Source organism: Saccopteryx bilineata, chromosome 2, assembly GCF_036850765.1.
Source record: "Saccopteryx bilineata isolate mSacBil1 chromosome 2, mSacBil1_pri_phased_curated, whole genome shotgun sequence".
Lineage (NCBI taxonomy): Eukaryota > Metazoa > Chordata > Mammalia > Chiroptera > Emballonuridae > Saccopteryx > Saccopteryx bilineata.
This window is the reverse complement of record NC_089491.1, coordinates 374,048,808-374,120,896: the sequence shown is the minus strand read 5'-3', so window position 1 is coordinate 374,120,896 and position 72,089 is coordinate 374,048,808. Positions and strand designations below refer to the sequence as shown.

The following is a 72,089-nucleotide window of genomic DNA, read 5'->3' as shown; positions in this document are numbered from 1 at the left end:
ACAGATGTACATGTTTTCATGCAACTCACTAAACATCCCTGTAAGGCAGATACTATTAGATTATTTTTACAAAGGAGAGAACGGGAGCTTAGAGTGGTTATATATCATGCACAAGGTAATACAGCTAATAAATTAGTAGCTGAGCCAGAAATGAAACCAGCCTGGTCTGTCTTCTCTAGATCCCACATTCATTTTGTTTTGTTTTGTTTTTTAATTTTTTTAATTTTTTATTTATTTTATTTTATTTTTTTAATTTATTTATTAAATTTAATGCAGTGACATTGATAAATCAGGGTACATATGTTGAGAGAAAACATCTCTAGATTATTTTGACATTTGATTGTGCTGTATACCCCTCCCCCAAAGTTAAATTGTCTTCTGTCACCTTCTATCTGGTTTTCTTTGTGCCCCTCCCCTCCCCCAACCCCTCTCCTTCTTCACCCCATCCCCCCTCCCCCCACCCCCCACCCCCACCCCTGTTGCCATCACATTCTTGTTCATGTCTCTGAGTCTCATTTTTATGTCCCTTCTATGTATGGATTCATGTAGTTCTTAGTTTTTTTTCTGATTTACTTATTTCACTCCATATAATGTTATCAAGGTCCATCCATGTTATTGTAAAGGATCCGATGTCATCATTTCTTATGGCTGAGTAGTACTCCATAGTATATATGTACCAAAGCTTTTTAATCCACTCGTCCTCTGACGGACACTTGGGTTGTTTCCAGATCTTCGCTATTGTGAACAATGCTGCCACAAACATGGGGGTGCATTTCTCCTTTTCGAGCCGTTCTATGGTGTCCTTGGGGTATATTCCTAAAAGTGGGATAGCTGGGTCAAAAGGCAGTTCGATTTTCAGTTTTTTGAGGAATCTCCATACTGTTTTCCACAGAGGCTGCACTAGTCTGCATTCCCACCAGCAATGCAGGAGGGTTCCCTTTTCTCCACATCCTCGCCAGCACTTATTCTGTGTTGTTTTGTTGATGAGCGCCATTCTGACTGGTGTGAAGTGATTAGATCCCACATTCTTAACCTCTATCATTCACTGCCAAATGTTTAATTAAACTTTGCTTTTTGGTATCTAAGACTGTCTCAGAAATTACAGAGATGAGGATGGAACCTTTTTTATTTATTTTTTATAGCAGGTCTATTTTAGGATAAACTTACATTTCCTAGTTATAAATGAATTAAATGGAATTTTTAAGGTGAGTAGATTTGAAGAATGTTCCTTTTTGTTTAGCTGATTTTATTTTATTTTTTTAAGATTTTATTTATTTATTCATTTTAGAGAGAAGAAAGAGAAAGAGAGAAGGGGAGCGGGAGGACCGGGAAGCATCAACTCCCATATGGACCTTGACCTGGCAAGCCCAGGGTTTTGACCTAGCGACCTCAGTGTTCCAAGCTGACGCTTTATGCACTGCGCAGGTTGAGCCCTGTTTAGATGATTTTAAAATGTTATTTTCAAAGATGTTCTGCAAACACTTTATGATATGGAGATGTTTTGAAAGTAATGGATTTGAGTAGGTTAGGGGTGGTCAATCACATGATAAATTATTTTATGGCAAATATGACTTGGCCTGATACTCTAGGTTCAATTAAGTACACACAATCAATTTAAGAACTGAGTGATAAAAAATCTAGCATTTTAGTGGATTATTTATCACTTACTCAGATTTTCCATTTATTAGTTTATGGTATTTTTCAATCTAATTCACCAGTTGAATCTTTACATCCAGGAGATGTTTCTATTCAGTGTTTTGGCTCTCTGTTTGAGGTCTGATTCATTGAACTTGAATCTCCAGATTGCTAATTATCTCCTGCATTTGTGAAAGTGGAGCATAGTAGTTACTTTCAGTTTCTGTCAAACTAGATTTAAAGGATCACTTCTGAAGGAATGGAAAGTAAAAGTGAAAAGATAATTTGTTAAAAATTGCAATGTAGGAAAATGGCAAAATGACGTAATCTAAACAACTATCAGATGGAACTTAACTTGTAATGTTAAAGAAATGATCCTAAATTAATGTCTTATTGGCATTGCATCTTCGTATCCTAATTTATAGTTCCTCCATTGTTTAACCTTAAATAGGGTTGCTTTTCATTTTTACAGTGCAGAAATTATTCCACGGAGAAATAAAATTGAGTAATCTGTCACCAACCGTGTGACTCTCATTTATTGATAATTATTTGGACTTTCAAAACAATATGTTGCAGCATCTTACCAGAGGTTGTTAAGGTCTGAAGCTTTAATTCCAGTGCTAGAGAGTTTGCTGTAGCTCAGCTATCTTACTCTTGCTGGTACTTGTCAGTGGAAGCCAATACTTGCCCATTCAGTTCTTTACTCTGCAGTATTAGAATGGAGTAAAAGTATAAACACTGTCTGCCAGCTTACACGAGCTCTGCTTCATATTGGATGATTTTTTGTGTGTGTATGTGGTGGTGGTAATAGGTTTATCTTTTCATTACATCAGTCCTCAGCCTTTCTGTGGCTTTGTTTTATCAAGACCTCATATCAGCAAGGCAGTGAGTTCCACTTCTGGGTCACCATGATTTCTACATCAACTTCTACATTGTCACCTTTCATTTCCTAATCTATGATAAAATAAAGTGTCACAGATTACTTAGTTTTTGCATCTGAAATATAATAATTTTAAAAGTTTTAAAAAGCTAAAATTGGAAATGTAGATTTCAGAAATCATTTTAGAGGTTTTAAACCATTTCTTCCAGGAGGTTACAAAATAGTGTAACACTAGATTTAGCAAATAAAAATACAGAGTCTCTAAGTAAATTTGAATTTCAGATGCACAATGCTTCTTTAGTATGTCTCATGCAATCTTTAGGGTGTATTTGTACTAAATATCCATTGTTTATCTGAAATTCCAGTTTAACTGGGGTGCCATGTATTTTATCTGGTGAACTTATTACAAAATTATTTAGGAGCAATATAATATATTTTTATTTTTATATTTTACAAAGTGTTTTACTATCAATGATTCATTTGATCTTTACTGTCATCCTAAGAAGTAAGTTTGTTGGGAGGTAAAGAAAGGGGAGTTACTATTTTTAATATTATTTTTTATTTTAATTGGATTTATTGGGGTGACATTGGTTAATGAAATTATATAGATTTCAGGTGTACTGTTCTATTTATTATTATTATTATTATTATTATTATTTATTATGTGAGAGGTGGGGAGGCAGAGACAGATTCCTGCATGCACCCTGACCAAGATCCACCTAGTAAGCCCCCTGCTGGGGCAGTGCCCCGCCCATCTGGGGCTGCTGCTGCTCCGTTGCTTGGCAACCAAGCTATTTTAGCACCTGAGGTGAGGCCATGGAGCCATCCTCAGCACTTGGGGCCAACTTTGCTCTAACCATTCTAGCTATTGCTGTTGGGGGGGGGAGGAGGGAAAGGGGTGGAGAAGTAGATGATTGCTTCTCCTGTGTGCCCTGACTAGGAATCGAACCTAGGACTGATGCTCTATTGCTTAGCCAACCAGCCAGGGCCTTCAGGTGTACTGTTCTATACTACATCATTTGTACACAGCACCGTGTTCACCACCCCAAGTCAGGTCTTTCTTTGCTATGCAAAAACTTTTTAGTTTCATATAGTCCCATTTGTTTATTTTTTCTTTTGTTTCTTTTGCCCATGGTGATATATCAGAAAAGATATTGCTATGAGAAATGTTTGAGATTTTATTGCCTATGTTTTCTTCTAGGATTTTTGTGGTTTTGAGTCTAACATTTAAGTTGTTAAGCCATTTTGAGTTTATTCTTATGTATTGTGGTCTAGATTCATTTTTTTGCACATATCTGTCCAATATTTCCAACACCATTTATTGAATAGATTATCTTTACTCATTGTATGTTTTTGCATCCTCTGTCAAATACCAATTGACTATAAAGGCATAGGTTTATTTCTGGGCTCTCTGTTATGTCCCATTGATCTATATATCTGTTTATATGCCAGTAGTATAGTTTGATATCTGGTAGCATGATTCCTCCAACTTGGTCTTCTTTCTCAAGATTGCTATGGCTACTTGGGGTCTTTTGTGGTTCCATATACATTTTTGAAATATTTGTTCTAGTTCTATGAAATACACCATTGGTATCTTATTATTATTATTATTTATTTTTAATTTATTGTGTTGACATGGTTTCAAGTGTCCCACTCAATATAACACCATCTACACACCGCCTTGTGTCCCACCATGCCCCATGCAAAGTCCCTTTGGTATCTTGATAGGAATTGTATTGAATCAAAAATTGCTTTGGTCAGTATGGACATTTTAATGATATTAATTTGTCCTTTCCATGAACACGGTATGTGGTTTCATTTATTTGTAAGTTATTCAATTTCTTTCTTCAGTGTCTTATATTTTTCTGAGTACTGGTCTTTTACATCCTTGGTTAAATTTATCCCTAGGTATTTTATTCTTTTTGAAGCAATTGTGAATGGGATTGTTTTCTTAGTTTCCCTAAAAAGGAGAGTGTTTATTTTTTAATTAGCAAAATATTGAGATTCAGAGAACAGTAATTCATCAAAGCATATGAACCGAATCCAAGGGTTCTGACTCTTAGTCTAGTGCTATTTCTTAAAGTTTTGAGTCATTTGCAAAATACAAAAAAGCACCAAGAATTAAGATTCAGAAAGGCACAAATAATAATTTAAGAAATACAGTACCATATTATCACCTCCCAGCATAGCTGACCCTTACTTTTCATATTTGCTTCTGGCCGAGTGTTCTTTCTAGCACACTGCATTACAATGCTGCTTTTAGGAAGCAAGTTAGTGAGACCTCTCTCATGACCCAGACCCCTGTCGGTCTTTACTGAGATCAGAGGGGTAGGTAGAGGGACAGAGATGTGAAAAACCTGGTAGACATATTAACTTTACAGTCTGCATTATTTTACCAGTGTTTTATGAAATGATTATCTCATAATGACCTCTACCCCCACCATAACTTCACTTATGTGAAGTTACGGACACTTTTGATTAACAGTTCATGCAGTTCCTAACTCTTCTTGATTCTTTCTGAGATAAGTCAGCTCCTCCATCAGGCTTTCCATTTGCAATGCTAGGTCAGTGTTGTTTACAGTTAACCCATCCAAGACTTCTCAGGCTGATGCTATCAACCTTGTTACTCTGGTAAAGGGCAACTTCACTATGGTATCTGAACAAAGCACAATTATTAGAACAAATACAACTTAGACAGTAATGGAGCTCTCCTCATTTAGTGATAATATAGCATCCCACATAGTGGAGGTTAAAGAACACTGTAGGTGTAAAAACCTGGGTTCGAATTGCACCTCTTCTACTTTTAACTGTCACCTTGGGAAATTTTCTGTTTTAAACCTTAGTTTATTTATTGTTAAAATGAGAATATTGTGAGGCATACATGAGTTAATGTGTGCAAAACTGCTTAGCACAATGTCCAGGCTGTCATCAATATTCAGTAAAATTAGGTACATAGTATTTCTTTTATATATATATATATATATATATATATATATATATATATTTTTTTTTTTTTTTTTTTTTGAAGCTGGAAATGGGGAGAGACAGTCAGACAGACTCCCACATGCGCCCGACCGGGATCCACCCGGCACGCCCACCAGGGGGCGATGCTCTGCCCCTCCGGGGCATCACTCTGTCGCAACCAGAGCCACTCCAGCGCCTGGGGCAGAGGCCAAGAAGCCATCCCCATCCCCTGGGCCATCTTTGCTCCAATGGAGCCTCCCTCTAGGAGGGGAAGAGAGAGAGACAGAGAGGAAGGAGAGGGGGAGGGGTGGAGAAGCAGATGGGCGCTTCTCCTGTGTGCCCTGGCCAGGAATCGAACCCGGGACTTCTGCACACCAGGCCGATGCTCTACCACTGAGCCAACCGGCCAGGGCCTAGGTACATAGTATTAATAAAGTTATAAAAGAATGAAAATCTATCCTCTGCTCTTTGGCCGTAAAAGGAATAAAATTCTTTAATTTTCAAGTATAGTACTGGGAGCTTTCTGCAGTTCTGTAAAAATGAGTCTCTGGCCTATGATTTGAGACCATATGCCATGTGTCACAGAGCAGGGAGTTTTGAGATAGCTAGCTTATGACTGTTATTATGATTTAAGTGTTTTAAAAGAGATAGTTATATGTTGGGGTTTTTAATGATGTGAAAGAATTATATTGCAAGTTTTGTAGTAATTGCTTGTTAAATTTAATTAATGTAAATGGTGAAAATACAGGGTGTGGCAAAAGTAGGTTTACAGTTGTTCACATAGGAAATAATATTTACAATAATTAGTAAATAGTAATACAAGGATAAACTGTTCTGGGTACTCACAACTGTAAACCTACTTTTGCCCCACCTTGTATTTTCTTGACAGTTAATCCTTTACATGTTTTTGTCACTTAACTTGAGCTTAAAGTCATCCACAGTGAGCCTGGAACTGTTGATCTAAAGCAAAGTATTGACATTTTTCAAAGTAACATTTGTGTTGACCTTTGAGAGAGGAAAAAACCATATCATTCAACAAAACATATTAGGTTTTATGAGGTCCAGATTATATACTTCATAGATTTCAATTATTATAACTGTGTACCAGTCATAACTAGTTAAACAGTAAATTCAAGTCTTTCTGCAATTGTTATGGGTCTTTTTAGCTAAGTGTATTCTCTTTTAGAACCTCTGAAATATAGTCAAATGCTCTTCTTCGAATGAGTGTTAAGCCATTTTAAGTTAATTTTTATGCACATCAGATTTTTTTCTTTTTACATTAAATGCATTAATTTATATGATATAATGTATGTTGGCCAGGAAAAAAAAAGTTTTCTATATAAGACAACTTACTTGAGTATTAAAGTCCTCTATAGTTGTGTAGTATTTGCTATATAGTCTTGAAATTGACCATCAATGTTTCCTTTTCGAAAATTCTCATACCATTTCTTTTACTTTAAATTCAAGGTCATTGTTGGCATTTTCCAGGCAAGGCACCTTGTCAAGGTAGGAGGCTATGCTTTTGTTTAAATTCTGCATGTTTCCCCTCTGCTTACTTGAAAGAAGGCCACCATCATCAAAGCCACCAGGTTTACAAGGCTCCCACTGGTCCAGCACTCATGCTACTCCACCCTCTGCCCTCACCCAACCCAATTCCAATACAATAAACTCCTCCTACATTCTCTGAGTCCTGTACAATGTCATAGCTTCCCTCTGAGGCCTTAACAGACCCACAGCCGCTTCCAGCACTGCTATGCTACTAAACCTCAGAGGAACAAGCCGTTGTGTTCAAGTGTTGCAGAGGTCTGAGGCTGAAGTATATAACTTCTATGTCTATGAACTGTGAAGACCATTGGAGAGCTTATGTGTGTGACTGGTATAACTTGACATCATCTTTAATGAGCAGTTTTTTTTAAAAGTATATATTTTTTGGTTAACTTAATCTCTCTATCCCTTGGGTTAGTGATTGATGAGCCATATATGCACAATGATGTCTCCTCAGGGTGTTGGTTATATATGATAGAAAACTATATGTGAGCAGGGAAAAACAGACAAAACCATTATTTCATGACTTTGTCTTTTGAACCATGATTAATGATCCACGGAGTATCCTCCACAGATACTCCTCTAACAGAAATTTTTGTTTCCTTTTGACCTTATATTTATATCATTGTCATGCTTTTGACCCCAGTTTAGTTTCCTCTCTTCTTCCATGTAGCTTTTCAAACCAACTACCGTCCCTTTCCAGGGAGTCTGTGTAGAGTAGTGCATACACTTTGAAGTTAAACAGGTGTGTTTGAGTCCTGCCTTAGTTTTCCAGCTTGGATAGAAAATTACTTATCTTCTCTGAGTCTCAGTTTCCTCACCTGTAGAATTTCTAAAACATGTTGGGAAAATGAATGAGAAACAAGTAATAGTGCCTGGCACATAGTGGGTACTCAATACATGTTCTTTCTCTCCCTTTCCCTTTTCTCCCATCTATTCCTTCACTTTAGCCAGTAGTGATCTCTAAAACTTATAACCCTAGATTTGACAATTGTCATGCATGTCTCTTGGTTAGAGTTCCTCCTAGGCTCAATATTTGAGCATGCACTGATTCATGATATCCCAGCACAATCCAGACTGGACAGAGTTGTCTTTGGACAAAATTGTAGAGTTGTGAAAGTTTCTCTACTCTCTTCTTTCTTTACTCTTACTTTTCTAGGTTGAAATATCTTTCTGCCCTTCATCTGAAGCCAAGTGCTTTCTAGTATTTTATTGTATTTTATTTTTTAAGTGAAAGGAGGGGATATAGAGATAGACTCCCGCATGTACCCTGACCGGGATGCACTGGGCAGCCCCTGTCTAGGGCTTATGCTCTGCTCATCTGGGGCCATAGTTGCAACTGAGCTATTTTTAGTGTCTGAGGCAGAGGCTCCATGGAGCTATCCTCAATGTCTGGGGCTGACGCTCAAACCAGTTAAGCCATGACTGTGGGAGGACAAGAGAGAAAGGGAGAGAGAGGAAGAGAGAGAAGGCGAGGGGAAGGGTGGAGAAGCAGATGGTTGCTTCTCCTGTGTGCCCTGACTGGGAATCAAACCCATGACATCCACATGCTGGGTCGATGTTCTACCACTAAGCCAACTGGCCAGGGCCACTTTTTTGTATTTTAACTTCCCCCTTTTCTTTTTTAAGAATTTTCTGTTGATTTGAGAAAGAGAGAGGAAAAGGGAGAAGAGGGGACACGAGAAAGAGAGAAAGAAGCATCAACTCATTTCACTTAGTTGTTCCATTTAATTGTGCACTCATTGATTGCTTCTCATATGTGCCCTAACACGGGGTTGAACCCATGACCTCTAGTGCGGTGGGTCAATGCTTTATCCATGGAGCCACCTAGCCAGGGCCTACTTCCTTTTTTCTGTTTAAGGAAAAGATATTATGTTGTTCGTTTATACTAATAGAAATATAGTCTTATTCACTGTTTGTTGTTCCAGGCACCCCAGCATTTGCAATTTGAGCTTTTTCTTCAATTGAGGAATGTGAGATTGTTCCTTGTGATAGGCGTTTCAGTTCTCGATAAGGAGAAGAGAGGTTATTTTGGGTAGAAGTCTGTTGAAATCAGTTGTTGAACTTAAAATGGCGTTCTTAAACAAAAATGTGATTTGATCTTTTAGAATGCAAGTGGGGGAATAGCTGGAAGAGAAGGCACAAATTTTCTTATTCTTTATTGTAGACACAGATACCTTCCTGCTCCTGTGTGCATTTCTCAGAGTTCTGTCCCTGGAGCTTGCTCTGAATTGCAGGGAGTCACTGTTTCAGATGATGCTCTCTCTGCCACTTCTCCCTTTTTTATTTGCCAGTCTATCCTAAGAATCCCAAATGCCTGCAGGTGGAAGCTCTGTGCCACCCCACTCCCTGCGCCATGAAAAGATAGAAAAGTAGCTTTCATCAGGGTTTCAAGAGTAGACACTGATTTTAGTTAGTTAAGATGATTGTCTTTTTAACTATATGTACTTTCAAAGATCTTAAATTTTAATTATATATATAAAATTCTGTAGCAGAGAGGAAGAAGAGAAACTCTCATGGGTCAGGAAAGCAGTCAATGAAAACACTAATATAGCTACTTGAAAATTAATAAAATGAGGAAAGAGAGACGAGAAATCAATTGTCTACATGTAGTAGTAATCTAGTTCAGCAAGCCTGTATTGGGTGCTGACCCTACAAAGCCATTTGCCTCCAGACCCACTTTCTACCTTTCTCCATCTTGTTTTCTGTATCAGGAGGATAACCTTGCCCTCTGGCTTTCATTACTTTTGCCCAGTGGGGACCCAGTCAGGAAAATGGAGGGAGGAGAATGAGTTTGGGGTGTTTATTCCTCTGGCCTCTTCTACTCTCACAGTGGCCTTCTGTAAGACTTTCCCTTTCTGAGTGACCTTCCTTTGCCTCTTTGGGCATGGGGATAATAATAGCTACCTCTGGTGGTTTCCCTTTGTAATAATATCCCATCTTTGTAAATAAGTCCTTTTGTTAAACTCTCCCTGATTTTTCCTAATTTGAATGTGCCAGTTGTTTCCTGCTCAGGTGTTATTGTTTGGTACACTTGTATAAAGTCTTTACCTTTCAGGAGGTTAATAGGAAAATGAATAATTGCAATGCCATGTAATAAAGGTTAATAAATGCTTATTGAAGTGTAAGATCTTTGAGGGTAAAGACCGTACCTTATTCATGTTTCTTTCTTGACACTTAATGCCAGATTTAGAGCAGAACCCTATCAGTGTGGAACTGTGGAGGTGTGTATAAAGGGCGGGGGAAATGATGGATGGAGTGGAGCAACTCTTCCAGGAAGGTCCATGTAACCTGCATAGCAGAGCCAGGGCTTGGAAGAGAGACAGGAACTGGGGTGCTCTGGAGGGCTAGTTTGCAGAAACCATGCTAAAGTCATACATCCCGTACAAGTGGGGTGTCCTTATGAACAGCCCTTGGCTTCAGTTTCTTCAAGGTGTATTGATAAAGGTTTCATAGGGACAGAAAACACATCTCTGGATACGTGTAATTGTAATAATCACTGTATGGAAACTTTATGGGCTTCTTCCTTCCAGTTTTCCTCTCAGAAATCGTGCGTACTGCTGCAGGTAAGCTAGAAAGAAACAGAACGTCTCTGATCTAATCCTTTTGGAAGTCTATGTGTTGGGACTGCAGAGGCCTGCTCACCCCTCTCTTCCTCACCTCCTCACTAGATGAGAGACAGGATAATGGAGGCAGTGGGAGGGAACAATGGTTAGGTTACAAGAATTAAGTAACAATGGAAGATGAATGAGTTTCTCCCCTGAAGAGCCAAACCTGTGTGCAGAGGTGGGGCTGCTTTTGCTGAGTGTGAGAGAGGGGTGTTTCCTCCATCTGGGGAGGAGTAGAAGAACCAGTACCTACAGAGTTTCCATTATAGAATTTGGGTCTTTGTTTTGCTTCCCTCTTCCTCTTTGCAGCTAGCTATTTCTCCTTCCCCAGCTATTCTGTGCTCTAAAGTTGCTCCCTAATCCTCTAAAGCCATATTCCAGTGTAGCCAGTTCAGTCTGTCCTCCCCTGAGGGGCTCCATTTCCCTTGTTTCTCCTTCCTTTCTGAAACTTTTCAGCCTGTGTGGGAACAGGTGTTAGGATTACCATCTGGTCTGTTTAATTCAGTCTCAGGCATGACTTAATTGATAAAGGTCTGTAAGGGTGGAGAGGTATTCACTGAAACTATTTACATTAAAAAAATACACTTTTTACTAAGTGGAATTTCAGGCACTTGATGATAAAAAGTTTGGAGAAAGGATCTTTTTTTTATCCTTTCGGTTAATACAACTTGAAGATTAGATTTGCTGAATTAGGAAAGAGGGTAAGGAGGGCTTTTTTGTCTCTAGGTCTTTCCCTCCCACCTTCTGGAGCACCTTGGTTTTGATACAATACTTGCTCTCTGAATATATATTATACAGCACAAATTTTATTGGGTCCTGAAGGTGCAAAAATGAGTGAGATATGGTCCTTGTGTTCAAGGAAGCCATATCTTTTTTTTTGGGGGGGGGCTGGGAACAGAGGGTAGGGGATAAGACATAAAAATTACAAAACAAGGTAAGGAATTTTACAATAAAAATTTATATAAAACATATGAAACCCCCCAAAAGTGAAACCAGTCTCTAGAGCACTTAGAGAGATGCCATTTGAATAGTGTCTTAAAAAATGAGTTGGGAAAAACTCATGCTAGTCAGTGGGACTAGCATGTATAAAGGAGGTGTAAACATGCATGACATACTTTCAGAATGATGAAAAGTTTGATTTGGCTGGGGCATAACGTCTGTATGAGTGAGTGCCAAGAGATAGACTGGAAAACTAGGTTGAGGCCAGGTGGGGAAGGAACTTAATACCATCCTAAGGAATTTGGACTTGGTTCCCGAGTCTGGGGGTGGACCATTTAAGGTTGCTAAGCAGGGGATGAACACGATCTTAATTTTTAGAAAAATAACACTGTTGGCAGTGTACTAGATGGACGAGAGGGAAACTGGGGGTAGGGAGAGGAGAGGAGGGTTTGCAGGAGTCCAGGGTGAGGGGAAGAGACAGTGAGAACTTCAAGAAACTAGCAGAAAGGTGAGGAGAACGGGAAGATAGAAGACAAATGGTGACATTTGACTATTGAGTAGTTACAGGTTGATCAAGAAGAGGGAGAAAGTCTTAAATGACAAGAGGTTTCTAGTTTTGGTCTTTGGGGAATGCCATTAACTAATATGGGAATCCAAAGGAGGAGCAAGTTTTTGTGGGAAATATAATGATTTGAGGATAAGGCAGATTGGGGATGAAGCACTTGACAAAATTTAGGTATAGATAGATATATTTCATAGGCAGTAGCAGTGTGGGTCTGAGATTCAGAAATTGTGCCCAGATTTGGAAGTTGCTGGCAAAGAGCAGCCATGAAACTGGATGAAATTTCCCAAGGGAAAAAAAGGAGGGGGGTAAAGATGAGGACCAAGGGGAAAATCTTGAGGAACTGTAACATTTAAGGAGAATCTAAAGAGGGTAAAAGTTAATTCTCAAAGAAAAAAGAGAGAACCAGGAGACAGAAGTGTCAAGAAAGCTAAGAGAGTGGAGAATTTCAAGAAAATCAAAGATACCAGTCAATAGTTCAGAGATGTCAGGTAGAATGAGGTCTTTTAATTTGACTGTTTGGGGTTCTGAAAAGATCATTTAGTCCTGGGGAGTGAATTCTCTCAAAGCTACTAACTAAAATGCTTACATATTCTTAGCCTCTATAGTTTGTGGATCATATAACATGACCATTTGCACAAGAAATTTCCTTTAAAAGGGAAATTGATATAAGAATTTTGGAGAGAGCTTAAGGCTAGGGATTATCCATATTGAGGTGATAGTCAAAGCTTTGAGAACAGCAGTTTTTTTTAAGGGAGAGAAGGGTGGAAGGTTGAGACTGAATGGGGAGTAAACCCTCAAAGTTAGGCTTAGTACAGAGGAAAAGGAAGTACCCAGTAAAGGGAGTGAATTAAGAATGATCTGGAAAGCAGGAAAAGTCTCAGGAAATCCCTGCATGGATTTAATCATGGATGATTCACTGGGGGAGTTCCCAGAACCTCACAGAAGTCCTTCCAGGTCTTGAGTTTCAAATTTTTCAGTGAGATCAGAGGAAGAAGGCTAGAGAAATGTCCATGATATTGCCACAAAATCCTTGGAGATCTGAAAACAAGAATTTTCTGGACAGTTTAGGGCAGTGATCTTCATCCTTTTTACACTTGGGGACAGATGAAATAGAATTATTTTGGGGACTGCTAAGGCAGAAATACCCTGAGCATAGTGAATTCTATTAAGATCATTGGGTCTGTAATCTTCATACATCAGGGTGGTTAACTTTTGCAGACCAGCACAAAATTTCTGGACTACAAATTTTGCAGACTGGTCTGCAGAGAGGTCATTGAAAAACACTGATTTAGGGCACAGAAGCCAAGCCATCTGTCATGGGGGAAGGAAAGGATGGAGATGAAATGAAGCCATCTGTGTCTTGTATTGCTGCAGCATCCTGAGTGGGTGTAAAAGACAAAGAATGGTGAGGAGGGATGCGAGGGTGGAGTGAAGACAAGATTGTTGGGTGTAGAATGCAGAAGCAAGCTCTATAGAGCTCCTGGGAAACAAACACAAGGGGAACACTCAGGAAGCCAAGGAGTGACGAAGCGCTTAGGTACCTAGGAGGAAAGAGTAATCAGAAATAATAGTGTTCCAAGAATCAGTGAAGCCTCCGTGATATAGGAAACCACCTGCTAAATGATCAGATTAAACTTCATTATAGGGAGCTTTCCATAAAGAACAGACATTCATTAATTAAAAAATGATGGAAAAAGTTCTACATTTTAGAAGAGGCATGTGGATATGCACTGAGTCTGGAAGGTGTATATCATTCTCCTTTGTACTTTTAAAATAATAGACTTCATTCTTATGTTTAGGAAACCTAGGGGCCACCCTCTAATACTTGAAAAAGGTAGTTACAGCTATAAATATGGATATGACAGTGAGGTATACCCATGGACTTGGGAGAAAGGAAATATAGTTGCCTTCCTAATTGAACTAGTAAAACCAGGATGTAATCTATCTCCCAGGGCCAACACTGGGTAAGGGGAGTGGTCAGCAGGGACTATCAAGAGAGGGATTCAGGAAGATGCTTTTGGCTTCATCTTAGGGAGAGATGCTGAATTTGGGCATATGGACAATATAGCCCAGTAGTCTAGCATGGGGCAAAGATAATTCTCCTGGCCTCAGTAGGAGGAACTTTCCCTTAACACTATCTGTTAACCTCGGCCTGAATTCTGAAGCTTTTAGATTCCTAATTCATTCACCAAGTACACCTATAGATAAGTGAGTGTTAGGAAAGAGGTCTTGGAATATCTGGAAAGAAATGTTCCTTATTGCTAATAGACTTATTTTAAGTCTGCCCTCAAATGTCAAGTCCCTTCTGGGTATACTGGTAAAGTCCAGTTTTTCTTGGACATGAAAGGCTGAGAGGAACCTATTGACAAGGCAGGTTTTCCAAAATAATTCTAATTTATATAGTGTGTCTGTAAAGTCATGGTGCACTTTTGACCGGTCACAGGAAAGCAACAAAAGACGATAGAAATGTGAAATCTGCACCAAATAAAAGGAAAACTCTCCCAGTTTCATACCTATTCAGTGTAGTTCGATGTGGGCTCACGCACAGATTTTTTAGGGCTCCTTAGGTAGCTATCCCGTATAGCCTCTGCAGACTCGTCACTGACTGATGGCCTCCCAGAACGGGGTTTCTTCACCAAACTGCCGGTTTCCTTCAACTGCTTATCCCACCGAGTAATGTTATTCCTATGTGGTGGCGCCTCGTTATAAACGCGCCGATATTCACGTTGCACTTTGGCCACAGATTCGAATTTAGCGAGCCACAGAACACACTGAACTTTCCTCTGTACCATCCACATCTTGACTGACATGGCCGTGGGCTGCTCCGCTGTATATACGGTGTTACGTCATCATCTGCGCATGCGCACATGCTGCCACATCATCCGCGCATGCGCACATGCTGCCAAATCATCCTACAGAAACTGGGAGGGTTTTCCTTTTATTTGGTGTAGATTTCACATTTCTATAATCTTTTGTTGCTTTCCTGTGACTGGTCAAAAGTGCACCATGACTTTATGAACACACTGTATTAAAAATATTGTTTATTTATATTGATAATCAGTCTTGTGAGCTGCCTTCGGTCTGCCTCATTATGTATTCCCATACCTTCTGTTAGTGGTGTTAGGAATAATAGCAGTAAGCATTACTTTCAGCATTCAGTTGGTAAAAAACATGGAGCTTGTATCCATGCAAGAACTGATGATGAAAAATAGAAAAATAGTTTTAAGAAATGTGTAGATGAGAGAGTACAAGAGAGGCACATTGCTGCCTCTCTTCTCTCCTGTATTCATGACTGACATTACTAATTGATAATGACACTCTTCCTGCCAAACCTAGATTGACTGTAGAACTCCTATTAATAACATTAATCCTGGAAGCCATAACCAGTTGCCTAGATTGGATCTATGTGGCCTAAAACTCTCTGCCTTTTCTCGTTTAGATGAGTTGTTGGGATTTTGATCACCAAAATTACAGAATTCAGCTCAAAAGGACATAAAGGATGATTTATCTTTTGAGTTTGATGTCATGAGGAAAATGAATATGCTTTTTGACCACAGTCTCTAGATATAACAATACCAGGCTAGAAAAATTGACAGAAATGATCAGAATGAAATTATCTACATCACCAACACATTCACTTTCACAGTGTCAACCAGGACAAAATATGCAAGGGACCTTAAAAGTCCTTTCCAAGCTTTAAATCCTAGATCTGCCTCTTATTGGGTATGTGATCTACTTAATCTGTATGAGCCTTGGTATCCTCACATGAAAAATAATATTCAATTTATTAATTTGAGACTACCAATTCACATAACACACAAAGTAGTTGCAAATGGTAGGTACTCATAAATGGTAGTTTCCTTCTTTCTTCTCCTGTTAAAAATATTCAAAACCAAGCAGGACTCCATTATGAAATATCTCTAGTGTCTACTTGACTACTTCTAGTGAAGGGAAGCCCATTGTCTTTCAGGGTGTGCATTTTTGAGCTACTCTAATTACTAAAAAGTTTGTCTTTGTATTGAACTGGAATCTGCCACACAGAATACAGGTTGCATTCAGCCACATAGAACTTAGTGTTTTTGGGATATTTGAAGAGGGTTACTCTCCTCTCCTAAATCTTTTGTTTTCTTGGCTAAGGGGTTATCAGTTCATTTAGTTTTTCCTTAGATGGCATGGTTTTCTATTTCTATTAACATCTAGGTCGCCATTACTTGAATCACTTCTAAATCTGTAGGATTGACCTAGCATAAAATTACTTCCAGAGATGTAATAGCAGAAAATTTCTTGTTTTCCTATTAAATTGATATAAACTATTTATTTAAATTTAATAATCAGTTACATAAAATTCCCCTCCTCCCTTACTTTCAGGGTTTGGTTTCAGAACAGCTCAAGTGTCTCGAACACATTTTAATGGAAATTTGTTTTACTTACTTTTGGGGTTCACCCTTTTTTCTTGGGTGTGGGACCAAGGCCTGTCACTCAGGCATTTCTGATTGTGGTGTTGATTAACTAATTGGCTCCTAAGCTATAATTATCTTCCTCCTTCTATTAAAATCACATTTCTATATTACAACATGAGCCATTGCAAAATCTAGTAATTCACATTGAATTTTTATTTCCCTATAAGCAAACTTTCCCTGACAATCCATATTGTTCATCTGAGTTATTCAAATGTTAGGTGTTGCTGTTATACCATTGCTGAGTAGGACTTTCCTCCTAGTGAGACTGGCCAGTGGGCCCTTTGCACTGTTATTGGTTTTGTTTTCCTATAGCCTCGCTTGCTGTAAGATGGTGATTAAAATACATTATGTTATTATTTCCAGATTACAGAATTTTCTGTGACTCATAAACTAGAGCCTACCTGTGTGACTGCAGAATTGGTGCCAAAGTGAAAAATTCAATCAGCATATGCTTTTATTTTAAAATGTGCCACATGATGGGCCTGCTTTATAGTTTTCATTGGATTTTAGCTAGTCTTTTCCTCTGAATTTTTCAGTCATCTTGACAAGGTGTAAACTGAGTGTGATGTTTCTAAACAGCACTTTGGTCAACATGTATTTGGCACACCTACATTCTGCCAGGCACTGCAATAAGTGCTGGGAATTTATTTCTGGACAACCAATTGTACATGGCCCTGCCTTAGAAGAGGAAGCAGACACACAAACTCATCTGGAAATAAAGGTCAAATCACCATGGTCAAAGAACATAGAGATCTCAGAAGAAGGTCACTTAGGCTTTTGGGAGAGCATTCTGGGGACATGCTCTGTGATCCTGTTCCTGTCCTCTAACACTGTACATTGAGATTTTATATACTCATCAAGGCTCTGCTCAAATGCTTCCGCCATAAGCATTTGAGTGGCCCTAGTCCTCAAGCCCCGTCCTCTATTTTCTCTTCCTCTTCTAAACTTCTGTAGCACCTCATCTGCACTTTTCCTCATAGGCAGGCCTCTTACTACCTCAGCGTAAGCTTATTGGCATATATCTACTATGTTTGTTTATAGTTGCTGCTGTAATACCCAGTAAATATAAGTTTGAGGGAAAAGTCTATTTTAGATAGAGCGCCTTGGTTAACTAAAGGAGAAGAAGTTCCGTTTTGGTCCTTAGTGCCAGGAGCATTAAGGTTTCAGACTCCATATTTTCATGGAAAGTTCATTTTTTATTACTTGCTTGACATTAAGGTTTCAGACTCCATATTTTCATGGAAAGTTCATTTTTTATTACTTGCTTGAAGTGGACTCAATTTTGTGTCCATAGTTAGTTGATTGCCTGTGTACAAAGCACAGTCTAATGATGAACAGAAGGATTTTGGGGTTGCTACCCTAAGTGAACATTAATGGACATTTTTTTCCCCCTTAAAGACTTCATAGAAACCAAGTTACTTTATTTTGTGAAAACAATTCTTAGTACTCTTTAGATGTATAAGAAAAAGTGCTCAGATTAATTGCCTTAAAAATAAAACAGGTGTCATAAACTAAAAGACTGCTTATTGAAACCGAAGATCGCTTTCTACTGAGTCATCAGATGCAGTATATTGAGCAACACAATTTGTATCAATGTGCCTTGTAAAATTTCCAAATTAAGATTTGTGTATCTTTGGTAAAAAAAATTTATCTCCATAGAGTGTCAAGTGTCTTGAAGCTTTTCTGAACACGTTAATTGAATTTAATGAATTTCCCAGTAAAATCCAAACAACTTTTTACTGGTGGTTTAGTCCCTGACAGTGTAATTCCTTTGAGTTTGGGTGGTGGACACACAATGCAATGTACAGATGATTTATCATAGAGCTGTATACTTGAAATCTATGTAATCTTAACCAGTGTCACCCCAATAAATTTAATTTAAAAAGATTTAAGAAGAATAAAGTAAGTGGATTTCATTTCCATGTGACTTGTGCATTAAAAAAAATAACCAAAATAAATAGAATCAAATTAAATATATTCAGAGCATCTTCTTAGTGCCTCCTACAATGGACACTACTTAGTTGTTGTGCATTGATAAGCTAAGGTTTGTTCATTAAGTCTAACCAAAGGTACATGGTAGAAAATTTTGGAGTTCATAAGTAAATAGGTACAAATCTGATAAATATTTCAAGAAAATAATAGAAAAAATATATTACCACCATTCACTATTTGTGCAATAAATGCTTATTTGAGTGCCTTTTATGTGGTAGCTGTGTGCTTAGTTATTCTAGTTTTGATTAAGTGAATAGTCTAGCACTTGTACACAATTGCATGCACATATATTCAAGTATTGATTGCCTCCTATTCAATGGGCTGGATGTGCTGTTTAATATAGTATGCTAGACACCGGAGCTGTAGTGGAAGGCAAAATAGGAGAGACCTAGAGCTCTTATAGTAGGAGAAGCAGGCATTAATTCAATAGTCATGCAATTAGATACACAATTGCCAATTTGCTAAGAGCTGTGAAGGAAGACAAAAGTGTATTGGGAAAGTGTATAATAGAAGAACATGACTTGGAGAATGGTGGTGGGGGAGGGTGGCAGAGGCAAGTCAAGGTTTTTCCGGGGATTTAACATTTGAAATCAGTCTGCCTGATGAGTAGAAGTTAGCTAGGCTAGAATAGAGAGGAAACACGTTCTAAGCAAAGGGAAAAAGAAAAGCTTATGGGGAGGGGCAGGTTGTAGAGAAGTTGAACTAGGCCAGAGGAGTTGGTGAAGTGTGGAGGGAGGGGAGCCAGACCAGACCTTACTAGATTTTGTTCTTTTTTCCAAGGACCATAAGAAACCTATGAAGGGTTTTAAGCAACTGGGGTGACAAGATAAGGTTTGTGTTTCCCTGACTGTGGTGGAGTGAATGGAATGGGGGGGAGGGGTGGTACAAATGGATGCTGTGTGGTCCTCCAGGTGAGACATGATGAATGGTGGCCTGGACCAGGGTGTTGGTGGCGGAAATGGAGAAAAGTAATTAGATCACAGATATTTAGGAGGCAAATGACAGATATGGCCAGGGTGTGCTTGGACTATTTATTGAATGAATGAATAAATAAATTGGTGGATTCAGGAGACATGGATCTCAATCTAGTTAAAAAGTTACAATTAAAGGTTTTTTGGACCAATATTGGTGATGGAATAACTTTTCTTGGATTGTTTAGGTTCAATTCAATTTGACTAAATTTGTTAAAATAATGCTTTCTTATTTGGGGATTTTTCTAACTAAACCAAACTTAAATGACCCATAAATATCTTAAACACACAAGTTATTAGAATAAGATGTTTGGATATATGTGTATATAGCAAGTATTTTTTTATGCATAGTTCAAATTTTTGAAATGATTAGGTTTTCAGAATGCCTGTACTTTAGAAAATGTAGCTTAAAAAAAATCTCCCTCTGGATAAATCAGCAAATAATTATGAAACCTGCTGCTTTAGCTTTGTATCTTGGGAATTACAATTTATGTTGTCCTTCAACTCCTTGGAAGTCATCGCTGTCATGCATCTGTTCCCAGTGTACCCTGGAGGTGACAGATAATGATGATAATGATGACTAAAATGTTCATTGGACTCTCCTCCCTGCTGAGCGAGACCCACCTTCCCCTTGAGCGATTCTCATCTTCCCACTGGTTAGCATTCCGTTCCCCTTGCTCCTCCCAGCTCTGCAAGCTATGGAAACACCTCGCAGAGTCACGCACGGAGGGAGCTCTTCCACTGAAGACTCCAGTGGGGAACTGAGACAAATTCTCCCACCTTCACATCACCCTTGGAGGACTTTTTCATAACCCCGGCCTTTGATGAATGAGAGGGAAACTAGACTCCAGTGTTCTGCTTTATTTGTAACACCACTGAGGAATGAATTCTGGATTGGCCTGGATCTAATTCTGCAGTTTTTGTTCCAGGATTATCTCCTGATTAGATGCTAATTGTATGTTTGTTTTTTTTAAAAAACAATGATGAAAATCTATCTTATTATTCGTCAGCCTGCACAGTCACTTTTTAGATAAGATAGGGAAATGTAACATTAAAATTACTCTACGATCCAGAATTAGCCCATAAAGTTGTTTAAAATGTGTGTCCAGTGAAAACATCTTAAGTACCTTGAAAGTACTTTTATATCATGAAAAATATAATATAAAATGTAATTAAATATTTAAGAGTATCATAATTAAAAAAATATACTCTGAAAGGATCTAACAGTATCAGTTATTCCTTTATAAAACCTATAAAATGCATAAAAACGAGTGAGGAGGTGTCATATCTTCCAAAAGGAGTTGATGAAGCCTCCTCACATCTTTGTTCAATAATCAGCACGCACCACATGTGAAGCAATGGCACTTTTGCCAATTAAAAATGATGATGACTCACCTTCTTCCATTTACACCAGTGCGGCAAAAAATGTACGAAGCTTTATCATGCACTTACCCGTATTTCATAAAAACAGAGGTTATTTTTGGTAGGCTAATGTAAAGACTTACATATAGTTGGTGCTAAATAAATATTTGTTGAATAAATGAATGCAAAAATAAATGAATATATGATGCCTCACTTGTATACCTAAATATGCCAACTGAAGGTTTTTTAAAATAAAAATTACACTTTAGTTGGCTAAAAGAAAGTTGTATTTGCAGCTCTGTTTATTTGAAATGTGAATTTGCAGCCATAAGTGATTTTAAAAAAAATCCCATGGTTTTTGCAAATAAATGAAATACTTCAAAGTAGACATAACTTTTCTCAGTAGAAACCGCAAGTTTATATAACTTGAGGAGGTGAGTTCCAAGCTGATAACTCAAATCATCTTATTCTAACCAGACAAGTTCTTAGGTATTTTTAATGAAGATTCTAAAATGCAGAGCTAATGTGATTATACATAGTACTGTCTTTTTGTAAAAGGTGAATCATATCAAGTTGAGTAACTTGTTCTCAGTAAAATAATGACTCACCAAGCGAAGCCTGAAACACCATCTAGTTTCTATTTGACCCTACCACCTCTCTGTGGACTGTTCTGTTAGGTCTGCTTCTAAGGTCTGTTTTCATGATTTTGAAGAAAAATTGCATTTCTTTAAGAATATTGCATAGTGAATCATTGACAATGACATCTTCTAGCAACTAAAATTCACAGTCAATTTAATTTGAACTGAAGAACAGAGGGGTCAATAAAACCACTAGAAAGTGGTGGAGCTGGACCCCAGACTCAGGAAATCAGTCTCTGCACCTGTGCTCTTACCTGCTATGCTCAGTGGTGCGCTGGTATAATCTCCTGGGGAATACGTAAACAGAGCCCAAGTCCCATAGTGTAAATATTCCCATCGTGGCTAATATCAAGCTACCAATGGCTTAATAGCCAGGATGAAAAATTCCTGAGTATTTGTTAATTAGCACTTAAGAACAGTGCAAGCCCACCCTTGCACACCATTCATTACCCTACCTGGCCTCTTTATGCTTTTGATACAGCATCGTCATGAAGACAGACTAGTAAGTTATTATTATTATTTAAAAATTAACTTTATTGGTGTGTGGTTTACATGCAATAAAACTACCCATTTTAAATTACAGTTTAAAGAGTTTTGACAAATGGAAATACCCATGTAACCATTACCATTATCAAGATATAGAACATTTTCATCCGTTCTAATGATTCTCCTGTGACCTTCCCCTGTTAGTCAGTTAATCCCTGCTTCCTCACCTGGTGGATTTCTGGAAACAAATACTTCTTCTTTAAATAAGAAAGTTTTAATTAAGTTTATGCTTTTAAAAATGTTGGCTTTGTTTTTCTTCTTTCTTTCTGTCATTCTTTAGAAAAAAAGCCAAAACTTTCTAGTATCAAACATGTATCTCAAGTGGCTTGAAAAGCAGTTATATATATATACTTTTTGCTCTTTTTTGTTATTTTTTGCTCTTTTTTGATTATTTTTAAATTTTTTAAAAAATTAAATTTATAGGGGTGACATTGGTTATTAAAATTATATAGGGTATCAAGTGTACATTTCTAGGATACATGATCTGTACATTGCATTGTGTGCTACCACCCAAAGTCAGGTCATCTTCTGTTACCATGTTTTTCCCCCCTTTACTCTTTACTATCCCCTACCCTTCTTACCTCTGGTAACTACCATACTGTTGTCTTTGTCTACGAGTTTTTGCTTGTTCATTTGTTGCTTTCAGTTTTATATCCTACATATGAGTGAAATCATATGGTTCTTAACTTTTTCTATCTGACTTATTTCACTTAGCATGATTCTGAAGGTCTAGCCATGTTGTCACGCATAGCAGTATTTCATCTTTCCTTATGACTGAACAGTATTTATTATATATATGCACATCTTCTTTAATCTCTATTGAAGGACACTTTAGTTTCTATGTCTTGGCCACTGTAAATAATGCTGCAATGACTTTTTGGGTAGATACTCAGAAGAGGGGTTGCTGGATCATATGGTAATTCTGTTCTTAATTGTTTGAGGAACCTTCATACTATCAATAGTTTCCACAGTGGCTGTACCAGTTTACATTCTTACCAGGTGTGAAAGATGGTTTTTTAAAAAAGTTCATTTCCTGATATTTTCAAACAACAGCTCAGATAAGGGCCTAATATCCAAAATATACAAAGAACTCATAAAACTCAACAACAAACAAACAAACAATCCCATAAAAAAATGGGAAGAGGATATGAACAGACACTTCTCCCAGGAAGAAATACAAATGGACAACAGATATATGAAAAGATGCTCATCTTCTTTAGCTATTAGAGAAATGCAAATCAAAACAGCAATGAGATACCACCTCACACCTGTTTGATTAGCTATTATTAGCAAGACAGGTAATAGCAAATGTTGGAGAGGCTGTGGAGAAAAAGGAACCCTCATACACTGTTTGTGGGAATGTAAAGTAGTACAACCATTATGGAAGAAAGTATGGTGGTTCCTCAAAACACTGAAAATAGAACTACCTTATGACCCAGCAATCCCTCTACTGGGTATATACCCCAAAACCTCAGAAACATTGATACGTAAAGACACATGCAGCCCCATGTTTATTGCAGCATTGTTCACAGTGGCCAGGACATGGAAACAACCAAAAAGCCCGTCAATAGATGACTGGATAAAGAAGATGTGGCACATATACACTATGGAATACTACTCAGCCATAAGAAATGATGACATCGGAACATTTACAGCAAAATGGTGGGATCTAGATAACATGATACGAAGCGAAATAAGTAAATCAGAAAAAACCAGGAACTGCATTATTCCATACGTAGGTGGGACATAAAAGTGAAACTAAGAGACATTGATAAGAGTGTGGTGGTTACGGGGGGCGAGGGGGGAATGGGAGAGGGAAAGGGGGAGGGGGAGGGGCACAAAGAAAACAAGATAGAAGGTGACAGAGGACAATCTGACTTTGGGTGATGGGTATGCATCATAATTGAACGACAAGATACCCTGGTCTTGTTATCTTTGAATATATGTATCCTGATTTATTGATGTCACCCCATTAAAAAAATAAAATTATTAAAAAAAAAAAAAAAAAAGTTCATTTCCTGAGCTTCCAGTAGATGGCACTCTTGCAAAGCCTAAAAAAGTGACTGCTTTTCCCAATGGAAGGTGGTTTTTGTCAATAGATGGTTCCCTTCCTATTGTGACCTATTTGCAAATCCATTTGTTCTGGATAAAAAAAAAATCCTTTCTCCCACTCCAATTACCAAAGTTATACATGTGGCTTGTTAAGCATTTAAAAAAATACAATAGAGGCCCTGGCTGGTTGGCTCAGTGGTGGAGCGTCAGCCTGGTGTGCAGAAGTCCCGGGTACGATTCCCCGCCAGGGCACACAGGAGAAGCGCCCATCTGCTTCTCCACCCCTCCCCCTCTCCTTCCTCTCTGTCTCTCTCTTCCATTGGAGCAAGGATGGCCCGGGCGCTGGGGATGGCTCCTTGGCCTCTGCCCCAGGCGCTAGAGTGGCTCTGGTCGTGGCAGAGCATCGCCCCCTGGTGGGCAGAACATCGCCCCTGGTGGGCGTGCCGGGTGGATCCCGGTCGGGCGCATGCGGGAGTCTGTCTGACTGTCTCTCCCCGTTTCCAGCTTCAGAAAAATACAAAAAAAAAAAAAAAAAAATTAAAAAAAATAAAAAATAAAAAAGTACAATAGAAAAGATAAAATATTCTTCAAACTCTTTCAAACTCCTTAAGACACAGCCACTATAACAGGTTAGTAGAAACAAAATTTTCCAGACTTTTCCTAGCATGTACACCAAACAAATGCATATAAAAGTAAAACTTTATATTCAAAAAATTTTAGATTTTAAAGTAATCATAAATAATATGTTTATCTTTTGTCTGATCATATAGTTGAAAATTTTCCCCTGATGAATTGCCATCTTTAAAGACAGACCTCTCACTTCTGCAATTCATTAATGGCTGAGTCCAGAAGGACCTTGCACATCTGTATTGAATTGGGGCTTGTGGTCTAGTGAATGAGGGTTGGAATCTCATGATACAGATGCTATGCTAATCATACTTCTTGGCAGTGAGAGTAAGGCAGAGTACATTTAATGAGAAATATAATACATCCTTTGCCAACCAAAGAGTATAGAATATTTTCACTGAGACACTATCAGAATTAAGGCTATGATTCTGGATGGGAAATTTTTTGAAATCACTGATTTTTTTTTCAGGTAATTTTTTTCCATAGAATAAGGGAATGTGACTGCTCCCACAGTGAGCAATCTAAATGACCTGACTGAAATGCTTTTTGACCTAATGCTGAAGGTTACAAACCGTTCAGTATGTCTATGCTGTTCATTGTGGGAAGAGACTATGCACAGTGGCATGAGTACCAAAATGATATGGAAATCAGGGGAATTGATGAGGTGAGGATCATTGGGCCATGTTGAAGGCTTCCACAAGAATTAATCAATATATAGATGGTCACTGTATTTATTTATTTGTAATTGACATATAATTGACATACAACATTATATTAGTTTCAGGTATATAACACAATGATCAACACAATAAGTCTAGCTAACATCATCCTTAGATGGTTATTTTAAAGCCATGGGATTAGAGGAGGTTACCTAGGGAGAGACTGTAGAGAGAGGAGACAAGAGGATCGAGCCAGCGTTCAAGGTCACAAAGAAGAGTCTGAGAAAAAGCTTCCAGTGAGATGATGTCTCTGGGAGCCCAGTGGAGAAAATATTTCTGAAGGAAGGGAATGTTAAGAAACTAATATAATAGCTAAATAATGACCACTGGATTAATACTGCTACAAAATTCCTTTCTTCTTTGAGTCTCACATAATTCATATGTAGTTTTAAGGACAACAGATGTTTTTTCACAGCAGTAACTATTTACAGCCACTTCTGAGGACTGGGAAAGTAACATTATTTATTACTTATGGGCCATGAACATTGTTCAGGAAAAGACCTTGATAATTTCTTTGGGTGAAAGGTACAGTTTTCTTAAGACATATTCTGGAAGGTGAGGGATAGACAGAGTGTTGAATTGCTATGCATAACCAAGTGAAATGAGTGGAGTACTCCAAACCACTAGCAAATGCAAAAGGAAGAATGACTTCAGAAAGCTGCACACTGAAGCAAATCCTCTTAAAATGGCACAATAACCTTCATGGACTTTTGCACTGAGTGCTGGAATTCCTCCAGGCTTGTGTGAATCCTTCCCCTCCTTTCTGTTCCCGTAACACTCCTTGCTTATCCATTCCCCTGATTTCTCCAAATCGTTTTGGTTTCGTATAGTAAATAACATGACACAAATATTGAATGCTTGCGAGGCACCAGGGACTGTTTCTAGTGTTTTATATATGTTACCTTGTTTCATCTTCACAAAATTCACCCCACTTTAAAGATCAGGAAAGCGAGGCACACAGAGGGTGTTACTTGCTGTGATGCAGCAGGATTGGAATTTGAACCCAGTCTGGCTTCAGAGACTCAGGGTCTTAATCATCAAGTCCTGCTCTTGTTTATGGTTTTGAATCTGGATCTTGTTGAATCACCATCTACTCAGGCTTAGACTTTGGCCACCTTCAGCCCCAACCCAGAACATGACATGTTACTGACTTATGGGTTTGACCCACCCCGATAGAAACCCCAGCCTTGGCCTTACTAGTGTTAGAAGCAAGAACAGCACATCAATATTTGTTTGTACCTCGTATCCTTTATCATGTGTTTCCTGTGTCCCCATTCTCCTTTCTCTGCCTAGTTTATTTATTTATTTATTTGTTTGTTTGTTTTTAAGTTCCTACTTTATTTTATTTTTTATTAAGCATACAGGTAATACTTTTATTTGAAAAAATCAGAATATACATTTCATAGCATAAGATAAATATTTCAAAATAAAGGTAAGTCAACTTAATTTTTTCAGTATAATTTAGAAGCTACTTTAGAATTTTTTTCATTAGCTGAGATTTTTTAATCTTTTAAAGTTTTTTTATTAATTTTAATTTATTGTGTTAACATGGATTCAAGTGTCCCACTCAATATAACTCCCTCACTCCACCTCCTATTCCCCATTATAGCCGCTTTGTCCCCTTCCCCCTAACTCCCTCCCCCCTCCCTAGTTGATTTCTGTAGGAAACAGTTGCCCCCTACGTATTGCTCACTTCCTCCTCCGTATGTCCTTTGAACTTCTATTTGCTTTATCTCACTGTATTACCATTCCTGGAAGACTTTCCAGTCTGGCATACTGTAGGGGTTCAGTAAGTGTTTTCTGATTGAATGAAAGGAAGTCCTAGCAAATTAACAGGACAACTGTTATGCCCTGTAGTGGACAATATAATTTTGCTGTAAACTTGATGGGCTAATGTAAAGAGGAAAGAACTTCAAAAAGAAACTTCTTCACTTAATCTCAAACCTTGATATTTTTATCCCAGTGTTTATCTACTTTCTTATTAGTATTTCACTAACCTCTCTTTATGCCCTTGACATTGGTGTTGGCATCAAGAAGGTACAGATTTCACATTACCATTCCTTTTTTAAAATTAACTTTATTAAAACAGTACTACTTGATTAAAGTTCTATGATTAAAAACATGTTCCATGTCACTAGAAGAAAGTGTATTAAGTGACTACTCCAGGTCCATAAAGATATAAGGCAATTTTGATTTGTCATAAAAGACCAACATGGCCACAATGACTCATAATTGAATATTGCTTCAGATGGGCAAAAAGGGCTCAAAGTGAATAGAAATCCAAAGAAAATGAAACAGACAAAACTAGGGATTGAAATAATATAGCATCTTACTCTGAAAAGAATAATTTCTGCTTATAAATTTCTTGTTCCTAAAGAAGCAATCATGGGGCAAATCTTGTAAACTTTTACATTAGTTCTTCCAGTTCCTGTACTTGGGATGAGACCACCTCATCGTTCACCACTGTCTGGATAATTGTCATGATTTTTGGGGTTTTGGTAGGGTCTAAAGATAAAGACAGAAGAAAGGTGGAAAAAGTTAGTGTTTCAGATATTTATCCAAAATTGGTTGTTGTTTAACTTAACCTTCTAAATTAGGTATTGACTAATACAACCCATCAGATTTAAACTTTCAAAATGACTTTTATTTTTCTTGGTGTAGAGCCCCTTTACACCTTTTTATTTGTTTAAAAAGTTAAATTTAAAGGGGTGACATTGATCAAGAAGAGTACATAGGTTGCAGGTAAACATCTCTATAGCATTTGAACTGTTGATTGTGTTGTGTGCCCATCACCCAATCAAATTATTTTCCATTACCGTATATTTGTCCTTCTTTACTCCTTTCCTCCCCCACCCCCTTTCCTACATACCCCTCCCCCCGGTAACCACTTCATTTTTATCTATGTCCATAAGTCTCATTTTTATATCCCACCTATGTGTGAAATCACATAGTTCTTAGCTTTTTCTGATTTACTTATTTTACTCAGTGACATTTGCATTCTAAAAAAATGTATTTTAGTCAATGAAAATGAAATGAATTCAGTGTTGTCTTCACTCACTAATGAAAAGATTTTTCTTTTTAGGCATTTAAAAAATAGTTATGATGCTCACAAAACCTCTTTGCAGAGTAGATTTAGTTTCTTCTTGAGCTTGCCAAAAGTTTTAGTACACTACAGACTACTCATCTTTCTGTAGGGATGCATAAATGTTTTCCTTGGCTCAGAATATAAATATACCTTAAATTATTAATAATACTGCAATATTGGCCCTGGCCGGGTGGTTTAGTGGATCAAGCGTTGTCCTGGTGTGCTGAGGTCATGGGTTTGATCCCTGGGCGGGGCTCATTGGAGAGGCAATCAATGAGTGCACAACTAAATGGAATAACTAAGTGGTACAACAAGTGGCTCTCTCTCTTTCCTTCAATGAGATCTTATAGTTTTAGTCACTAATAAATGTGATTCTGACTTAAGTGATTCTTAGGAAATCTGCATACCTTTAAAGAAATCAGTGGGCTGAGCTTGAAATTTGGAGTCTGCCATAGATGAAGTTTCATCTAGTCCATCACTGTAAAGAAAATGAGGGAGAGGACATCACATCATGCTTTCTGGAATGAAGAGATCTAAGGAGCTTGCTATTCAAGCTAAAAATTAGAAATGTACATAAAACTATGGCTAGATAAGGAAAGTATTCCAAGTTTCTTGATTAGGTATGATTGAATGCTAGTATTGTAGTAACTAAGTATGGTGCCAGGTGGGTATAGGAAATCTCAAAGGGAACACTTTGTAAAGTATGATTGTCTAACTCCTATGCTGTACACCTGAAACTAATACAAAATAATATTAAATGTAAACTGAGATTGAAAAATAAAACTTAAGCTAAAAACTCAATTCACCACAAACAAACAAACAAACAAACAAATAAATAAAAGATAATATCCAGGTATTATAACGGAAAAATATACCCGAGTGGCTGAATCATGCACTCGGAGAGTAATCAGTTGGTGCAGCGCATGTTTATTTTTAAACCCTGCCAAGACCAGGAGCTCAGGGTGAGGAAAAGTGGCAGTTAATGGAAGATCTGGTCTCGATGTTAGATTTGCTGATTTATAGTCCTGTGTTCTTCCCACTACATCAAGCTCCTATTACTTTTGGAGAGTGTTCTATCATAGGTCTGAGGTGGTTCAGGTGGCTATTATTTGAAGTGTCACTCTTAGAATTGGGACATTGATATCAGAACTCAAATGGGTGATTTTTCTAGTACTTCTTTGCCGTATGCCTCTGTCTGTGGTGCCATTGTCCAGCCCAACATTTTATGAATTACTATCAAGTAAGATAATGGGTGACTACACTTTGCAAAGTGTAGAGCTCTATAAATCCAAGGCATGTCTTTACTAGATTTGTAATTTTTTGTCAACCGAATAACCCTTTCTTTTATTACCCCCTAACTGAATTAGGTGTACCCTGCTGGTCAGCCCTGAAATTATTTCAACCTCAGTTATGTATTCACCCTTGGGCCTCGCCTTCCAGCAGGTGGCGGTAAGTCTCAATCTCCTGCTCCAGACGGGCCTTGATGTTCAGCAGTTGCTGGAGGTTGGCATTGTGACGCTCTGTGTCCACGCGCACCTGGAGCAGTTGCTGCTCCAGGCTGCCGATGAGCTGTTGCACCTGGGACAGCTGGCCACAGTAGTCGCCTTCGGTTTGGGCCAAGGAGTCCTCCAGGGATTTCTTCTGCATGTAGGAGGGAAATGGCACAGACATAACAATGGAGGGGACTGAAATGAGGAAGGCGGCCGATGGCCATACATAATTTGGATGCAACATTTTCTTTGAAAGTCAAAATGATGCTGTATCTTTTCGCACTGGCCCTACCATGGCGAGCTGGGACTGGAGCTCGATCTCCAGGTTTTGAAAGGCGCGTCTCAAGTCGGTGATCTCACTCCTGCTGGACTGAAGCTGCTCAGTGTTGGTGCTGATTGCCTTCTTGAGTTCCCCGCTCTGCCAGAGAAAAGAGGGGCAGGGGTCCATGGGTGAGTGCAGCTCTGATGGGTCTTTTCTGCGAGTGTATCATCATACGAAGCCCTTTGTTTTGTTAGCTGTACCTTTGCAATGAACCAGGCTTCCACGTCCTTACGGTTCTGTTCAGCAATGGCTTCATACTGCGCCCTCATGTCATTGAGGAGCTTGGTCAGGTCCACTCCTGGGGCAGCATCCATTTCTACACTGACCTGGCCTGGGCCATCAGACTGGAAGCTTTGGAGCTCCTAGGGACAGCAAGGAAGGGAGGGGCATGGGGCCATTATGACTTTTGTGGGCCTCTTCTATAAAAATATCAAACATTATATTTTATGGCTGAGTTGGAGTAAGACAAACATTAATACAAAATATTCAAAAAAATTTTAACCTAAAAACTAATATTTTTCTTTTGATTTTAAAAGAACTGAAGACATTTTATGAGCCCCTAAGTGTTTGTGCCTACGATGCTTAATGGACGAGTTGGCCCTACTTCTTGGGGATCCAGGGCCCTTACAAGAAGGGAGTTCCTGGTAGAAACAGCACATTTGGGGGTTTCAGCTACAGCTGCCAAACTGCGGGTGGCAGACAGTGCCTAGGTTTGCCGACATTTGCAGCACAGTCACTGGTTTTCTGTAGAAAGCTCTTTAGAAACCTCTTTCTAGAGTCATGATTAATGTCTGCTCCATGAGCCAGCCTCTGATAGGCACTATGGCATATCGGAGAACTGTGTGTGTATCACGCTGGGCATAGCCAGATTCTCTGACATATGTAACGTTATGTATTATCAGTAGACTTTTGGTTTTTAACCTTTGTATATTAAACAAAAATCACTAGATCAGGGTAATTAAAATTCTTATTGTCCTTACCTAATGATGAAAATGACAAAATCAGAAAGTGCCTTTAATCTGCTAACCTTTAGCAGGAACTATCATGAATACCACTAGCAGCGCCTGTAATACACACACACACACACACACACACACACCACACACACACACACACACACCACACACACACACACACACACCACACACACACACACACACACCACACACACACACATACGCACACGCACATGCATATGCACACACAGAAATTTGAAACAAATGGCCATTTTAACAGGGAAATAATGTATTCTCTATATCTGTTCTAATTCCAGATTTGTAAATTTGAAACGAAAGCTGCCCTTTCTGGCTGACCTCCTCGTGGTTCTTCCTCAGGTAGGCCAGCTCCTCGTTCAGACTCTCGATCTGCATCTCCAGGTCGGTCTTGGCCAGGGTCAGCTCGTCCAGCACCCGGCGCAGGCCGTTGATGTCGGCCTCCACGCTCTGGCGCAGGGCCAGCTCGTTCTCATACCTGAAAACCAAGTGCAAAACAATGTAGGGAATCAACGCACCTATTTGAATAAGGACCCTGCCATCTCCAGGGATATTTTGTTTATAAATCTGTTTATAAATCAAATTTATTTATAAACGGCAGCACTGCAATGTTTGATGCTGTTTTGACTCATAACTTTCTCCTTTCCTTTTTCATGACGGTCTGCTGCTCAACTGGAGACAACTGAAAAAATTATGAGGTGGTAACTTTTCCACCAGCAATGAACCCCAGGAGCACTGCGCCCTGGGGAGCAATTGCCCTTTGGCTGGCTGCCCCGGATTTGAACAGGAGCAGCCCCTTCTAGATGAAGTTTCAGACAGGATCCTAAAAGCAGTTGAAAAGAAAATAATGATTAGTCTTTTTTGCTTAACTTTTACTCCTGTTTAATTTAAAACATTACTATTTCTTCAGTAGCTTTTCCGAAGATTTTACAGGTTCACGATCATCACCCCTGCGGCGTTCTGTGTGGAAATTCTGTGGTGCAAAAAGGGCATTAGTATTTTTCTTCTTTGTGTCTGGAGGGTGGAGTATGGGAAAGGAGGAGAGAATAGAAAAATAAGTGCACGGTTAATATTTTAGTGTGTGTCATCAGGAAAAAGATGATTTCATTTAACTCCTGGGTGAGAACATTATTAATTCATTGTGATACATGGCATGTTGAGGTGTAGGACATTGGTGGAGTCTTTGTGTCACATCATGGGTCAATAGAAAATTACAAATATGGTGATCTATAGCCCTAAGTTGAAGCAACTTATACTTAGGGGCATGTAATGTCTGAATTGTGTTTGAATCTAGTTATTTTCTAGAAATGGCGGGACATGTCAATTTTTATTTATCTTTCTCTTAATCCACTCACTTCGTTCTGAGGTCTTCGGCAGCCAGCCTTGCGTTGTCGATCTGCAGAATGTGCTGGGCATTTCCAACGGCAGCAGAAACAATCTGGCAAACAAGGGGAATTCACACAAAATGAGACACTAAAATATCAGTATTCTACAAATATACTTTTGACAGGAAACTTTTAGATAATGTTAAACTGCTATTTTATTAAGAGTTTAAGGCAATTTAATTTTTGAATATATATATTTATGGAATATTTAAAAATGAAATAACATACATTTTCTATAGAAAGACAGTGGAAATAGAGTCACTTTATGGTAAATGATAAAATAAAACTGAATATTTCAATATGAGAAATTCCTCCAAACATAATTGATTGAAAAAAATATCTACATTTTAGGTGATTATCACTTTAAAACACTGTTAGAGCAAAAGAGAAAAATAAAACACAATTCCCCAAACCCCTTCAAAAATCATGTTCTTACCTTATTTCTGAGGTCTTCAATCAGTGGATAATATTTACTGTACTCACTCTGTGACCCTGGGTCTTCAGTCCCAGATCTCTGTGTTTCGTACCATTCTTGAATTTTGCTTTCTAGCTCAGTATTAGCCTCTTCTAGAGCTCGAACCTTGCCCAAGTAGGAAGCCAATCTATCATTAAGATTTTGCATGGTTTCCTTCTCTGACCCAGAAAGAAGGCCATCATTGCCAGAGAGAATACCTAGCGAGCCACCTCCTGGGCTTCCTCCAAATCCAATCCCCAGGCCTCCAAAGCTACCTCCCAGACCTCCCCTGTAAGCAGTGCCCAGTCCTCCTTCAAAGCAGCTTCCAGAGCCACCAGCAAAGCTGGAACTAGAACCAAACATGGCAGCAGCAGAAACACCCCCCTCATAGCTGCCTCTAGAGCCAAGGGCACTTCCCCCATAGCCACTCCCAACACTGGAAGCAGACATGACCCTGGCTCTGTCCACTGCCCCACTCTGGAGAGACAGTCGCCTGGACAGCCCAGTGTTCTGCACGGAGAGTGACATGGAGGTGCTGGAGAATCCACAGCCTGGAGAAGGTGGCCACGACCTGCAAGGAAGCAGTGCCAGCAAGGCAGAAATATTACCCTTTTATAGGTCATGGAATGGGTATTGCAGTTTAAAAGTTCACTCTCTCCATTCAAAAATATAGTGTCCTCCACTTTTTTTTTTTTTACCAGCTCCACACCTAAATGATTAATGCATATTGAAAATTCATTGGTGTAGAAATAATTGAATAATTGTGTTATAACATATTTGATACACACACACACACACACACACACACAGAAATCTAGGTGGAGTAGAGATAGCTTGTCGTAAGGAATTTTTCTTCTTGAAATTATTTTGCCTGTATTCTCCACGTTGCCCAGTATCTTATGCACCGTAGGAAGGCAATGAGTGATTTTTGAATGGAGGATTTAATGAATACTTCTTTCTAACCCTTAAGCTTTTTTAAAGTTCTTCACTCATATTTCCTATTTGTTTCCTTTAGAAAAGCTCAGTGAAAATCACCCAGTTGTGATCTAGACAGTTCTCTAGGGGAACAGCGTCTCAGAAGCGGGTGTGGAGAGCACTGGGAGAAGTGGGGAATACATGCATTTTCCAGACTGATACTGGAATTTGAATTTTGAAGGATTCTAAAACCTTGTAATTAGGATGTTGCATAGTTTCTTCTTTTTTTCTGAGTCAGAAAGCAGATGTCTTAAACATTGAAAAATGCTAATTTTGGGTAGAATATTATCGTATTTTCAGCAGCTCTTCATTTGCATGAGAGTTGACCTTAGTAATCTCCATGAAATCAGGAGCCTTGTCTGAATGTTCACGAGCATTGCTAGTTTCTCAAAATGCAATTGTTTTTTGTGTACTGGAATTGTATTAGTGTTTGCGCCCTCCTCCCCTGCTCCCCTCCCCCAATAGCCAGATTGTTCTCTCTGACTCCATCCTCCCTGAAGGTGAGGTTCTCCAGGCCTGTGAATAGTCCTGAGCCAGAACTAGCAGTTCCCATTGGTGATCTAGGCAATTGCAGAGGGCTTAAATCCCATGTCAGACCTTTATAGGGAATACCCACTATCAATTCTGGCAAATGGAAGGACATTGTGACCCTTTTCATCACTTTCCCAGGGGCAGGAATGACAAACCTATGGTGACATCCAATTACAACTTCCAAGGAGCAAGCAAGTGGAATTTCCAAATAAAGGTGATTTAAGCAAGAAATTGGCTGAAATTGCATATTTTCATTCATAGTAGATATAGAGAGGATGCAGCAATCTAAATGCACACTCTGCTTGATGAGAGAGGCCACAATCCCTTTATTTCTTGAGAGAATGAAAATTCATTAAGGGGAAATGCCAGGGGCTTCAGCCTCACATGGAGACTTTTACCAAGGATTCTTTTTTTTGTCTGAACTTGTCCTTGTTTGAATCATTATTGTGTAATAGACACTGGGCCAGGTGAACTACAGACATTATTTTTTACCTTCATGGCAGCTAGTTACAGTGGACACTTCTATTCCATTTTACAGATGAGCAATATGAGGGTCAGAATGTTAAGTGACTTATTCAAGGCCACTCAGCCAGAAGGTAGCAAAGACAGACTCGGGTTTGCAGTGCCTTCTGCGGATGACACAACCCTGCTGCTTAGGGTAGAAACAAAAGGAGAGAGGGTCACTCTGACTCCCCACTTGTGAGACAGGGTTTCTGCCCTGCACGTCCATCAGCAGCTTTAGCTATTTCTTTTTGAAAAAAGCTTTCTCCTTGAATTTCATTTCTCAGTGTACAGGCTGATGAGACCCAGACAACTCAACTATTCTCATGGTTTATAAGAAATGATACCATACGTGAAATCCTGGAAGCTCAGAGGCAAATATGTTTTTAGTTATATTTTGACATGTAACTGCAGCTCCAGAGATCTTATAAAGCACTAGTTAAACTTGCACTTCCCACACAGGAACTTGACCCTACGGTTGTTCATTATCAGTTATTCACAAGCAGTATTGCCCCTTCAGAACAGAGTGATTCCATTTCCTTACTGTAGAAATAAAAACAGGCCATCACTTGCTTACAGAGTCAGAGCCAAATTCAGAGCCAAATTCAGAATTGTAACTCAGTGATATGATCACATAATATGGGAATATGATTAACGTTAGTTTTTGAACTTGAAACCAATTTTGTGTTGAAATGTATACTTTCCAACTCTAATGCATATATATAAATTTAAATAATTTTATTCAATTTCCATACCTTGTGTTTACACATTATACTTTTATGTTTATATACATATTATATATTCTCCTAGTCTGTAAGTTTCTCAGATAGGAACTATGTGTAATTCATTTTTTATCCTGAGGCATAGCCTAGTGTTTGACTAAACTTTATCTGTGCACTCCTGGAGTTATTTCACTTGAAAGAACTTAATCCTTAATAGGTTTGAATATGTCATTTAAAATTTATTTCATTGAAAAATGAATTTGTGCTAATTTACCGGTAGGCTTTGACCAAGATTTATTCTGAATCCAATTATAAATGACAGCTTCAGAGGTTGAAAAGAGAAATATTTCTTCAGTGGCTATAGTTTTTTTTTGGATGAGGGAGGGCTAAGTTAAATAATCAAGCCTTTATTTTGGAGTTTTTAGAAGTGGAAATAATTGTCTTTGACAGCTGTAAAAAGGTAGGAAGGGGGGAGTATAAACAATCTTGGTCTTTTTGGCAAAGTGATTACATAAGCTGAGGCAGAGAAGAAAATGACTGGAACCAGAGTGAACTGTTAAAAAGAATTAGGTCTTCGTTTTTGTAAAGTTTAGGGAACACTCCAAATAGTGATAATTATTTATTTATGTGGTATTTGTAAATCTTTATATTTTTATTAAGTGAAATGTGTGCTCATTTTCTCTTGTCAGATTGGTTACTTTTCTCGATTTTGCAGAGTTTTGCCCCTGAGTTTCTGCAATTCACTGATCATGTGGTTGGTCTGTAATGCCTTTCTCTTTGCTTTGAATAAATTTTTAGGATCCTGTGAGTGAGTGAAAGAATATTGGGGTACTGATGTTTTATGCTGTGCTTGTGAGATAAGGGTGAACAAAGACTCTAGGGGTCACAACTAAGGATGAGTTCTTGGACTTCAGATTTCAATAGTTCCCCAAGACAGGGGAAGATTGTATGTGGTGAGAGAGAGGTAGAAGAAACAAAATAATAAACTGGTAAGAGGAATCTTAGAAGTGAGTCTAGGAGAGAGAAAACAGATTTTTGCAGGAAAATTAAAACACAGAAATCCCTAATGCTCTAAGTTGTAAATGTTACCTAAGAGAACCCATAAGTGAGTAAGGGTGAAAGCAGAGGGTGTCCACTGATCAAGGTTTGATTTTCTATATTCCATGTCATTCTTCTTTGTAGACGTTGCAAGGCTTTGTATAGAAGCAATTCCCAAAGCCCAGAAAAAGTATTTTTGTCCATCCTAACCTCACCTTTAGGGATTCTCTTTGAGGATGACAGTTTCACTTTTGCACTAATGATGTCATACAAAGCCATGAAATATATTGATGATGATTCTAATGTGTGGTAAAGAGACCTGTATTTAAGGACTACAGACCTTGTCTGGATCAGTGTGCCTTTCAGAAATAGGATTATGCTGTTCTTTTTCTTAGCTCATATAAGATGCATAGTTACACAGAGATTAAGGCTTCTCTTTCACACAGTAACTACTGGTAGAACTGGGGGTAGGACCATCTGGTCTATGCATGCGTGGTCTCTCCTACTTTCATTGAAAGATTACTTGGAAGAAACTATAAATAGACCAAAAGGCAAGGATTAATCTTCATTTTTTTGATAGGAAATTGAGTTAAAAAAATAATTCTACCTCTCTTAACAAAGGGTCATTATTGCCAGATGACAATGGTCATGCCAAATCAATTTCAAGCCTATCTTCTGAAGCTTTTTTTATTGATCAGACTCACAGTCTTTGGTATTTGCATGTCAACATTTCAGGCTATTCTGGAATGTGTCTTGGTGGAGAAAAAGAATCCACTTCTAAAAGTTCTTAACATCTTTAAAAGCAATTTATTAAGTAGAATAACTTGGAAGGAAGTGAAGAATAAACATGAGAGTGAAACTCTTCACTTTTTTGAAAAGCAAAGGAACGAAAATGGGTGAGAAGAACATCTCTGACAAAAGTTGTATTGAATCCAGTCTTGTATGTGATGTTAGCTGGACATTTGTGACAACTGGGTGTTGTAGATGTCTGGCTAGTGAAAGTGACAATTAGAAAATGAAACAACTAAGGATAGGCAAATGTTCCCTTCAAGTGTGACTCAGTAATTGTCATGTAAGTGGTTACTTGAAAGGGTATCATGGTATGATTTTACATTATTCCATGTCACTCTTCTTTTTAGATATTGCAAGGCACTGTGTAGACATAATTCCCAAAATCCAGCACGACTCTAGACAGTCATCCCTGATGTTTAGTCCCGCTCCATTACTGTCAATTTGAGAAAGTGCTTATTGCATGTCATCATATCTAATTCTCATTTGTCCTCATATATAAAATGGGGATGATGTGATAAGGTCAAGCCGTATAAAATTGCTGTTTTTGAAGGTCAAAAAGGATCACATATTGTCAAATTCATATGATTTAACCTGATAGCTTCTACCTCATAGCATTATTGTGAAGATTAAATAAGAAATGGCTATAAAATGCCTGGCATTCTGTTTAGTTCATAGTAAGTGATCAATAAATGGTAGATATAATTCTTAAGTGAATTATATTTTTAATATAGTAATCACACTACATCTTATTTCTTTACAAAGTTATGTATCAAAATTTATTCAAAATTTTGAGTCTATTCATTTACTAGAATACAATGATAGAGGGACAATTGATTTTTCCTGCAAGGCACTTGTTGCTCACTAAAATGCAAAAGGGTGAGAATCCAATATGTATGTTTTTGTATCTGGCCTCTCTAACTGAGCATGTTTTCAAGGATCATCGATGTTGTAGTCTGTGTTAGAACCTCATTCTTTTTCAGTGGCAAATATTCTAGTGTATGCATATACCACGTTTTTTTTTTAACCTATTCATTATTTGTTGTACATTTCCATTTCTGGGCTATTATGAATAATGCTATAAACATTGTGTATAAAAGAACACTTTGCATGATTTCATTTACATGAAATGTCCAGGTAAGCAAATCCATAGAGAGAGGAAGTGGATTAGTGGTTGTCTAGGAGGATGAGGACTGGGGGTGACTGCTAATGGGGTTTCTTTTTGGATTGATGAAATGCTCTAAAATGATATAGTGGTGATGGTTGCACAATCCTGTAAACATGCTAAAGACCACTGAATTGTAGACTTTACAAGGATGAATTTTATTGTATGTGAGCTATAACTCATTTAGGCTACTATAAAAACATTGTGAGAAACAGCATAACATAATATATGTTCACCACATAAAGAAAGAAAGAACCCGATGATTTATGCATTTTATTATCATCAGGAGAAGCATTCTGCCTTGAGGAGGGTTTCATTAATTAATTTTGCTTTTAATCTTCTCCCACTTCACGCATAATGTGCTTCATTCTTATTCTGCTCAACATTTATGATTGGAACTTGACTGTCAAATTATTCAAAGAGCTGAGTTGAGTTTTAAAAGGCAGTGGAGACAATGGGAAAAAAGCAGATATAATTCAAAGCTAGCAGAATTATACTGGTATTGAAAAAGTCTATGAAATTAACTAGAATCTGGGGCCCTGGAAAGGAGACTTTGCAATTCAGAAACAGGAAAAATGAGAGAGAGAGGTTTATTTGCATAGACTCTGCTCCATGTGGTTTAAGTATAATTGAAATGTGCTGTAATTTTCAGGAACATTAATGAATTGATATTAGCTGGTCTATAGTTTGTAATTAATGTGTTTCATGGTAAAGATGACAGTAATGATGTTTTAAATATCCTAATGCTCATTGGATTTCAGTTTTGCAGGCAATTTGCAGCTCCTTTGAGTAAAATATTTATGTTCAATTATAGAGACTGACAAATGGACTACCCCCCCCATCACTGGAAAGCATTAATGGTGCTTTCTGATGGCCGCTTTCTTGTAGGGCGCAAATACTGTCGCTCCACTTCTTTCAAGGCCTCAGCAGCATCTCCTCTGCCTGGTGTTTATAAATTTTCTTCCACCTCTTTGACTTCAGATGACACAACCTTGCCATCCACTAGTTCCTGCACGACTGTCTTAATCATCCTGGTTTTCTTTGTATCTGAATTTAGATTTAAATATGAAATGTTAATTCAAACATATAACTGCTGGTTTATAATACTCAACTTTTAATTATTATTTAGTAAATATTTCCTTCTTTTAGAAAAAAGTCTAACCCATTCTCTTTCTTAAATAATCTTAAGTTCATTTTAAAAATAAATGCAGAATATGTGTCACTCTCCCCACCCCCAAGGAAAAAGTACACTATTGAATTAAGCAAAATGTGCTTCTTCATCTTATTTTCATTTTCAGGATCTCAGGATGTCTCAGGACAACAATAGATGGGACCAGGAAAATCCCCCTGTTATAAGGATTGTGACAAATTTCTCATAGTGAGGTTTTCTTTATGTGATGTCCTTGACTTTCAGAACCCCTAGGGTAATATCTGCTCACTTGAGAACTGCTCTCCCCTTACTTTCTTCAGTGGCAGATAATAAGTGGTAAGCTATTGAGTGAGAATTCAGTCTTAGGAGAAATATGTGAAAATTAGAACACTTACCAATTTTTTCGTCCAGGGTGCTTAACTGATGTTCTATAGTTCTGTTTTTGTTTTTTGTTTTTTTAAGAAAAGAAAAAGAAACAGAAAAAGGTATTATTGCCATTTTTTTTTTAGAAATTAAATTCAGTGGGGTGACGTTTGTCAATAAGAATGCATAGGTTTCAGGTAAACATCTCTCTAGCATTTGAATTGTTAATTGTGTTGTGTGCCCATCACCCAAAGTCAGATCTTTTCCGTTATTTGTCTCTCTGTATTTCCCTCTCCTCCCCCACCCTCTGGTAACCACGTCCCTTTTGTCTGTGTTCATTAGTTCATTTTTATATCCCACCTATGTGTGAAATCATAGTTCTTCACTTTTCTGGATTTACTTATTTCGCTTAGCATAATGTTCTCAAGGTTCGTCCATGAGGCACTGTCCTGCCTTTTTGTTTCAAAATAAAGTCCAAGTGATGTGTGTTTTAATCCTTTGTATTTTTTCCCCTTTTACTCTGCTTGTTTCATCTAACTTGAGTGTTTTACTTTTTTTTTCTGTATTTTTCTGAAGTTGGAAACAGGGAGGCAGTCAGACAGACTACTGCATGCACCCAACTGGGATCCGCCTGGCGTGCCCACCAGGGGGCGATGCTCTGCCCATCTGGGGCGTTGCTCTGTTGCAACCAGAGCCATTCAAGTGCCTGAGGCAGAGGCCACAGAGCCATCCTCAGCGCCCGGGCCAACTGTGCTCCAATGGAGCCTTGGCTGTGGGAGGGGAAGAGAGAGACAGAGAGGAAGGAGAGGGGGCGGGGTGGAAAGGCAGATGGGCGCTTCTCCTGTGTGCCCTGGCCGGGAATCGAACCCGGGACTCCTGCACGCCAGGCCGATGCTCTACCACTGAGCCAACTGGCCAGGGCCAAGTGTTTTACTTTTTAACTTGAAAAATATGTAGCTTCAAAACTGATCCATATGCTAGAAGTTTTTCTAAGTAAAATAACATAACCACAATGGAAGTTGAAATCTTGTGTTCCCTTATTGACTTTCTTGGTTGTGGTATTTGAAGACAGTTGATTATGATTCTTAAACTGGTTCTCACAGACCTCTGGCCTGTGGTGCAATTCATGACCTCTCAAAGAGAATTTTAAAACATTTTAGTGCTTTTAATTATGTATTAACTATAAAAAATTAACATTAGTATAATCTGTATTATCTATAGATCCATCTTCTAACTCTGTCCTATAGCACAGCCTCAAGTACAAATCCTGTATTTGGTATTTTGGGAACGTGTGTACTTTTGGGTATATTTTTGTTTTGTTGTTTATGTTGGTGTATGTGTGTGTAATTGATTTTGTGCTAGGAATTGCATTAGTACTTGGGGATAAGTGAAAGGGTTTAATAAATGGACATTCAAAGCACAGTGCGTAGACATTGATTCATATCCCTTGATTCTAAGATCCATACCTTATATCTTCTCCTTCCAGAAGGCGACGGTAAGTAGCAATTTCCTGCTCAAGCTGGGTCTTTATGTCAAGGAGCTCATTGTATTCTTTGTTCTGGCGTTCTGCATCAGTCCGAATCTGCATTATTTGGGCCTCCAAGGAGTTTAGATGTCCCTGGATGATGGCCAGCCGTTCATGATAACGTCCTTTGATATCTTGCAGTGTGCGCTCCAAAGCTTCTTTCTATGAGCACAAGGAAAAGTGGACATTTCTTACTTGAGGACTTGATTTAAGAGGTGGCTCAATTTTAATATCTTTTGAGAGGAATTTCTGCAGGTAGTTATTATGGATGTCATGCATATTTCTAGCTTTACCTCCCACTCTTTTCATCTAGGCAACCCCAATCAGCCAGCTGGGATCACTAGATCTTGGGTTCTTTGTTTTTAGCTTTGCACTCACTCTTCTCTTATTGTATATTATATTACTGTTCTCAATATTTGCTTCCTCTCCCTGAGATTTATGGTGCTTCTCCATGTGGAGGATTAGACTTCCTCATCTTGTTACCACCAGGCTTGGTCATATGACTTTCTTTGACTAATGAAATGCAAGTGAAACTGACAAATGCCTTTTCTGAGACTCTTTTAAGTGATCACATGGTCTGACTATTGCTCTTTCCTTTGTGCCACAACACTGGCATGCCTCAGCTAGAGCTGCAGCCAGCCCATGAATGGATGCAATGTTGTTGTAAGCCACTATGATTTTGAGATTGTTACCACAGCGTAATTTATCATGTGCTGACTAATTTGCTCAGCCTAGGATGTCTTTACCCTGTTCTCTAGCTTAAAAATTTATCTGAAGTTTTCAGATCTAGTTGAAATGCCACTTTCCCTGTGAAGTCTCCCAGATTTACTTCTTCCTCTGCATCCTTACTAGACATTGCCATTTTTCTTGATTTCTTTCTGTCCTTTAATGTAATCAGTTGTTTGACTCCTTTCCCTGCCAGCTCCACAAGGGGGAGGGTTCTTTCTTATAGGTCTTTGCATTTCCAAAGTTCCTAACACAGGCACTTAGTTAACAAACAGACATTGAGAGCTGGAAGGTAGATGTGCTTTACCATACTGAGGTGGGACTTGAGTTCTATCTCCGCATTCTGGTAGGTGCGTCTCAGCTCTTTTATTTGAATTTCACTTTCTTTTAACTCTTCAGTCTCCACTGTGACTTGTTGTTGCAGAGTTTCAGTCTAAAATTCCCAAAATGAAAAAAATAAGTAAGGGAAAAAAAGTAAGCAAGCAAGTGAACAGGCAAGAAAGAAAGAAAGAAAAAGGAAAGAAGGAGGAAGGAAGGAAGAAAGGAAAGAAAGAAAGAAAAAAGAAAAGAAGAAAAAGTTATTTCCTTTTGGAGAACTATTTCTGCACATTTGCTTATCTAGAATTACGTTATTACCTGCATCTGAAACTGTTCTTTGGCCTTCTGAAGGTTCTCCTGGGCCAAGACTTCGTACTTCTGTCTCATTTCATCTATGACGGCACTGAGGTTCAGGCCCGGGGCAGCATTCAATTCCACATTGACAGAACTTCCCAGCTGTTTACGTAGGCTGTCCACTTCCTACGAGAATGAAAATACTGGTTGATTATAGTTTGAGGTGTATTCTCAGAAAAGACTCTGGGCAGAAAATACATAATAAGTTTCATGGCTTCCCTCATTGGGAATCAGTAACAAAAGAGAGAACATAATAACTTAGGCAGGGCTTTTTACGATCTGAGTGTTGCTCTAAGTTATTTAATCCCGACAGAAACCTTATGAAAAGAAGTTATGGAAAACATTGTTATTGTTGTCACCTTGTTGTCATCTTCACCATCTCCACCACCAAATCTTCTTTGTCCTCCTCTTTCTTCTTCTTATTATTATAGCAATTTCACCACTCCCAATGCTACTTCTGAGTATTTTCTTACCTCCTGATGCTCTTTTTTGAGGACAATCAGGTCTTTACTCAGTTCTTCAATTTGAATCTCTAGGTCTGTTTTTTGTAGGGTTAGATCATCACGGACCTTACCCAGGTCGTGGATATCAGCCTCCACTGTTAGGCGCAACCCTCTTTCAGTCTCATATCTGTGAATTAATTAATAAGCAAAGATAATTGAGTCCTTCTGCATCCAATGCAGAAGAGATGATCTTAATGAGATAGATTTCTATGTGGTATATGAGAATTTCAGTTTCAATACATTATTGTGTTCCTCTTTATACATTTCAGAAATGTTCACGGGAACCTAGGAACCAGAACGTTTGCCCCATAGTATAATCTCTGTGATTTGATTTAAAAAAGCAATCTGAAATTATTTTAAAAAGTTCTTAAGTTCCTCCAACTTTGTTTTTCTTTCTCAAGATTGCTGTGGCTATTCAGAGTCTTTTGTGGGTCCATATAAGTTTTTGGCATATTTGTTCTAGGTCTGTGAAATATGCCATTGGTATCTTGATAAGAATTGCATTGAATCTATAGATTGTTTTGAGTAAATAAACATTTTAATAATGTTAATTCTTCCTGTTCATGAACATGGTATATTCTTCTATTTATTTATATCTTCTTCAGTTTCTTTCTTCACAGTCTTATAATTTCCTGAGTACATCTTTGGTTAAATTTATTCCTAGGTATTTTTTTTGAAGCAATTGTGAATGGTATTATTTTCTTAGTTTCCCTTTCTGATAGTTCATTCTTGGTGTATAAAAAAGCAACTGGTTTCTGAATATTTACTTTGTATCCTGTTACTTTACTGAATTCATTTATTAGTTCTAGTAGTTTTTTTTGGTGAAATTGTTCTGGTTCTTTATATACAGTATTGTATCATCTGAAAATAATGTCAGTTTGAGTGCCCATCAGTAGATAAATGGATAAAAATGCTGTAGTACATTTACACAATGGAATACTACACAGCCATAAAAAGAAGGAAATCTTACCTTTTGTGACAACATGTAGACCTAGAGAGTATTATGCTAAGTGAAATAAGCCAGTCAGAGAAAAACAAGTACCATATGATTTCACTTATATGTGGAATCCAATGGGCAAAATGAACTAACAAGCAAAATAGAGACAGACCCATACATAGAGAGTAGGCTGATAGCTTTTAGAAAGTGGAGAATGGGTGAGGGGGTGATGGTGGAAGGATTGAGTCAAAAAGGCCAAAATAGAAAAAGAAAGAAAAAACTCATGGACATGGACAATAGAGGGGTGGAGGTGGAGGAGGGAATAGGGGAATAAATGGTGATGGATGAAGACTTGGAGGGTAAACACATAGTACAGTGTACAGAGATGTGTTGTAGAATTGGGCACCTGAAACCTGTATAATTATGTTAATCAGTGTCACCCCAATAAATTCAATTTTAAAAAGTTCCTAAATTCTAGGATATATTTGAAAGGAAAATTTAAAATATTTGCTTTAATTTCTGTTAGCAAAGGAGGCTCATTATTGGTATTAAAAATGGTTAGTTAAATTTACTTAATGAACATATATGATCAGTTTGTTTTTATTACTTTGTAAACATCCTAAGTTAATTATCTTAAAAATTTATTCTCTTCTACAATTTTACATACTTCCATTTTTTTTTTTTCTTTCCATTTTTCTGAAGCTGGAAACAGGGAGAGACAGTCAGACAGACTCCCGCATGCGCCCGACCGGGATCCACCCGGCACACCCACCATGGGGCGACGCTCTGCCCACCAGGGGGCGATGCTCTGCCCATCCTGGGCATCGCCATGTTGCGACCAGAGCCACTCTAGCGCCTGGGGCAGAGGCGACAGAGCCATCCCCAGCGCCCGGGCCATCTTTGCTCCAATGGAGCCTTGGCTGCGGGAGGGGAAGAGAGAGACAGAGAGGAAAGCGCGGCGGAGGGATGGAGAAGCAAATGTGCGCTTCTCCTGTGTGCCCTGGCTGGGAATCGAACCCGGGTCCTCTACATACTTCCATTTTTATTGAAGTAGCAAAGTTTAAAAAATGATAATGCAATAGGACACTCAGATGAGGACTGGAATTAATGGACTTTTACTGCTTTAATCTTTAGAACTGCTTTCTCATTTCCTTCTTTTTGATCCCCTGTAGCATTTAGATACCACTCTTCTAAACATAAAGAACTTTTTGGTGCAGATATTTTGTACAAATTCAGGTGAGGAAGCTCTAGTGTGGAAGCTGTTTATGAGGACCAACTCTGACCACATACAGTGTGATATACCTATAAGAGAGTGAGCACAATTCGAAATGACTTAATCATAGTCTTAGTTCTTTGATTGGTCAGACTGTATTGTAAAAACACTGGCAAACTAGAAAGCATCAAGAGTCACCCCTGGAACTTTAGTCATACACTTGTAGGCAGTTGGAAGAACATGGATGACTCACTTGCAGAACACTAACGTAGACAAGTGACTCTCTTTAGATAAAAAAAGGGTACTTATGCAGAAGGGGAGTTTTAAATTGCTTTGTTATTATTCCAAAGGTCAGAACTAGGCTCAGTATGTGAGAAGGTGGATGCTAGGTTACTAAAAAAAAAAACATTCTAGCAATTAGAGCTAACAAACAGGACAGTGATAGTTACTGGAGGTGTTCAGTTACACGCTGGATGGCCAAATTTAAGACTGTGGGAGAGGGAAGTCGAGCTCTTAGGGGTGAGCTAGACCAGATAGTTTCTAGCACCTTTGAAAAGTCAAGGTTTTTAAAATATTTCCAGTAGTTTCTTTACCAACAACAGAAAGTTGAGTGTCACATGAAGGAATACCAGAAGAGCACCCTTTTCAGGAAGTTTTGCCATGGTATTAGAGAACTTACTTCAGTCTGAAGTCCTCAAGAGCCAGTTTAGCATTATCAATTTTCAGGACCCATTGGGCGTTTTGCATTTGAGCATCTTTAACCTGGAAAACACAAGAGACAGAATAACATTTTCAGCTGATTAGGAGTTTAAAATAATTGCATTTATCCTTAGATACAACTATCGTTATATCAAAGATGATGTTCATTTTAGTAATTTCTACATGAAAATAGAAAGGAAGACTGACATGGATATTTAACATAATAGGCTTATAAAATGCAATGCTAGTCCCAGAGCTTGGTCAGCTTTTTGGTGATTTTACCAAAGGAGAAGGAGATTTTAATTCAACTCGAAGAATCAAACCTTATTGAGTGCCTTGCCTTTGATGTTGTTCCTGTTTAGAACATTCCTCTTTGCTCCTCTCACTTGGTGAACCCTTTCTTCACTTCCTCATCCTCCATGTCTCAGCTTAGACATTCATTGCTTCAGGCCTTCACGATTTCCTCAGAACATGACTGGATGGATGAACTGCCTGTGCTCTCATTGCCCTATGTAGCCTTCCATGCTAGCATTTATCCTTCTGCGTGGGATGTTGCCTTTGTCCATGTCTGTTTCCCCCTAAATTACATTATGTTCGTCATTGTATTTCCCAGTGCTCAGCATGGTGACCAGCACCTAGTTTGTGTCCACCTAATAGTGGCTGATAATGGACATTTGTTATGCAGTGGGAGCTGTGCAATATACTGGGGCTATCAGGATGGATAATCCCTGCTGTTAAGAAGCTGTTACTACTGCTTGGATTCTCTAAGCTGCACATAGATCAAAGGTCTGCTTGTAGCAGATGTTATAATGACATGTCTTCTGCAGCTGATCCCATCCTGGAAAAAGCTGCCTTCTCTCGCATTCTGGGTGTGTCCAGCTAAATGGAAGAAATGGCTGTGCCTATGGATTTGATGTAGTTCAAAGTAGATTCAGAAACATGAAACATGAGGAGGAAGGGGAGAATGGTTGACTAGTGTGAATGTTTTTAATGGAGCCTGAAAAGATTGAACTACAGGCAGAAAGGACAATTTAAACACCTTCACCTCTCACATCCACATAGTTCCTGAAACTTCCCATAGAATCTGAATCAAATTGTACTGATGTAGCATACAACACAAGACAAAGGAGACTTGCTGGTAAGTGGCTTTTGCTCTGAAGGAAACCAGATGCTAAAATAGAAAGGAAAAGGAAAGGGACACTTTTCTTGATTAGATAAGAATATTAAAGTAATGCAAGTGCTCTGTGTTATATCTGAAATTTTCAATTAGGAGCAAAGTCTTCTTTTATTCCACACAATTGATAAGACAGAGAACTCCACCTTTCCTGGATGACATCGTTCTGGTACAATTGCAATATAATTGAATTGGGGGCAATAGAACATTTTATTACTGTAGGAGCGGTCTCTGCACTGCTTGCTGAGGATCAGCTTATTAAGCAGGACATTTGAGAATCTGGGTATCACTAAGATCTGTACCCTTTTCCCTCATTTACACCCTGAATCTCTTTATCACTGAAATCTAGGGGGTAGTATTCTAATACTTGTATTAAACCATTTACATAAATAAAAGGAGGAAATGCTCTAAATTGGCGTTTCAAAAGTTCATGGGAACAAGGTAAAAAACTAAGATTTATCATCACTTAAAAAATTTAGCTTTTTCAGGGAAAAAGTTTACTATTCAGTTATCCCTGACCTGGTAAACTATGACAAAAATACAGATTCTAAGATTGGGGGCTAAAAATTTTATATTTTATATATAATTAGATATAAAAATGTTTTAAAAAGTATGATTTACAGTAATCCTGGAGTCAGGTACTCCAGCACTAAGGGTAGATCAAGGGTAGTTAACCTTCTTATACCTACTGCCCACTTTTGTATCTCTGTTAGTAGTAAAATTTTCTAACCGCCCACCAGTTCCACAGTAATGGTGATTTATAAAGTAGGGAAGTAACTTTATAAAATTTATAAAGCAGAGTTACAGCAAATTAAAGCATATAATAATAATTACTTACCAAGTACTTTATGTTGGATTTTCGCTACGTTTGGCAGAATAAATCTTTATAAAACAACTTACTATAGTTAAATCTATCTTTTTATTTATATTTTGGTTGCTCCACTACTGCCCACCATGAAAGCTGGAATGCCCACTAGTGGATGGTAGGGACCAGGTTGACTACCAGCAGGGTAGATCATAGAATATACTATTTTTATAGATGTAACATTTCAGCCTAATTTGCTTTACAATGTCCATTTAGAACCACTTAATATTGATATATACGCCCTCCTGATATATCATGCAGCTAAACAGTGGAGTAGAAAACAGAGGCATCATCCCTCACCTGCTTACTCAGCTCTTTGATTTGTTCGTAATATGCACTGTAGTCCCGACTGGTGCTGGGCGCGTTTGTTTCGTACCACTGCTTGATCTTCACTTCAAGTTTGTTGTTGGACTGTTCCAGTGAGCGTACTTTTTCTAGGTAGCTTGCTAGGCGGTCATTTAGGTTTCTCATGGCCATCTTCTCATTGCCAAAAACAAGGTGCCCACCTTTGAGATCATAGTTCACCATCTGGGGGGTGCTGGAGATGCGGATGCCATGGCCTCCAGCCCCGCCGTAGACGCTGGGTGACCCCACGAGCTGTACACCCCCCTTCCAATTCAGGCTGGCTAAAGAGGACTGCGAGGAGGACCTCGGCCTTCTCTGGATGCTTCTGCGTGTGAACTCCATTGTGGATTCTAGCACCTGTGGCTTCAGGCAGGATGGAGCAGAGTCTGTCTCTCCGAGGTGAATAAACTAGCCTTTTATACTGTTCACTGTAAGGAAACTCCTCCTCTGTTGACATCTCACTTTAGGATTGACACCATAGGCCACCTGACCTTGCTTTTTATTTCCCTCTTTGTATAGCAATCTGATTAATTTCATTTCAGAAATTACCACTAGAGGCATTTCTTAGAGGCTTTTCTCAGGGGTGATCTCTGTTTTTCAACAGAGGTAACAAAAGGAAGCAGTAATGGATGTTCTTTTAGCCCCTGCACCTGCCTTGGCAAATATTTTTATCCTAACATACACATAAAGAATATTTGCTATTACATCCATGAATAATTTAGGTGCGTAAAAAGACAGATGTGGCTACATTATATTAAGTCACACTGGTGATAAAGGACAATATTTTTTTTCTTCTTAATTTATTTTACGTTTATTTTTTTCCTTTTTGGTGAGAACGTTTAAGTTCTCTTAGTACAGTTTAATACCAGGGTATCAACAAAAAAAAATTTTTTTTTGTTATTGGTTACTGGGGAGAAGGATTTTGATTAAAGTCACTGGAAAATTATACTGTTTAAATTACACACATTTTACAGTGTTTTAGTTTCAGCTTAGAGTGTCTTACATTAAGACATATGATCAAGGTGTATAGAAGCATTATTTAAATGAAGAGTTAGCTTTATAACTAGAAAGGAATATAAGTGCAGTTGTTGAACATAATAATTTTTAAAATTCTTTAGCACAATTCTTCTGTCTGGATCCAATTATGTTTAAGTAAAAGAGTTAAAATTTTATTAGAATGGTTAAAATAATTTTGAATATTTTGGAGAAATAACTTTGTCTATGTACTAGTCCCAGTTTTTTGGCTAGCATTTGTGGGCTTTTTAGGTTTCAAATTTAGAATAAATATGAGACATAAGCACTATTTTATGGGGTTTAGTCATCCAATCTACTCATTAGTTGGAGTAGAAAAATTTCTGTTGTGAAAACTTCCACATATTTATCTAAGGGCAGGAGAATTTGATGGCTCTTCTATCACACTGAATTTTATACTTTGGTAGATTTTTTATATCTTATAGTATGATCATAAGAAAACAGGGTAGTATTTCACAGTGGTTAATTTTTCTCAATTATACCTGAGGACTAGACACAGACTCTTGTTCAGACATAAGTCATGAATTTACAACCCTGATATTCCAGGCTATTGGATGACTGCATCTGTAAATAAATATTTATTAGATCCCAACTTCCTTATAACTACTGGTGAGGCACATTTTTTACCTCTGAGACAGACTCTGCTCAGAGCATTAATGATTAATGTTAATGACAGCCAGTATTTTGGAGAGTTGTCATAAACCCTAGTTTTACAGGACTTTGAACTTTCCCCCCAATAATGGACAAGCTATTTGCAGCCCAGATGTGATACATAGAGACGCTGCAATCTCTGTGGAAGGGAGGGGTTGTCTTTCCCAGACATCTCAGGACACTTAACCCTGATTGGTTGAGGAGGATGGCAATAGGAACTGTAGGTGTTTGTAGGCATTGCGGTTTTAGGTATCTGACATAACACAAAGTTAAGTCAAAAAGACTCATGGCCTCTGTGCTTTAAAAACTGGTATACTCAGTGAAATAATTACAAGTGAAGTGATATGTCTTTAATTGGCTTAAAAATAATATGGGGAGGGAAAGAGAAGGGTGGAAGTATAGATGAAGGAAATTTGACTGTTTTTGTTGAAGCTAGAAGATGGATACATAGGGATTTATTATGCTAATATAATCACTCTATGTTTGTTTTAAAATTTCTATATTAAAACACTTTAAGATCCTGATGTAGTAAACTTACATTATTGTATTTTACACAATTAATTGGGCATATTCAAGTTTTGATTTATACTTACTGTACTTGGTAATTTTGCCCTACTTCAATGAGTTGGTAGATTTGTCTCATAGTGGTTCAGACATAGTAGGCACTTAGTATCCACTTACCATGTGAATGGCAAATGAGTGAATGAATAAGAATAAAAGTGCTGATGCCCAACTTCAAGGAGAGAAGCAGCATTTGTGGGAGGTTCTCTGTGCCCATTGACTGCTGTTTCTGATAGTCATGGTGAGAAAGTGACATGGAGCATGGTAGACAGGACACCTCTAATGCCACTGTCCTAAATGTTCTTAATGGAAACAAGTAAAGTGCATTATCTACTTCCTCTCTCTCTTTGTTCCTTTCCCTTCTGTGTTTGTATCTATCTATTTTCAAACCTATTGCAGACCTATTATGAAAAGAAAGTTTCCTCAGAAATCAAAAAGAAAATGAAAACAGGAACCTTAAGAGAGAAATGAGAGATTTGGAGAGAAGATGGCAGCGGAGTAGGCAGATGCACAGACACCCAGCTCTCAACACCAAACTGGAATACAAATCAATTTAGAAAAAATCAGCATGAAAAACCAACACTGAACTGCAAGAACAGCTCTCAAAAACCAAGGAGCAAAGAGGAAGCCACAATAATTCTGGTAAGGAGTGCCTGAATCTCCTCTGCTTACAGGAAGGGAAGGAGGGGGGTGAGGCTGAGAGCCCAGAGAGGATTTCACAGAGGAAAAAGAGCAGAAACTACTGCTCACAGCCACTTACCTGGCGACCAGGGAGCAAGGTGGGTTGAAAAGACCAGCTTATCTCCCAAGTGGAAAAGACAGGGAGAGGGACAGACTGTGAGGGGCTAAGGTATGCAAGAAACAAAATAAAAAAGCTGACTCATTCGTGCTGGAGGCGGCCATAGCTGGGGGAGGGACTGAACCTTTCACAAAACAGAGCTGAAGTGCTTCCGGATCAGAGATCTCCAGACATCTATCCAGCTCCAATCAGCACAACAAGACACAGCTGAAAACAAGAAGTGGGGAGGAGGGGCAGTAACTCAGGTCTCCATGGAGATCTGAGATACACCTCCCCCTACTGAAGCTGAGAGAAAAAACCCTGCCCCCAGTGAGATTAGTTGGAGGAAGAGACCTTCATCGTCTCAGGTTACACCCACAGCATTCCTGGATACAGTTTCAAGGAAGCCCCCTGCTGAGATCAGTTAAGACTATCACCTGTTAAGAAAACAAACAAATCAAGACTTCAAAGCTGCCCAAATCCGAAAGTGGATTACAAATAATAGCTGATACCAACCCACGAAGACCTAAAAATAACACAACTGAAAACTGGAGGCAGACAACACCAAGCCTAGACTCAATCAACTCTACAAATAAAAAAAAGAAGAAGAAGAAGAAGATGAGAAAACAAAGGAGTGCAATCCAAATGAAACCACAAGAGACACTTTCGAGAGATGAACTGAGTGATATGGAAATAATCAAACTTCCAGATGCGGAGTTCAAAATAATGATTGTAAGGATGCTTAGGGATCTTAGAACAACAATGGAGGGGGAGTTTGAAAACCTAAATAAAGAAATAGCAAGTATAAAAAAGAATCAGTTGGAGACGACAAATACAATATCAGAAATAAAGACCACAATGGAAGGAATTAAAAACAGGATAGATAGAGCAGAGGATCGAATCAGCGAGTTAGAAGACAACTGGAATGAAGGCATGAAAGCAGAGAAGAAAAGAGAAAAAAGACTCAAAAAGTCAGAGGAAACTCTTAGCTCTGTGACAACATGAAGAGAAACAACATCCGCATCATAGGGGTTCCTGAAGAAGAAGAAAAAGAACAAAAGAATTAGAGACTTTGTTCAATCATATCATAGCTGAAAACTTCCCTAAATTAATGCAAGAGAAACTCTCACAAATCCAAGAAGCACAGAGGACTCCATTAAAGAGAAACCCAAAGAAACCTACACCAAGACACATCATAATTAAAATACCAAAGCTAAGCGATAAAGAGAAAATATTAAAAGCTGCAAGAGAAAAAAAAGTTATCACCTACAAAGGAGCCCCCATAAGGATGACATCTGACTTCTCAACAGAAACACTTGAGGCCAGAAGGGAATGGCAAGAAATATTCAAAGTAATGCAGAACAAGAACCTACAACCAAGACTACTTTATCCAGCAAGGCTATCGTTTAAAATTGAAGGAGAAATAAAAAGCTTCCCAGACAAAAAACAACTCAAGGAATTAATTACAACCAAACCAATGCTGCAGGAAATATTAAGGGGCCTGGTGTAAACAGATAAAGTGGGAAAAGAATACAGAAAAAAAAAAAGAAAAAGGAATACACCTTTAAAGAAGAAAATGGCAATAAACAACTACATATCAATAATAACCTTAAATGTAAATGGATTAAATGATCCAATCAAAAGACATAGGGTAGCTGCGTGGATAAGAAAACAGGACCCATACATATGTTGTCTACAAGAGACACACCTTAGAACAAAAGACACACACAGATTGAAGGTAAAAGGATGGAAAAAAATGTTTCATGCAAACGGAAATGAAAAAAAAGCTGGGGTAGCAATACTTATATCAGACAAATTGGACTTTAAAACAAAGGATATAGTAAGAGATAAAGAAGGCCACTACATAATGATAAAGGGAGTAATCCAACAGGAAGATATAACTATTATAAATATCTATGCACCTAATATAGGAGCACCCAAATATATAAAACAGACTTTGATGGATTTAAAGGGCGAGATCAACAGCAATACTATAATAGTAGGGGATTTCAATACCCCACTAACATCACTAGATAGATCCTCAAGAAAGAAAATTAACAAAAAAACAGCAGACTTATTGGAAACACTAGATCAACTCGATTTAATAGATATCTTCAGAACCTTTCACCCTAAAGCAGCAGAATATACATTCTTTTCAAGTGCTCATGGTACATTCTCTAGGATAGACCACATGTTAGGGCACAAAAGTGCTCTCAACAAATTTAAGAAGACTGAAATCATATCAAGCACTTTCTCCGATCACAACGGCATGAAACTAGAAATGAATCACAGCAGAAAAGCTCAAAAATTCTCAAACACATGGAAACTAAATAGCAGGGTGTTAAATAATGAATGGATTAAGAATGAGATCAAAGAAGAAATAAAGAAATTCCTAGAAACGAATGACAATGAGCATACAACAACTCAAAATTTATGGGACACAGCGAAAGCAGTGCTGAGAGGGAAGTTCATAGCACTACAGACACACTTTCAGAAGCTAGAAAAAGCTCAAATAAACAACTTAACCCTGCATCTAAAAGAATTAGAAAAAGAACAGCAAGTAAAGCCCAAATGTAGTAGAAGGAAGGAAATAATAAAGATCAGAGCAGAAATAAATGACATAGAGGCTAAAGAAACAATACAGAAGATCAATGAAACTAGGAGCTGGTTCTTTGAAAAGGTAAACAAGATTGATGCACCTTTAAGTAGACTCACCAAGAAAAAGAGAGAGAAGACTCAAATAAATAAAATTAGAAATGAGAGAGGAGAAATAACAACTGACACAACAGAAATACAAAATATTGTAAGAAAATACTATGAAGAACTGTATGCCAAAAAAATAGACAACCTAGATGAAATGGACAAATTCCTTGAAACGTACAATCTTCCAAAAATCAATCTGGAAGAATCAGAAAACTTAAACAGACCAATTACACCAAAGGAGATCGAAACAGTTATCAAAAAACTCCTAACAAAGAAAAGTCCGGGGCCCGATGGCTTCACAACGGAATTCTACCAAATATTCAAAGAAGAACTAACTCCTATCCTTCTCAAACTATTTCAAAAAATTCAAGAGGAAGGAAGACTTCCAAACTCCTTTTATGAGGCTAGCATAATTCTGATTCCAAAACCAGGCAAAGACCACACAAAGAAAGAAAATTATAGGCCAATATCTCTGATGAATATAGATGCTAAAATCCTCAACAAAATATTAGCAAACCGGATCCAACAATATATGGAAAAAATCATACACCATGATCAAGTGGGATTTATTCTGGGGAGGCAAGGCTGGTACAATATTCGTAAATCAATCAATGTGATTCATCACATAAACAAAAAGAAGGAGAAAAACCATATGATAATTTCAATAGATGCAGAAAAAGCATTTGATAAAATCCAGCACCCATTCATGATCAAAACTCTCAGCAAAGTGGGAATACAGGGAACATACCTCAACATGATAAAAGCCATCTATGAGAAACCCACAGCCAACATCATACTCAATGGGCAAAAATTAAAAGCAATACCCTTAAGATCAGGAACAAGGCAGGGGTGCCCCCTTTCACCACTCTTATTCAACATAGTCCTGGAAGTCCTAGCCACAGCAATCAGACAAGAAGAAGAAATAAAAGGCATTCAAGTTGGAAAAGAAGAAGTAAAACTATCATTATTTGCAGATGATATGATATTGTATATAGAAAACCCTAAAGTCTCAGTCAAAAAATTACTGGACCTTATAAATAAATTCAGCAAAGTGGCAGGATATAAAATCAATACTCAGAAATCAGAAGCATTTTTATACACCAACAATGAACAGTCAGAAAGAGAAATTAAGGAAACAATTCCCTTCACAATTACAACCAAAAAAATAAAGTACCTAGGAGTAAACTTAACCAAGGAGACTAAAGACTTGTACTCGGAAAATTACAAAACATTGATAAAAGAAATCAAGGAAGATACTAACAAGTGGAAGCATATACCGTGCTCATGGTTAGGAAGAATAAACATCATTAAAATGTCTATATTACCCAAAGCAATTTATAAATTCAATGCAATACCAATTAAAATACCAATGACATACTTCAAAGATATAGAACACATATTCCAAAAATTTATATGGAACCAAAAAAGAACACGAATAGCCTCAGCAATCTTAAAAAAGAAGAATAACGTTGGAGGTATCACACTTCCTGATATCAAGTTATACTACAAGGCCATTGTACTCAAAACAGCCTGGTACTGGCATAAGAACAGGCATATAGATCAATGGAATAGAACAGAGAACCCAGAAATAAACCCACAGTTCTATGGACAACTGATATTTGACAAAGGAGGTAAGGAAATACAATGGAGTAAAGACAGCCTCTTTAACAAATGGTGTTGGGAAAATTGGACAGCTACCTGCAAAAAAATGAAACTAGATCACCAGCTTACACCACTCACAAAAATAAACTCAAAATGGATAAAAGACTTGAATGTAGGCCGTGAAACCATAAGCATCTTAGAAGAAAACATAGGCAGTAAGCTCTCCGACATCTCTCGGAGCAATATATTTGCTGATTTATCTCCACGGGGAAGTGAAATAAAAGACAGGATAAACAAATGGGACTATATCAAACTAAAAAACTTTTGCACAGCTAAAGACAACAAGAACAGAATAAAAAGACAAACTACACAATGGGAGAACATATTTGACAATACGTCTGATAAGGGGTTAATAACCAAAATTTATAAAGAACTTGTAAAACTCAACACCAGGAAGACAAACAACCCAATCCAAAAATGGGCAAAAGAGATGAATAGACACTTTTCCAAAGAGGACATACAGATGGCCAATAGGCATATGAAAAAATGCTCAACATCACTAATCATTAGAGAAATGCAAATTAAAACCACAATGAGATATCACCTTACACCAGTCAGAATGGCACTTATCAACAAAACAACACAGAATAAGTGCTGGCGAGGATGTGTAGAAAAGGGGACCCTCCTGCACTGCTGGTGGGAATGCAGACTGGTGCAGCCACTGTGGAAAACAGTATGGAGATTCCTCAAAAAACTGAAAATCGAACCGCCTTTTGACCCAGCTATCCCACTTTTAGGAATATACCCCAAGGACACCATAGAACGGCTCGAAAAGGAGAAATGCACCCGCATGTTTGTGGCAGCATTGTTCACAATAGCGAAGATCTGGAAACAGCCCAAGTGTCCGTCAGAGGACAAGTGGATTAAAAAACTTTGGTACATATATACTATGGAATACTACTCAGCCATAAGAAATGATGACATCGGATCATTTACAATAGCCTGGATGGACCTTGATAACATTATACGGAGTGAAATAAGTAAATCAGAAAAAAAACTGAGATGAATCCATACATAGAAGGGACATAAAAATGAGACTCAGAGACATGAACAAGAATGTGATGGCAACAGGGGCGGGGGGGTTGGGGGAGGGAGGAGGGGGTGAAGAAGGAGAGAGGGGTTAGGGGAGGGGAGGGGCACAAAGAAAACCAGATAGAAGGTGACAGAAGACAATTTAACTTTGCGGGAGGGGTATACAGCACAATCAAATGTCAAAATAATCTAGAGATATTTTCTCTCAACATATGTACCCTGATTTATCAATGTCACTGCATTAAATTTAATAAAAAATTATTAATATTAAAAAAAAAAGAGAGAAATGAGAAACTGTCGTGCTCCCTGTGGGTTTCTGCTCAGTCGTGGAGATATTGACCTTCTCTTATGATGTCTGTGAAGGCACAGGAGATTAGGAGATGGAGTCGAGGGCCTGCCTAAAGTGGGAATATTGACAGGAAATATCCACATAAACCTAGTATCCTGAAGAACTATGCCTTCAAAATAAGGGTACATGATAAATGAAGCTACAATGCAGAAAGGTACAGTAAGAAAAACTTTCTATCTCAACTTTGTGCTTTGTGTAGAAGAGACATAGATCTTCCTGAAATTTGTAGTCACAGCTAGCTTGACACAGTTTGTTGTCTGTATTTACTCATGTCTGTGTTTAATTTGAAAACCTTAAATAGAGGATTTATTTTAAAGTGGTCCCTGATCAGTGATGCCTTCAGTCACCTGGCAGCAGGAAGTTTACATCCTCTCCAAAATAATGTAATTTCAATTGAGGCTCAAAGAATTTCTACAGATAAAGTTGTATGGAATGTTAGCACACCAACAAACAGTGGAATTGGACCTACAAAGACGTTAGCTGTGGAATTATTGGAAGGAGGATATAATAAACCCATATTAAAGTATTTTATTTATTGAATTTATTAGGGTGACATTAATTAATACATCTCATGTGTTCATCCTCCCAAGTCAAGTTTTTGCTTATCACCATTTAGCCCCCATACCCTCCTCTACCTCCCCCACTCCTGGCAATCACCACACTGTTGTCTGTGTCCATGAGTTTTCCATTTTAAAGTATTTTAGTAAATAAAAGATAAACTTGAAAATTAAAGCAAGTACTAAGACATTATAAAACTAAGAAGATTTGAAAATAACCCAGAAGAAATGAGTAATAAAATTAATAGTTTAGTGAATGGGTCCAACAATGGATTAAGCAAGGCTGAAGGGAGAGTTATTAAACAACAAGATATCTGAGAAGACACTATCCAGACTGCAGTTAAGGAGGAATCAAGGGACATGAAGAATAAATAAGGTGGTCGAAATATTTCTAATCAGAGTTCCAGAAGGACACAGGGAGAATGGGGAAAGAAAACATTCAATGAAGTAAGAAGTAAAATTTTCCAGTTGTTTAAAGAAACAATCTCTCAGTTTGAGGGAACCTAATGAATTCCAGGAAGAGTGAATAAAAACAAAGCACATCTATATACATCAGAGCAGGAAACCAGATAATAAAGAGAAGATGATTTTACAAGCAGGAAGAGAACAAAGACAACCAGTAAAGGAGTGGTGATTACACTGGTGACTGATTCCTCAAGAGTAACAGTGGACACTGGAAATGGAACAAATTCAATGGGCTGAGGAAATAAGTGCCATTCTGGAATATTCCTACTCAGTGACCTTCTCTTTGAAGAATGAGAGTGAAATGAAGACATTTTCAGGGTGACAAAAACTGAGTTTGCCATCAGCAGACTTTCACTAAATGCATTCTAAAAGAATATTTTAAACAGAAGGAAGATAATCTCAGCTGGAAGATACGAGATATAAAAAGGATGGTGGTGAACAAAGTACTAAATATGTGCACAATCTAAATGATTATTGGCTATGAAATAACACAGTATTGTGAAGGAAGAACAGTGTAGAATTAAAGTAGATGAGAGCTGGAAGGGAGTGAATGGTGGTGGTGTTCTAAGGCCCTGGACTATTCAGGAAGAGGGTAAAGATACAGATTAACTTTAGACACTGACAAGCTAAGAGTGCTTATTACATTTTCTAATTTTATAGTTCTGCTCTTCACATGATAAGTCATGGCTTCTGAACTGATCTGCAAATAAACCGATGGATCAGCACAAAGGGCTCAGAAACAGATCTACTGTATGGAAACAATTTCCAGCTGGTTTGGTATTACAAATCATTATGGGAAGGAATCAAGTATTTTTATCTTTAAAAAAAGGGGTTGTATTTCTATCACAGGCAAAATATACATTTAAGAAACAAAAATAAATTTCAGATTCATTAAATAAATAAAATGAAAGATATAAATTTTACAAACCGTACAATGTTTAGAAGAAAATACAGAATAGTATCTCTAAGAATGAGGATCAAGGAGTATTTCTTAAAGAAGACACAAAAAGCAAAAACTCTGAAGTACAAAATGATACAGAATACAACATTTGACAGTTTTTGTTTATTAAAGGACACTATAATTATAAGGAAAAAAAGCCCCAGAGAGCAGATATTTATAATACATGTAACTGACATGGGACTAGCTTCCAGAATATTAAAAGAATGTCTATAAGTCAATAATAATACGAACAACCCAGTGATAATGTGAGAAGAATATTAATAGACTCTCACAGAAGAAGAAAGCTGAATGGTCCATTTCACACTTGCCAACTGGAATAAACTAAGAGGTTGGACATTATCAGTTGTCACCAATGGGATTGTCATCCACCGATAGAGGTGTATAAATAGGTACAATTACTTTGGAAAACAGTTTGACATCTCCAAAAGGTGAATATATAATTCCTATCACCCAGTAATTCCATTCCTAGATATGTATTACAGGGAAAACTCTTCAACATATTTATCTGAAGACATGTACAACATTATTCACAGAAACATTGTTCATAATGCTAATATACACACAACAACAACAACAATAATAACCCAAATGTTCATCAACAGTAGAATGAGTAAATATGTTGAGTTGTATGTATATTCATACAATGGAATACTTTGCAGCAGTTTAAAATGGATAAACTACATTCATATATGGATGGATCTTTAAAATGCACAATGTTGAGTAAAAGAAACAAGACTCATAAGGATCTATCCAGGAAAATTTAATTGTTATAAAGTACAAAACTAGCCAAAACTAAGTAATATGCGATTAAGGGATATATGTAAGATAGTGTGGTAGGTTGCAAACAGTGGTCACAAGTTTCTCCTATAGTTGTAGACACGCCCCTATGTAAGTCCTCTCAGGGTTTGAGAGGTGACTGGATCATTTCAATTTTTGAGGCTCATGATATATTAAACAAATGAAAAGACCCAAAATAGAGTAACAAAAATTATTATGTTTAAAGTATTTTTATTGCCTACAGGTTAACATGGTGAATAAAAGTATCATTATACAATATATTTGTACCAATCACAGATTTAGAAAAAATAACCAGTTATTGGCTGTGTGGCTCAGTGCTGGGATACAGTTTTGACTGGTGGAATGAATATCTTCTGTCAGTCATGGAAGTGGTCACTGAAATCGGATTAATGCTACATTTGAATTTACTGTCCAAAGTCTCTTACTGGGAAGACTGTCAGGCTGAATGATGGCCCCTCCTCATCCTTGCAATTGGCCCTGGATGATTTTGCCAAGTTTGAGGTTATACCAAGGACAACAAATGGATACTACTTATTTTATGTCAACTTGATTAATAGAGAACCCCACCAAATTCCTCCTAAAACAGAGGGAAAATTTGTCCTCAAGACAAATTCTAGCTTCTATCCTTAAAGTCATAGTTAGGAAACCATTAACAATTGAAAAATAACAGCTTAGCTCCTGTGTCAAACCATCAACAGTTCATAAGTGTGAAGGTTCAGTCTCAAAACACCTGCCTACACCTGCAGATCTATTTCACCTTCCTGAGAAACTTGTGACACTTACACAGTCAAGTCCAATACATAGCTCTCTAAGACCTAGCCCCTGCCTACCTTTCCACAGTCTCTTTCTCACCTTTCATGCCTCACATTCTACACTTCAGTTACACATGCCACTGATGTTCCTCCATTCTGTGCCTTTGCACATGCTGCCCCCTTCTCTTCTGGATGTCATTTCTTCCAGGTAGCCATCCCTGTCCTCCCATATTCCCTCCTTTCCAAGGTAACCAGTTGTCTTGGTTTGCCTGAGACTGGAAAAGCCTTCCAGGATGTGAGCCTTTCAAATCAGGACAGGCCCAGGCCAGCCGGGACATTGGCCACTCTATTCATCTCTCCTGTACACTTCTCTCCTGCTACAGCATGTGCATGCTGTTTGGCCCCAATTCCTCTGTTGGATGAATGGCTGTAGGGCATGAGGAATAGGGTGAAATAAGGATGACTCCTGCAGGTCTGACTGGGGTGACTGGGTAGTGATGGTGGTGCCCTTTACTGAAAGGGTGGGGGAGCACTGGGACAGGCCTAGGAGAGGGTCTGGGGGGGGGTTGTTGCAAAGGAATGCATGACATGTTTGCGGACATGCTTAATTTGTGGCGACGGCATTACTAGAGCAAGTGTAGAAGGCCTATAGATGACTGCTGAATATTCTGGTCTGGATAGAACTGGCTGGAGGTGAGTAATAAGAGGTAGGAAAGGTTGCCATCCGACGTTGTTGGTTGTGACATTATCCCTCATAAAGTTACCCCTGCAATTCTAGTTCATTCGGGGTCTTTCAGGAGTGCAGTCAAACCTCTGCATGGACAGACCACAGGGACCGGGACAAGCACAGACTTCGTTGCCGCCTAGCAGTGTCCTCTTTCCTAGACTATCCTGCTGCATTGCCACATAACTGAGCATTTCATTCATTACAACAACCTAAAACTAGAGTATTTGTGGTGCTCAAGTGCAATTTGTAGAAGATCCAGAAAATCTTGATTTAGCTAACTTAATGAAAATAATCAATTAGCATTGAACTTTTTGGATTATAATTTAAGAGACAAGATCAGAGATCCTGCTTTATGATGTACTTTTATGTTATTTAAACAACCCAAATCTAATATTTTTAGACAAGTAAGCAAGGGGCAGTTACTATGTGTTTTTCTTTTCCCAGTGCTTATTTTTACATACAAAGAACTATAGGCTCTCATACCTGGAAGAGACCCTGAAAATCATGCAGAAGCTCCTTCTCATTCTATAGGCAAGAAAACTGAGGTGGTCATGGATTGAACGACGTGCCTATAGCAATGCTACAAATATAGAAAATTGAGATTTATCAACATATTGTTTGCTGTCTAAGTTGATTTCCAGTAAGTTTCCCTTTTCCTGGAAAACTGTCTTATAAACACCACCCTGATGTGTAAATAAAATTCTCATCAATTAAATCACTGCCTAAAAGGCTAATATAAGGTATATGCCACATACATTCTGGTTTCCACCCTGGGGCTAAAGACCAACTCTTTCAATATCTTCCTTCATTTTCTCCTAATAGCATAAAATTGAAATAGATGCTCTGAGATGGGGCAGTGATCACTGACCTCAAGAGTACTCCTAGAGCAAGTCACGGTTGTGTGGGTACATCAAACTGGATGAAGAGATGTGTTATTAACTAGTCTTCCAGAGCACAAGTGGCAGATGTGTTCACATTTCAGTCGGTTGGATGCTATGTCATTACTTTTTAATGTGCACACATTTAAGCTAAAAGAACTACACAAAGCAGAATATTGATTAAAAGAGAATCTCTAGATGCTTGAGAAATCGAGAGAGAGCAAGACAGGGAGATAGAGGGAGAATAAGCTTTTCTTAATGTTAAATTTTGAAAGGAGTTATAAACAAATTTTAGTAATACTACCTATAAATATAATGATCAACACTTTCTGAACCAGGCAGTCTGTAAAGCATGAAATGAAGTTTTGACAACCAGCTTTTTAAAAGTAAAAAAAATAACCAGGCAAATGAATTAAATTATTTACCCTTCCACAGTATTCATTGAATTTTATGTTAAACAAAATGAGTGGTCAGATACTGCTCGTGAATTCGGTTCTGAAGCCAGTTCTGGTGTGGTTTGTGTATGGTGTCGTATAAAAAGCATTTTATAAAATTTTCACTTGGAGAAACTTAGGGTTTTGCAGTAAGATTTATTCGGAGTTGAAATAGAAGGCTGTTCACAGGTTTCCAATGTCTCTTTTCCCTCTCTCTCCCAGGAAAAAGTCCAGTCTCATCTTCAGTAAGCCCAGTATAAAAACCAAAATCCAGATATGCTGCACCATGATTTAGCCCAGTGGTTTTCAACTACTGGTCCATGGACCAGTGCTGGTCCACCAGAAATTTTGTGCCGGTCCATGAATGAGTTAACCATCCTGTTGTATGAAGATTATAGAGTTGAAAATCACTAGTTTTCAAAGCTCAATCCAGTCCAGGAGCTGCTTAAAGCCTGCACTTGGGAGATCCTCCAGCTGCCAGCCCACACAGCATGGCTGCAAATGTGGCTAGCATGTTTTTCTCAGCAGGAAGGCAGAGAGAAGGGAAAAAAGCAAAAAAGGGCCACATCTCTGTTAAGCCTGTTGTTTATATTTTTGGGCTGGGAAGGATTACCTTTCCTTTAAGCTAACCAATCAGTTTCTTTAAAATTTCACGGACTTGCATTGATTCCTCCCACTCACCCATCCGAGTCTTCTTCTAGGTTAGGCTGACAAGCCTCTATGGTTGCCATTCTGGCTTCCACTGTGCATGCTTAATGTGCAAGCACAGAAACACCTCCCAGCACCTGACCAGCAGTGCCTAGGGGAGATTCCTCCCAAACCTGAGTCCACAGGGCTGAGGCACAATGGACTCTGAGGACACAGTGGATTCCTGAAATGTGCAGTTGGGCCTGTGAATACTTTTAGCCTTCTAGCAATTTAAGCTAAAGGGGAAGCTGAAGCGTCTTACTGAAGCAAGTCCTCTAGTTTCATTAACCTTTAATATTTTGACTCCTTCTTCTGACTACCTTTCTCTCCCTTAATATCTGGCTGTCTATGCTAACACTCACGTGTGGTCTAGCAGAGGAGATACTTATGTGGATTTTAGTTTTAATTTTCATGTGAGCGAATGAGAAAGATGAGGCAGCATGGGATGTGAGAGCAGAGCACTGAGACCCCAGGGACCCTGAAGGTCAAGAATGAGATGAATTAATTCAGTCTGCAGGCTCTGGGGTTCAGGTCATGTATTAATTGTGGAGCTGGGATGTTAGCATCTAATAAGATAATAAAGCCATAGATACTTCTGCTTGGGACTTAGAGGGTCAGGAGGAGACAACCCTACAGCGAGGAGCCCCATTTAACCTGACTGAGAAAAGCGAAGTCAGAGAATCACTCTCATCACAGGTAGTGCCAGTCACTGTTGCAGACAGTCTAGCTTTCTGTGGTTTTGCATTTTGTTTCTGTGACGCGTTCCCTGGCCTTATAACCAGGGGCTTTACACCTTTCTGGAGACTTACTAGGTGTCAGTGGAAACTTGGTAGATTAATATTTTTCAAGAATGAATAGCTACTCTTTGAATCTTACAACACAACTAATGTTCCTGATGCCTCATGTTCCACAAAGACCTCTTTGTTTGGTGTTCCCTGCTTTTTCAAGCAATGAAAGGGTAGAAAAAGCCTGGAGCAATTTCTTATGTGTTGACATATATGTGGAGGGATACTTAGTAATTGCTGCCTGGAGCAAAATATAAATATAACAGGATTTTATGGGCAAGCCTAATGTTGACAGAGTGGACAGGCTGGGCGCCACGCATACTTTTTCCGGATAAACGCATCTCTGTGAAATGAGCTGTCAGAAGGACTAGAGATTTCAGAAGCCTGGAGTAATTAAGGAGCAAGATATTGGTTCTGAGGAACTGACATTAATGTTGACACATGATATTTCTGGGCAGTTTGATCTGTACCAATAATTCATTTTGTTATTTACTGCAGTATTTATTTTGTTCCTAAATCATTTGAGACTTTATGAAAGGTTTACCTGGTGGCTTTTTAAAAAGCACAGTGTTTACTGTGGTGTTTGTTCATCCCCCAGTTATGTTTATTGAACACAATAAGTATGACATGTGACCAGAGATCAGGTGTTTAATCTCTAATTCATATCCCCCCACCTCCTCAGATGAAACTGACATCGTGCCTTAGCATTGTCAAAATGGAACAACTTCAGCAAAGTTGATCCTTGAAACAGTAATCAATTAGTCAAAGAGTAAAAATGTAAACCAAATTTTCTGGCCTGTCACACTCTTGTATTAAAGCCGTGCTCCTTAAACTGCTTTGTTACTATGATGATGATGATTTTGTCCATCATTTGCATCTTAGTATTTCAGGAATTTTATCCAATGTTTTTAATGTGGAAGCCTGAATAAAATCTCTTTTGGTAGAACTGTAAGATAGCTTTTAAGGACTTTATTCTTTTTCCCAGTACTATCAAAATGGATTTAGCAAGTAGTCTGAATATTATTTGAAAGCTTTGGTATTTTAAAATTGTACTAAAATATTTATATACACAGGTGTTGATCCCCAAAGTAAAAGCCATCATAAAATCTTCCTTTTGGGATGAGCCAAGTCTTTTGATGAGGAAAGAATAAAGTCACAAAGAAAAGAAATGACTTCAAACCTGAAACTGACTCAATTTCTAAATCCATCTTTCAAAGATTATTTCACTATTTGTGCCTTCATCATAAAACAATTCAATGGTAACCGCTTTTGAATTATTCGTCTACTTTTCCTCATAAAGCTTATTTGCCCAATGTATTAATCTGATATGCCCCATATTAATTAGTGAAATTCAGTGTATGTGTATACATACATATTTGTATACAATCCATATATATGTATAGAGACATGTTCACAACATTCTGCTATAAAAGAAATGTCAGATTTATGTGTTCCCTGATTAGTAGGGGAAAAGGTTGATGACATTTAAAATTTTTCTTATTTATTGAGAAATAATACAATTAAAAATATCTTTATTCAGAAAAGGAATTAAAGAATATCTTTGTCTTGGTGTGGATACTAAAAAGCACCGTTTAGAACCATCCAACATTACTTTTTCCTCTCTGCTGCACTGACGATCCTGCACACACTGCTGGTACAGGACCAGGGGTCGAAAGCTTAGGTTTCAGAGATCTGGATTTGAATTCTTTCTCTGCCACTTGCTTGCTGTGTGAACGTGGGCAACATTCTTAATCTCTCTGAGCCTCACTCTTCTCATATGTAAAGTAGAGAATGGTAATGAGGCCCAGCATACAGCACTGTTGTGAGGATTAAATGAAATGGTATATTTGAAGTGCTTAGCCCAACACCTGACGTGTAGAAAGCACTCACTGATTTGTAGCTAGTAGTAGCAGTAGTGATCATAGTGGAAGTATAATGATTGTAAACTTGGTGATGGTGACAAGAAAATGGTCACCACCATTTATCATTCCGTATACACTAAGCTAGTAGCTTGTGTCATTGTAGTTGGTTGAGCTCATGTAGCTAGTACTTCATAAGCTGAGGGACAGTCTTCTGGATATATAAAATATAACCAAGAAAGCATGTGATAACTTGGAAATATATCCTGTGACCCACAAGTATTATAAGTGGGAGGAGATATTAACAGATTACTTAGATAATAGACTCTTTGCTGCTCTGAGGATAGAAAGATATATAAGACAAGGTTCTGTTCTCAAGTCTACTCCACACCCATGTGTATATGTGTCTGTGTGCAAGTGTGTGTGCGCGCGTGCGCATGTATGCTGGATGAAGGGAGCCAGAGAAGCAAACTTGGTGTGGTAAAACCCTGAGAGACGCACTCAGCTATGATGCTGTTCCTTCCCTCGGTCTCATGCTTCCACCCCAAGGAGTTTATAGCCAAATGGAGAGGATGGATCAGTGACGCTCCAACTAAGCTTCTAAACCAGTGCTATCTAACAGTGAGCCACATACGTGCTTTAAGACTTTCTAGGAGCTACATTATAAAAAGTAAAAAAAACCCAACCATCAACCAGGCCCTGGCCGGTTGGCTCAGTGGTAGAGCGTCGGCCTGGCATGCAGAAGTCCGTGGTTCGATTCCCGGCCAGGGCACACAGGAGAAGTGCCCATCTGCTTCTCCACCCCTCCCCCTCTCCTTCCTCTCTGTCTCTCTCTCTTCCCCTCCGGCAGCGGAGGCTCCACTGGAGCAAAGATGGCCCGGGCGCTGGGGATGGCTCCTCGGCCTCTGCCCCAGGTGCTAGAGTGGCTCTGGTCGCAACAGAGCAACACCCCGGAGGGGCAGAGCATCGCCCCCTGGTGGGCAGAGCGTCACCCCCTGGTGGGCGTGCTGGGTGGATCCCGGTCGGGCGCATGCGGGAGTCTGTCTGACTGTCTCTCCCCGTTTCCGGCTTCAGAAAAATACAGAAAAAAAACCAAACCAAAACAAAAACAAACAAAAAAAACCCATCAACCAGGTGAAATTGATGTTAATAATATATTTTATTTAAGGCAATATAGCCAAAATATATAATCAATGTACAATTATTAATGAGATATTTCATCTTTTCTTTTTCTTTGACAGTCTTGGAAATGCTGTGTGCATTTTCCCAGTCACAGCACATCATCATTTGGACAAGCACACTTCAAGTGCTCAATAGGTCCATGAAGTTAGTGGACCTTAATGGATAGGAAAATCCTAGCTCTCAGCTTCTCAAATTGTGGTCCTCAGTCTGGGTAAGTGTCCGCATAACCACTCCCAAATCAGGATCTGCGCGTTAACAAGATCCTTAGTGAGTCGTTGACATTTGAGATGTTCTGCCTAATGACTTGAAAAGTTTGTTATTTGAGATTATATACCCTGTCCTCTAATCATATTTGTGCTGTTGCATTTCCATTTCCTTATCATAGATTAGGTAAGCCATTTTATCATAATCAGACCAAAGGTACAGTTCAGTTTTACCCTGGTTGGACTCAGAGGCATCTAGTTAGATTTTTCTTAATCAGAAAGTCAAGATATTTTAGTAAACAACAAAGGAAAAGCAGACCAAAGATGAGATAGGGGTATGGTTTTGTTTTTTGTTTTTTTGTCAACAATGTAACAAATGACACCACCATTCTTACCATAGCTGTTCTTTTCTGACATTTGTTTTGAGAGAGAGAAAGACAGGGAAAGGGGATCTGGTTAATTCCCTAATCCAGGGGTCCCCAAACTTTTCACACAGGGGGCCAGTTCACTGTCCCTCAAACCCTTGGAGGGCCAGACTATAAAAAAAACTATGAGCAAATCCCTATGCACACTGCACATATCTTATTTTAAAGTAAAAAAAAAAAACAAAACGGGAACAAATACAATATTTAAATTAAAGAACAAGTAAATTTAAATCAACAAACTGACCAGTATTTCAATGGGAACTATGCTCCTCTCACTGACCACCAATGAAAGAGGTGCCCCTTCCGGAAGTGTTGCGAGGGCCAGATAAATGGCCTCAGGGGGCCGCATGCGGCCCACGGGCCGTAGTTTGGGGACCCCTGCCCTAATCCATGGATTTTCCATTATGTCTCTTCCTCATGATTGGTTTCATGGGCCTACGGCCTTAGAAGGGCCTAGCACTTGGTTTAATTTTCTGCTGTCACAGTGTTGAAATTCTTAATAATTCTGAACAAGAGGTCCTGTATTTTTATTTTGCACTGAGCCCTGCAAATCTTGTAGCTGGCCGTGCCCTCCTCTGAGAGCTGGTTAGGAGGGTTTGGGGAGGAGCCAGTGCTCTCTTTCACTCTCTCATCACCACAGTCTTTTTATAGCCTAAGAAATAAAAAGGAGATAATCCAGGCCTTTTGAGAAATAGGGGAGGGTTGGGGGAGGGGGGAATGGGCTCAATAAGGCATTAGTTAATGGTGTTCTAAAGCCAGATGTCAATGAAGGCTAAATGCTGTAACTATGCAACAAACCCCATTCACCATGGGACAGAGTAAATTTCTAAATTGACATGTGTAAATAGCCCCACCCGCCTACGTATCTCCACCAGGTTTACTATAATCTGCACTGTTTGAACAGAACTTGGGGAGATAAGGGCAGTGCCAAGGAGTCATATGGACTCGATCATGTTGGAAGTTTCATATGGGTGAAAGTTAAAATATTAAGTTCTATTTTGTGAAACATTTTAATGAAGTCTAAAAGTATATTGGTAATTTTAGTACTCAGATCCAAAGTCAAATGTTTTGAACCAACCCAAAGTTTGAGACCTAAGAAATTAATTTAATTTTAATACAAATCTACTTGGTATAATTTGTAATGCCTTAGGCTCCAGGTTTGGTCCATGGACCAGCAGCATTACCATCACCTGGGAACTAGTTAGGAATGCAGATCGTGGGCCCCACCTCAGACTTGCTGAATAAGAATCTGTATTTTTAAAGGGTGCTTGGGTGATTTGTATGCATATTGAAGCGTGAGAAGTGCTGTGATTATATCATGTGCTCAGCAACTTGTTAACTTGGTTGAGGATGGTGGTGGCAGGAAATCTAACCCATTCATAGGTACATCAACGTAGTGCTTGTGACTTCCTGGAGAGTAATGGGGAAGCCTGGTTTCTCAAAGGGGGCTCACCAGATGGGCCGCGTCAACATCACTGGGAACTTGTTACAAATATAGATTCTCAGGCTCTACCTGATCCTCTGAATCTGAGACCTTGGGGATGGGAACCCAGCAATTTGTGTCTTAAATCCTCCATGTGAATTGACCTTAGAACCACTGCTAGAAAGTAACAATAGTAGTGACGTAGGAAGATCTTTCAGTTGGTTGTCCTGTTTTAGTTTTGAATGCTTTATTTTGCCAAATGGAGCCTAATGTCAAATGATACCTTTCATAAGGCAACAATTCTAACTTTGAAAGAAGCCATGATGCTCTGATTTACTCAGCTGAAATTTATTTTTGAAGATGATGTGAACAAGAGAAGTGGATAGAAAGAAACTATCAATAAATAGTTACAGAAGTAAAGTAAATGAGTTAACCCCAGGAAAGCAAAGAGTGAAAGGAAAAGCAGGTGGTTCCCACCTTGCTGTATAGTGAGAGTGCCTTGTCGTAAGAGCTCACTTGGGACAGGAAGAAGTCATTCCTCTCTCACCTCAAAGTGGCAGGTAGGGCCACGTGTTCTTCGTTTCAAGTTTCTTGAGAATGTATTACAATAGGTCTGATGCTGTGATGGACAGTGGGGTTCAGAGATGACCAAGACACTTAGGATGACAAAGAAGCCGCAACCTGGTTGGAGAAGCTGATTAGTAAGTCAGTTATTATAAACAGTGTAAGTTTAATAAAATGTTGGAGATATAGAGGAGGGATTTACAAATAAAACTGGATGAAGGTAATCATCAGACATTACCTGGAAGTAGTCATATGCCAGTGCAGCACTCAGCCAGCCTGGTGGCCAGGGGAAGGGCTGGGGGAATGGTCAATGCATCCTGGAAATGCAATTATGAATGTCTTATGTGGTTAATCACATACTGTTAATCTGAGAATTAATTATTTCATCCCACAAATATTTATTCAGTGCCTACTATGTGTGTGACATTGTTCTAAGCTACAGGTATACTTCAGGGAGCAAAACCTACAAAAATTCTGTTAATGGGGCTTTATTTTAGCTAGACTTGTATCTAGAGGGATTGTCTTGTGTCAGTCAACTCTACTAATATTCAACTGTATCATTTGATCTAGAGGGATACAGGAAAAAAGAAATAAATGATAAGATAAGTGATATAATTATATTAGAAATGAAAACTGGGGTTGTAGGGTGGTATAAGAATCCTGTATCATCATCTTCTACAATAGGAATTTAGGTCTTTAGTGTGTTAAATTGAATAAGCAAGAAATAGCAGTATAAACATGTTCTTTAGCAATATGCAAGTTGATACCTGAAGAAATATTTCAAGGTTTTGGAGAGGAAGAGTCAGGAGTGGGGAGACTGAGGACTGCTGTTGTTAATGTGAGCCTTGAGGAATATTTGATATTACAGTCACTCACTCATGCGTTCACAAATATTTAGAAATATTTTAAGTGTGTGCTAGGCCCTCTATAGGCACGGGGGATATAGTAGTGAAAAACACACAAAGTTTCTCATGGAATTTAGATCAGAGGAGGGGATCAGAGGTGAAGAGAGCATGTCAGAGGGTGATCCATACCATGGAGACAAATGCAGGACCCTGGGGCTGGGGAGGGTGCACTTGTATGTAGCGTGACTTTATGTCTCCCTGTAAGAGTGATATCTGGGCTGTGGGTGGGGGGTTGGGGAGGGAAGAGCAATGTAGAAATCTGGGGTGAGGAACTTGCCTGGTGCAAAGCCTGGAGGTATGAGTGTGGGTGGCATCATGGGGGCCCAGGGCTGTGCTTAGCCATAGAAGGGAGAGTGGTAGGAGAGAGGTCAGAGGTAAATGGGAAGGATGTGCAGATGTCATTGTCTTTCAGGGACTGTGGCTTTTACTCACTGTCATGTGGAAAGCTAATCCCCCATGTCTGTGAAGTAATCCCCTATATCTTTAAAAAGAGACAGACCCTGGCTGGGTAGTTCAGTGGGTTAGAGCATCACCCCAATATAACAAAGTTGTGGGTTCCATCCCCAGTCAGGACACATATAAGAATCAACCA

The 72,089-nt window shown here is 38.5% G+C and overlaps 2 protein-coding genes across 2 annotated transcripts; both read right to left on the bottom strand.

The window, feature by feature from the left end:
* Nucleotides 1-27,560: 27,560 nt before the first annotated feature.
* KRT12 (keratin 12) lies at nt 27,561-33,847 on the bottom strand. The gene is made up of 8 exons (XM_066263669.1): nt 33,214-33,847; nt 32,748-32,830; nt 31,714-31,870; nt 30,601-30,762; nt 30,371-30,496; nt 30,009-30,229; nt 28,996-29,066; nt 27,561-28,008 (listed from the first exon to the last, which is right to left on the bottom strand). The coding sequence occupies exons 1-8, from the start codon at nt 33,757-33,759 to the stop codon at nt 27,911-27,913; spliced, it is 1,464 nt and encodes a 487-aa protein (XP_066119766.1). The 5' UTR covers nt 33,760-33,847; the 3' UTR covers nt 27,561-27,910.
* Nucleotides 33,848-39,086: 5,239 nt separating this feature from the next.
* Nucleotides 39,087-49,526, bottom strand: KRT20 (keratin 20). The gene is made up of 8 exons (XM_066263661.1): nt 49,080-49,526; nt 46,721-46,803; nt 43,862-44,018; nt 43,353-43,514; nt 43,024-43,149; nt 41,932-42,152; nt 40,498-40,538; nt 39,087-39,999 (listed from the first exon to the last, which is right to left on the bottom strand). The coding sequence occupies exons 1-8, from the start codon at nt 49,464-49,466 to the stop codon at nt 39,902-39,904; spliced, it is 1,275 nt and encodes a 424-aa protein (XP_066119758.1). The 5' UTR covers nt 49,467-49,526; the 3' UTR covers nt 39,087-39,901.
* Nucleotides 49,527-72,089: the final 22,563 nt, after the last annotated feature.

Bases quoted from the DNA above. Each gene is read 5' to 3' on its own strand.
- KRT12 (XM_066263669.1), bottom strand. From the start codon at position 33,759: ATGTCACTCTCCGTGCAGAACACTGGGCTGTCCAGGCGACTGTCTCTC. The intron at 30,230-30,370 runs GTAGGGCCAGTG...TCCTACATGCAG, and splicing joins TCCAGTCCCAGCTCGCCATG to AAGAAATCCCTGGAGGACTC. The intron at 29,067-30,008 runs GTGAATACATAA...TTTTCTTTACAG, and splicing joins CTGGAAGGCGAGGCCCAAGG to TGATGGACTAGATGAAACTT.
- KRT20 (XM_066263661.1), bottom strand. From the start codon at position 49,466: ATGGAGTTCACACGCAGAAGCATCCAGAGAAGGCCGAGGTCCTCCTCG. The intron at 46,804-49,079 runs GTGAGGGATGAT...TGTGTTTTCCAG, and splicing joins TCAAAGAGCTGAGTAAGCAG to GTTAAAGATGCTCAAATGCA. The intron at 43,150-43,352 runs GTAATAACGTAA...TGGGAATTTTAG, and splicing joins AAGAACAGTTTCAGATGCAG to ACTGAAACTCTGCAACAACA.